This window comes from Macrosteles quadrilineatus, unplaced genomic scaffold, assembly GCF_028750875.1.
Source record: "Macrosteles quadrilineatus isolate MER2022 unplaced genomic scaffold, UCM_ALF_1.0 Scaffold_3__2_contigs__length_128488019, whole genome shotgun sequence".
NCBI lineage: Eukaryota > Metazoa > Arthropoda > Insecta > Hemiptera > Cicadellidae > Macrosteles > Macrosteles quadrilineatus.
Window position 1 is genome coordinate 7,287,263 of NW_026542596.1, and position 72,089 is coordinate 7,359,351.

The 72,089-nt window shown below is 32.9% G+C and overlaps 1 protein-coding gene across 2 annotated transcripts; it reads left to right on the plus strand.

Moving 5' to 3' along the window:
- Nucleotides 1-26,155: 26,155 nt before the first annotated feature.
- Nucleotides 26,156-35,668, plus strand: LOC128989573 (pyrokinin-1 receptor-like). 2 transcript variants are annotated; one of them, XR_008490454.1, is made up of 6 exons: nt 26,156-26,448; nt 30,891-31,107; nt 32,260-32,536; nt 33,233-33,447; nt 33,789-34,366; nt 34,583-35,668. XR_008490454.1 is itself a non-coding variant. In XM_054411481.1 (5 exons), the coding sequence occupies exons 1-5, from the start codon at nt 26,264-26,266 to the stop codon at nt 34,110-34,112; spliced, it is 1,218 nt and encodes a 405-aa protein (XP_054267456.1). In that variant the 5' UTR covers nt 26,156-26,263; the 3' UTR covers nt 34,113-34,440. The 2 variants fall into 2 exon arrangements, 1 of the variants encoding a protein (XP_054267456.1); XM_054411481.1 differs by lacking the exon at nt 34,583-35,668 and having other exon boundaries at nt 33,789-34,440.
- Nucleotides 35,669-72,089: the final 36,421 nt, after the last annotated feature.

The window sequence follows — 72,089 nt, forward strand, 5'->3', positions numbered from 1 at the left end:
TCTTCATTACCATTACTTCCTCCTCAAACAAAGATCAAAATAAATAATCATGTAATTGGCAGCACAAAACTCCAACAGTAAATTCTCAAACTTTTCTTGGTATTTGTATTGAAATTCTTTTTCGTTTGACAGTATAAAAGCGATTGCCTTTCATAGCTTGAAGCTATGTAAGCGATCAAAGAGGAATATACCTGACTCAACCTCCAAGACCTTACGTTTCATTGTATCCGTCATGACAAGTTAAACATCAAGTCACCTGTTCAAACGTTCATCCATGTTTTAAAGCTAAAACCCAAGGATTTAAAATAGTGTAAGTAGAATTCTAGGATTGCTTAAAGCTTCCTATAGACTTTTCATTAACTTAGGCCTACAAAATTCCTTTTGCTATTAACTTAAGCTAGCCCACATTGGACTCAAATTCATTAATTCTTTCTTAATAAAGATAATTCCTAATTTGTGTTTTATTTCTATCTAATGAGGTAAGTCTTTATCTTTATCTTATAATATATGAATTATTTTAAGAATAAAGATGATTACATCATTGTTTACAACACACGTTGTTTTAGATTTGGTAAGTTACAATATAAAATTTATTAATGAAATACAAATATAAGTTAAGTTATTGGTTGAATTAGCTACAGAGTAACTTAACAATGGTAAATTTTCAAAATGGTGGGGCTTCCAAAGTGGATGAAAAGATTCTAGGCTTATATTGGGTTGGTTTCTTCTAAAGTACTAATCAATATTTAGATATGAGCTCTTAATCTCAGGGTCGTGCCGGTTCGAATGATATATTAGGCTTCTTTAAAATGTAGATAATTTATCTATATAAATAAAATTAGAGTTTTGTCTGTACATTGCTTAGAATAATGAACTTTTTGGTTATTTTTACATTTCATAGGTCAGAGAAACCGAATCAAACCTTATCTCAATTTCTGTCTGTCTGTCTGTCTGTCTGTCTGTCTGTCTATCTGTCATTCTCTTGGTAACGCTAAAATACGCACTTTATTACAACTACTCCTCAATAACTATAGCACTGTCCCGCCTGAAACTTATTTTCCAAATACTATACATATATGAGATGGTTTTAGACGTATTTCATCGAATATGAGACAGTTAGATATTTAACAGTAAACCCTTGAAAATCAAGTTTTTGTCGATTTTTGACGTGGAATTTCTGGAAGCCCATGTTAACCTTATGAGAAATGAAATTATTGAATCTTAACAGCTGTTTCAATTAAACAAGTTGGTTCTGTTCTGTGATGTTCAATAGCATTAAAGTTACAAGGATTACCAACAGGGTGCAGCACTAGCACTATTATTTCTTTTACATTTATGACAACAGCTAATTTGCAACCTGGAGGCGAGTGAGCGTAGCGAACGAGCTAACCTGAAGGCAAGTGAGCGTAGCGAACGAGCTAACCTGAAGGCAAGTGAGCGTAGCGAACGAGCTAACCTGAAGGAAAGTGAGCGCAGCGAACGAGCTCCAACATACAGGTGAGTGAGCGTAGCGAACGAACTTCAACCAGGACGTGATTGAGCCATGCAAACGAGATCAGATAGTAAAAATAAAAGTAAGCCTACCGTTATAGGATCGACCGGCAGACACAGAGGTAATTTAACCTTTTATTGATTGTCATACCGATCCGGAACAACAAAAAACAACATAAAATGAAGCTATGTATAATAGTTTGGCCAGCATATCTTAAAATATGCAAACCAACTGCTGTTCTTTATATAAGAAGGTTTCAACTGAATATTATAAGATCCCCGTGCGTAGAACGGGTACACAGCTAGTTTAAATTATTATTCTGAAATAGGCTAGGTTAGTGATGCTATTAATATAATATGTTAATGTCCAAAGAAAGATTCCAAATGGTTTCACTGAATTTAATGAAATAAAATAAGATTTGAAGATTAAATTTTGAATAAAAGTTCAATTTGAAATATGTATATCTTGATGAGTTAAGTTAATTGGGCCTATTAGGCTATGCTGATTAAATGTCCAATGAAGATTAAATTCGTCCATAGTTAAATAAGATGGATGATGGTTACCAAATTTGGAGTGTCTGTCTTCTTAAAATTTGGTACTCTTCAAGGCACTTGTCCTGAATACTTTTGGATGATAGGAAATTTAAAATTTAGATTATACTTTGGGATTATGAATTTAATTTAAATCAAACACAATGTCCAATAAAATGATGTTCACACTGTGAAGAGTTGGCAGGATCTGGGGAGAGGCAATGGTAGAAGCTCAGGAAGTCCATGTCCATTGTTGAAATGATGTACAGCTGGTTAATTCACATAAATGACACTTGCCACAGTAATTTTGATTTTCTGTGGATAATTTTGAAAAGTAATACTATATTTAAGATGTTATTACTATATTGCGATTTTCTTACAATTATTATTCTATAGTAAATGATTATTGTTGGTTTTTGATGAGTACAGGATAGATATGGTGAAAATTGGCATAAATATTATATTGTAACATAAAGTAGGATGATGTTTCTGTGGGGTGATGGGATATTATATAACATTGAACAAAATTGGATAAAATAACACATTAACAAGGAGAAACATATTAAATAATTGATAACACATTATCAGGGACATTAACAGACATTATGGGGGAAAATATACAAAATAAAAGAGAAATTAATGTTAATGATGAATGAATGACATGTAATATTACAAATTATAAACATATACAGTTTTAAACTCAGTAAGTTTTTATAACCCCAATGGTTTGTAAGAAGAATTTCTATGTCAGATATCTTAATTGGCTTGTTGCAAAAATCCTTCAAAATAAATTTGAGTTTACGATGGATTATCCTTTTGAAGACAATCCGACGATGCATACATAAACGTGCTAAAAAACAAAAGACAAAATTGAACCAATAGCATCCAAGCAGATAACGGATATTGATTCAAGTGTGATCAACCTTCTTGGGCTGTATCTATAAATTTATATTATTGCCATCCTTGACTCCCCAGCACATTTCACCTAAACTGTTCTATGAGTAGTATTTACAAGGTCATTTTTCCACTTTACTACTATTGTTAACATGGTGCTAAATATAGTTGGTTATATTGTTATTTGGAATCAATAAAAATATCAACAAGAAAACCATGCGCTGTTTCTAATGTAGACTATCATATTGCCAGTAAATCTTATACTTATTTAATACGCAAGCAGATTATTTGTGACAATTACTCCTCCGAAACTATTGAACCGATTGTCATGTTTTTGGTGTCATTGGAAAGAGCGTAACCAGAAGTTGTGCAGGAAACTTTCTTTTTAGGGAAGTAATGAGAGAGTGAGGCCCTGGAGCCCTTTAAAGTTTCGTTTTTCTCCATAAGATTAACATTGGAAATAAAAATTGTTATAAAACTCCAGCTGTAGTCAGAAATCAAAAGTGAGAAGAAGAGCATATGTTAATTGTAAACAGTCAATAAGTTTGCTAATTTAACAGTTTGCTACAAATATTTGCTGACTTGGTTGAAATTGGTTTTAAAATAACGCCTGTAATACTTAGCAATTGCTGGAATTCGAGCAACAGGGACACTAGTTAAAACTAATTTTGCGAACTTAAGATATCGTTATAGTATTTCACTACTACGACTCGCATGTAAAACACTATCTCGCCCCAAAATGGGACTTTCGTGACAAGTATTGAACGATACTTTTTATTACGAAAAAGAAAATACTTCATGAAACTTAAAAAATAATCTAATATTTCGTAATCTAATCATTTTTCTAATTAAGCTTTTCAGTTGTAACTTTGTTGGTGTCAGGCAAAGTATTGTTTGTGTAGTGAAAGGTTTATGTCAGGAAAAGTCAGCTGATCACTATTTGTTTTTGGTGTATGGAAATTGACGATTTCGAAGATCTCAGCTGTGTGGAAATAGGTTATTTTCGAATACATAGTGATGAAAATCTTGTTTAGTATTAATAGTGAGGAGGCGAATATAGTAAAATATGTAAAAATACAAAGTTGGCTCACCCCGAAAGGTAACCGGTGAACACTATGCTAGATGATATTATATAGTAGTAGAGATGATATTTTGACCGGTGTTCACTCTGTATGAGTGGGACTCTCTTTTCTGGACGCCATTTTCCAAAATGGCGGATGTCACTGTTTGATCTTTGTATAACTCGAGCAAAAATGATCCGATTTTGATGAAATTTGGTATAAACGTTTAAACTTACATTTATTCAAATGAGTTCGCGAATCAGCATGATCGGACCATGGGAGCGGGGGTTTATGGGGGGGTTTTATGGGGTAAAAATGGGATTTTCTTATTTTTTGCCCCCAAAGCACAGAATTTTCCAATTTCTCTCTAAACCATTTTAAAGAACTTAAAAAAACAAATAATTTAGTATATTAAAGTTTTTATGTACCCTTATTGGTTACGGAGAAAATTCATAAAAGTGTTAATTTAAAATTCCCATGTTATTCTTATGGAGGATATTGTCAACTCTTGTAGTTTGCTTGTTTATGGATATATTTTGATTAAACTTGGTAAACTTATTTATTTATACTAAGCTATTAATATTCTACTAACATTCACACTTTATTAGCCTCTCTCTAGCAGCAAACCTAGGTACTCGTAAACCTATTGCTATTTCAATTCAACTAATTTAAAAACAAATCAGGCAAATATAAATTCGCTTAGTCTGCAGGTTTGCTGTGATGGGGGTATTTTATTCTTGACATTTCTTCCTAAACCTACTGGTTCAGGAGATTTAAAAAGCAGTTAGTTAAAGTTAGGATTTCCTCAATGATAAATACATTGATCCGTTTTAACTGTCACCCTAATGTATCTCGTTGGGCCGTTGCACTTTTCTATACAGGGTGGCTGAAAAGTAACTTGCAACCCCCCTTAACTTTTCAACCATTTGAGATATTTGAAATCGGTTTGCGGCAACCTTCTTAGATACGAGGGGCTACAATAATTATGGTCGATTTTGAAAATTTTGCCCTTAGGGGTAGGGGGGGGTTAGGAGGTAGCTCAAAATTTTCAAATAGCAAGTATGGTCGAGTTTGGTATCATTTTGTAGGTCTTGATGAAACATAACAATTAACATAAAGAAAATAGAAATCGGACCATTAATAACAAAATGGCAGCGCAAAATAACTTTGAATAACCATTGTCTCAATCATTTTTAGCTGCCATTTTGTTATTAGTGGTCCGATTTCTATTTTATTTATGTTATTTGTTATGTTTCATCAAGACCTACAAAATGATACCAAATTCGACTATACTTGCTATTTGAAAATTTTGAGCTTCCCCCTACCCCCGCTACCCCTAAGGGCAAAATTTTCAAAACTGACCATGATTATTGTATCCCTTTATTTCCAAACAAGTTGCCGCAAACCGATTTCAAATATCTCAAATAGTTAAAAAGTTAAAGAGGGAGCAAGTTAATTGTTTTGCCACCCTCATGGTTATTTGGATTTGAAACGTTTTAGGGCGCCATTTTGTTATTAGTGAGCCGATTTTGTTTTTCTTTATGTCGATGTTCATGTTTCGTCAAGACCTGTAAAATGATACCAAACTTGACTATACTTGTCATTTGAAAATTTTGAGCTACCTCCTAACCCCCCCTACCCCTAAGGGCAAAATTTTCAAAATCGACCATAACTATTGTAGCCCCTCGTATCTAAGAAGGTTGCCGCAAACCGATTTCAAATATCTCAAATGGTTGAAAAGTTAAGGGGGGTTGCAAGTTACTTTTCAGCCACCCTGTATATACAATTTATCTTCTATTAAAAAAATAATTGACCCCAATACAATCAGACATTAAATTAACTTTTATTCAATTATTATCAGTTATTACAACAATATTTCTTTAAACATAAATAATGATATTTCTTCTCATTAAACATGAAAACACTAGTAAAAGGTTCTTTGTGCAGGGTCTAACTCACCATTTAGTATACATTTAAGAGAATATATATTCAAGAGTTATACTATTTCCTCCTCATTGTCCTGATTTGAATATATATTTTTACATTTCTCTAGAGAACATCCACACACTTTGAGACATGGTAGCTTGTTTATTGTACACACACACTTAGATCGAGAACAATAGTAGTACATCCGCACTGAACGAGCTGTTTGTATGTCTCAAAGTGTGTGGATGTTCTCTAGAGAAATGTAAGAATATATATTCAAATCAGGACAATGAGGAGGAAATAGTATAACTCTTGAATATATATTCTCTTAAATGTATACTAAAAGGTGAGTTAGACCCTGCACAAAGAACCTTTTACTAGTGTTTTCATGTTTAATGAGAAGAAATATCATTATTTAATTAAATAAAAGTTAATTTAATGTCTGATTGTATTGGGGTCCATTATTTTTAAAATAGAAGATAAATTGTATATAGAGAAAAGTGCGACGGCCCAACGGGATACATTAGGGTGACAGTTAAAACGGATCAATGTATTTATCATTGAGGAAATCCTTACTTTAACTAACTGCTTTTTAAATCTCCTGAACCAGTAGGTTTAGGAAGAAATGTCAAGAATAAAATACCCCCATCACAGCAAACCTGCAGACTAAGCGAATTTATATTTGCCTGATTTGTTTTTAAATTAGTTGAATTGAAATAGCAAAAGGTTTACGAGTACCTAGGTTTGCTGCTACAGGGAGGCTTATAAGTGAATGTTAGTAGAATATTAATAGCTTTGCATAAATAAATAAGTTTACCAAGTTTAATCAAAATATTTCCATAAACAAGCAAACTACAAGAGTTGACAATATCCTCCATAAGAATAACATGGGAATTTTAAATTAACACTTTTTTGAATTTTCTCCGTAACCAATAAGGGTACATAAAACTTTAATATACTAAATTATTTGTTTTTTTAAGTTCTTTAAAATGGTTTAGAGAGAAATTGGAAAATTCTGTGCTTTGGGGGCAAAAAATAAGAAAATCCCATTTTTACCCCATAAAACCCCCCCATAAACCCCCGCTCCCATGGTCCGATCATGCTGATTCGTGAAATCATTTGAATAAATGTAAGTTTAAACGTTTATACCAAATTTCATCAAAATCGGATCAATTTTGCTCGAGTTATACAAAGATCAAACAGTGACATCCGCCATTTTGGAAAATGGCGTCCAGAAAAGAGAGTCCCACTCATACAGAGTGAACACCGGTCAAAATATCATCTCTACTACTATACAATATCATCTAGCATAGTGTTCACCGGTTACCTTTCGGGGTGAGCCAACTTTGGAATTTTAGCCATTCGCCTCCCCACTATAAGGTAAAAATTGTTGACCTTCTTGGATGATATTTACCCAACTAAATCTAACTTACCCAACTAAATTTGTGGTTATTTCAGTAATCTTGTATTTGAAACCAATAACAATGGAAGTAGAAAGAATTAATGTCTAATCACACTTAAATACAGTATACTCTGGTTTGCAAACAAAATCGCGCACTTTTCGCTGTTTCAAGTCAAAAGAATGATTTCTTTTGTTATAGTATTCCCTTCCTACAAATGTCAACATACATCACAGCTATCAGCTTTCTGTGAATAAAATACACCGCTCTCATGCCTCTTTTACTTGACATGTCCCCTTGTTTTGGTAAACAATATTCAAACAGAAAACTTGTATTGCATCCGTTTTTAAATACATTAAATAACATTGCAACAGATTAATCATTTATTTGCAGTATGTGATATTAACTATTTGATCGATCAGTGTTTAAAATTATTTAAATAAACAAAGTAGAAAAGAATGCTATGTACAAAATAATGTAGTAATCATTTTTATTCTTTGTACCCATTTTAAGTGGCCTTTTTCAAGATATAGATCACTAAACCTGGTGTTTCTAAATCCGCCCTTTTCCGCAAAAATGTCAGATAAAATCCACTTGTATAAATCTATTGCTACTTCGCAAAACCCCAAACTCCTTATATTTTTAGGAGAGAATTTCAGCTAATAGTCAATTTATAAATAGCAAATATTTATTGTATTTGTATTTAACCATCGATGGGTAGGCATACAAATACTTGGGTATATTAAGTGTAATAAAAACTAAATTAAAAACAGAAGATTTAATTTATTCTTAAACATAACAATTATTATTTTTGTGTGATATGCTAGCCTGCATTTAATTATATTCAGAGAAATGAAATTATCATCGCTCAGCTAAACACAAAAAGAATTGACTGAGTAGGATTAAATTTTTCTATCATTCTTCCTGACACGGTGAAAATAACATACGCATCCCAAGTATATGTTATACTTTACTTTTGTTGTCTATATTTTTGCGAAGTATATAAAATATAAATTACCAACCCATTAGAAACGTAACAACATGTTTATAAATAATTAAAAAATGTGCAGAGCTAATAAATCACGCCATTGATTTTTAAATATCTTGTCATCGTCGTTTGATGGCTAGTATTGTAGTTATAGTCATAACAGCTATAGTAAAAGAAATAATAACTTAAAATTTATGTTTCTGGCCCTGGACTATTTTGTTAAAACAATAAAAGATTTTGCATACCTCCATCAAATTGTCAACCGATTAAGATTGCTCAGTAGCTTGCATTTTTCGTTGGGAAGACAGCATTTAAAGCTTACAATTTGTTAAAAATACAATTACGTAAAACAAACACAACACGAAAAAAACTGTAAGAAATTACAAACATTTTGATAGCGCTATCGTTATGCTGAATTAGTCAGACGTGACGTGGGGTTGGTAGCAGACTCACTCATTCAGCAGCCGCGCCGGACTAACTCAGTAGGCCTATTATGATAGCGATATCCAAATGTTATGTATTCGTAGCGTTTTTATGTTCGTGCTGTGTTTGTTTTAAATGTGTTTTGGACGAGTTTTAAGCTTTGAAAATGTTGTTGTATAGAGGTATGTATATAGAGGTATGTAAAACCTATTTAACTTAACATTTTAATTTAATTTAATTTTAATCTTATTTAATTTAAAACTTAACTTATTTTCATTGGAATAATATTGTTCATATGTGATTTCTGTACCATCTTCAAACCAAATTTAAAATATATTGCAAAGTTTATCTCAACCATGTTTGCAGCAGAGTATACAACTCGTGTAACTTCTTGCCCTCACGACTTTGCTAACTCTAGTTGTAAAAGAAAGATTACATTTACTGAGCTACCTGAAGGGCCAATATTATTTTTTGGAAGAAAATACAGGGTGATCCAAAAGATCTGGCACATTTTAACATATATTTGTATTTGCTAAATTGTAACTACAGTACATGGTAACGTTTACATATGTACAGATAACTCAAAGTATCATGTATCAGTTAAGTATCATGCTCGATTACAGTGTTGTCTAGTAAATATTTTCCTCTGATTTTAGAGTAAAGATAATCCTAGTTTATTTCAGCTATGAAACCATAGGACAAGAGACAGTTTAAGCCTATGATTAATTTATTCAAGCAGTTTTATATGTTGTGGTTGACAACACAAATAAACAGTATCAAAATCATTCACATGTGGTAGTCAGAAACAAAGGTCTACTCTTAAAATAGTTTTCATGTGACAAGTGTTATAATACAATTAATTATAGAAAGTGTGTTTATCAATAACTAGCTGTACCCGCGGGCTTTGCCCCGTTTAACTTCATAAGTGAGCTCGTTCGCATGGCTCAATCACGTCCTGGTTGAAGTTTGTTCGCTACGCTCACTCCACCTTTAGGTTGGAGCTCGTTCGCTGCGCTCACTTGCCTTCAGGTTAGCTCGTTCGCTACGCTAACTCGCCCCCAGGTTAAAGTTCGTTTGCTACGCTCACTCACCTTTTGGTTGCAAATTGGCTGTAGTCATAAATTAAAAAAAAAAATTGTGCTGCACCCTGTTGGTAATCCTTGTAACTTTAATGCTATTGAACATCATAGAACAGAACCAACTTATTTAATTGAAACAGCTGTTAATAAATTCCTTTTTAAATATGAAAAATCATAAGGTTAACATGGGAAACTCCAGAGCCACTCGGGCGGAGCCCTAAAGCCCGATCAGAATAAAAACTACTTAGTTTTCCTATTTAATGCCCAAAGAATCGGTGTACCGAATTTCAGCCTCCTAGGTAAATGGAAAGTGGGAGAATTAGTGATGAGTGAGTGAGTGAGTGAGTGAGTCAGTCAGTGAGGGCTTTGCCTTTTATACAGTGTGTAAATTAAGTATGGAAACAAATCTGTATTTTTAAAACCGAAATAGATAGAAATATTCTATTTGTGGCAATAATAGTTAACAAAGATTCCGCAATTTTTCACATAAAAAATATTTTTTTACCCCCCTAACGGGGTAGGTGGTAGGGGGTGACTTATTTTTTTCAAATAGCAACCCCTATTGAGTGACCCCTCATTTTGAAGGGTTTGTCAAAAGAAACACAATGACACAAATCCGAGGTGAATATCTCACTCCTAGCTAAAATGGCGGATATTCCAAAATGGGTGCTTTTTTACAAAAATTAAATTTTTCACTACCCGCCATTTAGGCTAGGGGTGAAATATCTACCTCGGGTTTGCGTCATTCTTTTTATTTTAACAAAACCTTCAAAATGAGGGGTCACTCAATAGGGGTTGTTGTTGAAAAAAATAAGTCACTCCCACCCCCTACCCTGTTAAAGGGGTTGAAAAAATATTGTTAATTTAAAAAATTGCGGAACCTATGTCAACAATCAATTCCACAAACAGAATATTTCTATCTATTTCGGTTTTAAAAATACAGATTTCTTTCCATTATTTGTGAAATTGGTGCTTTTCACGTACAGTAAATCAAATTTTGGAATATCCGCCATTTTAGCTAGGAGTGAGATATTCACCTCGGATTTGCGTCATTGTGTTTCTTTTGACAAACCCTTCAAAATGAGGGGTCATTTAATAGGGGTTGCTATTTGAAAAAAATAAGTCACCCCCTACCACCTACCCCGTTAGGGGGGTAAAAAAATATTTTTTATGTGAAAAATTGCGGAATCTTTGTTAACTATTATTGCCACAAATAGAATATTTCTATCTATTTCGGTTTTAAAAATACAGATTTGTTTCCATACTTAATTTACACACTGTATATTTAGATATATGGGGACTCAACCCGAATAACAAGGCGTTAGTCAAAACAGTGCTTTGAGTACAGTAGTCAGTACGAACATGACCATAGGTTTTATAGTCAATGTTGCGTCCTAGCACGTCTCAGGCGTAAAACATGTTGGTGTAATGACGCAATTCTCAGCACATTGCATCGCGGTCAAGAGGACCTTAATGTTAGATTACACTCTATTCGTCGTAATCTAGCATTAGGAGTAATCTAAAATAGTACACACTACTTTTACTTAGCTAACTAAGATAAGATCAAAATGATCTATAGGAAAAGTAAATTGTGAAAACGTGTTCTGCATTTTTTTGAATTTCTGTAAATTTATACCTCACAATCTTTGTGCACAGACTAAAATAGTACACTACTTTAAAGATTTCTCGTTATGTCTTTGCCTTTAAAACTAAAATACTATGCGTCCCCATATTGAAAGAATTTATAATGGATTGCAATTATATTCTATGTAGCGGGTTGAATATTAGTTAGTAAGAGATTGAAGCTAAAAGTAACAATGTGGTTTACGTTCCAGACTAATCTCTAGTGTGTTTCATGAAGGATTTGTTAAGCTTGGTTTATCAATTTAGTTAGTTTTTGAGTATTATTCATTGTTTCTGTAAGTATTTTATATATTCGTACCCCAATGCGATATATTTTTTTACCACAAAACAATTCCACATACAATTAAATATAGATCACAAACAATTCATAAAACCATAAAACACTTATTTTATTGTTCGAGTTTTTTTTTTATGATTATAAAAAATGACTTGAATGAGAAATGAAATATGTTAACAGAACTAAATATTTCAATTTTATTATCTTTAATATACAATTTTCAGTTCTTATGTTAATCAAGTAGAAATTTATAGCTGTAAGTATTAAGAATTAAAAGAAATTATTTAAGTCCCTGAAGTAAGAGACCTGAGCTTAAAAACATAATATTATTAAATTGAAGCAAAAGATTTCGTAAGTTCATTATACGTTTCAAAGAAACACAATCTTAATTCGGAATCATTGATGTTTCATCAAGCTTATTATGTTTAGACGGTAAGTTTGAAACTGAAACATTTTTAAAGTTAATAACAGCAAGACGACTTCTCTCCCTAAATGTAGGTGCATGTCTAGGTATAAGTATCATGCTCAATTACAGTCATGTCTAGTAAATCTTTTCCTCTAGTTTTAGAGTAAAGATAATACCAGTTTATTTCAGCTGTGAAACCATAAGACAAGAGACAGTTTTTGCTTATGATTAATTTATTAAAGCAGTGTTATATTTTGTGGTAGAACAACACAACATATACACCGTGTCCAAAAAAAACACTGAACAATTTTATTTACTTATATAAAGTTTATTAACAATCACACGATAAACTAATTACATTTTAACTGACACAAATATTCATAAGTTTTGTTTGATATCGTATGTGTTAGTGATTTCAATATGGTTGCCATTGTTGGCAGAAAGATAGTCAATACGGCTGTCCAATTCAGCCCACACTCTATGGCGCATTTCGTCAGTAATGTTAGTAAAGGCTGCATTTAATGTTCTTCGCACTGCAATATCTGACTTACTTAGAATGTACCACTCAACGTATTGCGCTTTCTCTCGTGCGTTCATGGTGCCTGCTTAATGACAGGGCAATGTTTTTAAATTTCAAGTTTCAAGTGACAACAATGAATCAGCTGATAGTTACAATTGATATTGAACAAAACTTCATGAGCTCAGTTATCATATGATTACCTTCAAAGTAGACTAGATATGCCTAGACGTATTATATAACAATTTAAAATTGTTCAGTTTTTTTTTGGGACACGGATTATGTTTTGTATATGTATATTTTGTTCTGTATTTTGTATGTTTTGACGGTAGGTTAGAAGCTGAAATATTTGTAAGGTTATCGCGTATTAACTATCGCGTTTAAAGCAGAAAGATTCATACAATACATACTGTTACAATTTATACACAGATATTTGAAACTAAATATTAAAGAACTATACCAACTTAAAGTACTTTGTAGTTGCAACCATGATTTATGTTCTTGGAATGTAGGTTTTAAAAATCAAAACTGAATTAAATTGCACCAAAGGTAAAAGTTTAATTCACTAGCATCGTGTGTCAATTAGTAAAACCATCATATAACTATTGTTACAAGTGATATAGCACCATCAAATGACCTACGTGATATCAATGATATTGCCAGGACCAATCAGGAACGAGCGAGGCGATCGTCTTCTACCTCGACAGCTTCTAAATGGCCTCATTTGGCATTGGCCGCCCTCACCTTGTAGTCCATGGCCTTTATAGAAGTTATTGTTAAATTTCGTTTTGTTATCACTTTTTTATATGACCAACTGAAAATGTGTGATACATTTAATAGCCTATTAAGTTTATTTATTTTTGTATTCTATATTTGAGAAAGTAAATAAGTGCTGTTGTGGATAGTAAACCGTTTTTCAGCCTCATTTGACCGAACACGTTCATTTCTTTAAAATAAGGTACAACTATATGAACAGTTACTTTTATTACTTTCATTTTAATCAATAAGTATAACTGTGGACATTGAGGTCTTTTATTTAAACAGTTAAATGTTGTTAAGGATATTCAATAAAGATTTTGCGTTTTTGCTTAAATAACTTCGGACTTTTGTTTGGCGAAATTCAATTGTAATACATTTATTACTATGCTTTAAATCATAAAAAGTATGAGATTAAGGAGTAAGTTGTATATATAAGTTATTAGTTGACACTTTTAGAAATGTAAATTCAGATTCTAATTCAGAGTCTTAAGTTTTATATGTTTTTAATTTTCCAGTAATCATAGTACTAATTGTATTATATGAAATATACAGGGTTAGTAAAAAGTGTGGAGACCCCCTGTTATTTTTTTAACGGCCCATACTATAAAAACTAAACTCGGCACACCATTATGGCATGCTATGAAGTACTTTTTGGGCATAACCGTCACTTGGTGTTTATCCCCAAAATGGGGAATTTTGGAGGAAACTCAAAAATTTCAAATACAAAGACCCATCGAGTGACCCCTCATTTTAAAGGTCCTGGTAAAAGAAAACCAACAACGCAAACTAAAGGTCTTTATCTCAATCCAGTAAAAAATGGCAGCCAATTGAAATTCTCAGAAGTTAAATTTAACCTGCAGCTTTTCAAGTCTGGAGGCCCCCTGTAAATTTTGTAGCGGCTCACACTAGGATAACTAAACTCTACACACCTTTATTGCATGTTATGAAGTCCTTTTTGAGCATAACCGCCACTTGGTGTACTTCCCCAAAATGGGGGATTTTGGGGGAAACCCAAAAGTTTTAAATGATAAGCCCCATCGAGTGACCCCTCATTTTGAAGGTCTTAGGAAAAGAAAACTAACAACGCAAACTAGAGGTTTCTATCTCAATTCAGTAAACAATGGAAGCCGATTCTTTAGAAATCGGAAATAACTTGTATTCAATTGGCTGCCATATTTTACTGTGTTAAGATAGAGACCTATAGTTCATTTAAAATTTTTGAGTTTCCCCCAAAATCCCCCATTTTGGGTTTGGGAACTTACGAGAATTTCAATAGCCTGCCATTTTGTACTGAACTAAGATAGAGACCTCTAACTTGCGTTGTTGGTTTTATTTTACCAGGACCTTCAAAATGAGGGGTCACTCGATGGGTCTTTGTATTTGAAATTTTTGAGTTTCCCCCAAAATCCCCCATTTTGGGGATAAGCACCAAGTGGCGGTTATGCCCAAAAAGTACTTCATAGCATGCTATAATGGTGTGCCGAGTTTAGTTTTTCTAGTAGGGGCCGTTAAAAAAATAACAGGGAGTCTCCACACTTTTTACTAACTCTGTACATTCTTAACAAGTACAAGTGGAACATCTTTCTCAATTCATCTACTTCCACAGTTTTAAATCGTAAATGAATCAATTCTTTATTTAAGGAATCAGGTCTGATTCGATTTGTTAAATTACAATCAAGACATCTCAAGATTTTCATATTCAAACCACACAATTCTGTTTCAATTTACTTCAGCAATAAATATTTCGATTGAGGTATATTTTTGTAGTCTAGGTCGATCTTTCCAATCAATTTAATTTTTCAGCTAACTCAATATTTACCTTATTCGGAGTTGCTTCCTCTAAATTATGTCCCGGGCCCTTACGTTGGTTTTTCTACGTTTCTAGTGTATCACTAACATGTTTTAGAATTACAATTTGAATGACCAATTCAAATTGGGGTTAATCCAAATAATAGGGGTTACAGTATGGGATGAATTTGGTCATTGATAAAAATAACTTCTTGGTCAGCATTGTACGTGTTATTAAAATTTAAGTGTTATAAGACGTTTCTTTTATTTACTTTCCGTATTGATAAAAAGTAACTGAAAACTGTGATTAAATAGCTTAAATAATGTTTAAGAATTCTTAGTTTAGTTAAAATATATTTTAAAAACTAACTCTTCGGCCTCAAACCCTTTTTACCAGCCGCAAACAAAAAGACTCGGTGGAAGTTATAATCTGTAATACTGTATACTGTATCAATAAAATATTTTACATGTATAGCGTGATAAGTGATAAATGTATATTGTGTTGTGATTTTAAGATCAAGGAATCTAATGAATCGTATTTAATGTATTTCTGCGCTGAGGTGTTTAAAACTTCGTTTATCCGAAATATGTAACCGCTTGTTATTTTCAGCAGTGCTGACAATGTATCACATTCGTTAAATTTTCTGCAAAATCTGTTCTGGTAAGTCGAACGTGTTTGCATTTTCTTCAAATAGTCAGTAGGAAGGTAAAATGCCACCATTCATATTTGTAATTGCTTGTTAAGTGATATTAGAATGCAAAAATGATTATCTTTTCTTATGTTGATTATGCAACAGAAATGTTCTAATAAGAAGACATGTAGACATTTTTATCAGTTATGGCAACCATATAGGAAAACACCTCTAGTGAAAGTATATTAGTATATTCTCTAGTTAATTGGCAGGAATGTAATTCAAATTTACAAATTACAAATTGTTAAGATTAAACAAACAAATATATTTTAAATAGATAACGAGTATATAGCCCGGGCCTGTGGTTAGGATTGTATTTATTTACGTTGGCCAACAGCTCACTGTTTGCTTCCTGCTTTGGATTGGCCTGAAGGTTAATATCTATATATATATAAAAGGCAAAGCCCTCACTGACTCACTCACTCACTCACTCATCACTAATTCTCCCACTTCCCATTTACCTAGGAGGCTGAAATTTGGTACACTGATTCTTTAGGCATTAAATAGGAAAACTAAGTAGTTTTTATTCTGATCGGACTCTTGGGCTCCGCCCCAGTGGCTCTGGAGTTTCCCATGTTAGCCTTATGATTTATCATATTTAAAGAATCTTAATTAACAGCTGTTTCAATTAAACAAGTTGGTTCTATTCTATGATGTTCAATAGCATTTAAGTTACAAGGATTACCAACAGGGTGCAGCACTATTATATTTTTAATTTATGACAACAGCTAATTTGCAACAAAAAGGTGAGTGAGCGTAGCGAACGAACTTCAACCTGGAGGTGAGTTAGCGTAGCGAACGAGCTAACCTGAAGGCAAGTGAGCGCAGCGAACGAGCTCCAACCTAAAGGTGAGTGAGCGTAGCGAACGAACTTCAACCAGGACGTGATTGAGCCATGCGTATACTTATGAAGTTAAACGGGGCAAAGCCCGCGGGTACAGCTAGTCTTTAATAAACACATAAAAACTAAATTACTAGACTAAATTAAATCTTGCGTATGCTTCGCATCGAAAATTCACTACACTCTTCTTTATTCATACACTTCTAAACATAACAACCAATGATGTACGTACAACAAACTGTAATACTTCTTTAACCTACACTAGTAGTTATTGGAAGTTTTAAAATTCATCAATACATTGAACTTACTTTCTCATAAAAAAGGGCATAAATTGGACAAAACACCCTTTAGCTAAATCCAAGGCGCTACGCTATTGAAGTTTTCCTTCACTCTTACACTAAGTCTAAGTAATTCAGAAAAGGAACTAACAAAAGGCAATCAGTAGGAAGGCTGAGGATTATGTGAACAGACACATTTTAGTTACAGAAATCTCAAACCTAAAAAAACTCCTACTCATGCCGAATATAAACATGCGCTGAAACTGTCTTTAGATAATGCATAAGGTTGCCGAATCTTAAAGCTAGTCTTTACACAGGTGTCTCAGAACTCTCTACCAATATTTAAGAACATTGTTCCTGAGTAAGAAACATATCTAAATATCAAATTTAAATTGTCCAGAAGTCCTTACTTACTCACACAGCCGCCATTGTTTTTATTATTAACTTTTTTCTAAAAAGTAATTAAAGATACGAAATTGAAACTTTGCGAAAACATTTATGACAACTCGGCAAAGCTACAAACAAATTCTGACAATTTTTCAAATTTACAAAACAAAATGGCGGCAATTAAAAATATTCGTTTCTTAAATAACTGAAAACCCGTAGATTTTACAAAAGTTTTAAATTACCGCCATTTTCTTTCATTATTGAAAAATTGTCATAATTTTTTGTAGCTTTGTCTAGTTGCCATAAATGTTTTTGCATTTCAATTTCGTATCTGAAACCACTTTTTAGAAACAAATTTAAATGAAAAAACTAAATGGTGGCTGTGTGAGTAAGTAAGAACTTCCGGACAATTTAAATATGATATTTAGATATTTTTCTTACTCAGGAACAATGCCCTAAAATGTTGGTAGAGAGTTTCGGGACACTCTGCATATTATAAACCAAAATAGTTGATGTAGCAGGATTCATTATTTTATCAGACAATAAAGAGGTCATATTTACCAGATCTAATATTGCAAGCAGCACACCATGCAGCAAATAGGGTTCAAGCATTGACTTAATAGTCAAAGGTTCAAGGTTACCAGATTAGTCTTATTGAAGCAGCCACCTGAGCTCACCCTTGCTGTATACGAATAGACTGTACTAACACTCTACAAATGTATAAGAAATATTTCAATCAAAACTTATTGCTGGATAAAGATATATGTTATTTTATTTGTAATCGTAGTGAGTCCAAAATTTGATCAAGGAGATAAATTATTCTTTTAAATGCGTCGATTAAGAGAACCATTTGAGTGTTAGTGTTTGAGTGAAACACAGATTTAGTAAATTTTATTGTTTACAGACATGACGTTGTTCTCTAAACAAAGACTGTCATAAAACACGAACGAACAAAAGCGTTCTCTGCGCCCCTTTGTACATCCTAAATACGCATTCATATACCATACGGTTCAGGGGAAACGTTATTGCTTGTTGAAAATAGTATGGAATATAGACTTTTCCCAATGATATGAAGTGATATTATCCCCACGTCAAAGATTATAATTTAACGTAACGTTTATTTTTTATTTGACACATCAGTTTTCAATGACATTTTGCGGTGCTTCGCTGCAGATTATAAATGAATGATATCATTGACTACATATACCTATATAGTCAATTAACAATTACCTATACAGTCAATCAATGACTGTAGGTATATATAGTCAATGATGATATCCAAAATGTGTCAATCATTGAGGATTTAGGTTACAGAATATGTAAATGGTATTATTTTCACGGAATTAAGTTATTAAAAAAAATAATAATTTTGGTAATTGATAAATTTACCGAAGTGTGGCAAACATCTGAAGGTTTTATTTTTTAAGGATTTGATATCTATCTATACTATTATAAAGAAGTGGTGGTGTTTGTGTGTGTGTGTGTTTTTTTGTATGAGCTAATCTCAAAAACTACTGCACTTACTGGGCTCAAATTGCACACAAATGAAGCTACAGCTCTGAGGATACATAAATAGAACTATTCCCGCTCCGATATTGACCTAGGACTTTTAGCCATATTTTAAAAGTTTTTCTAAGCCTATAAAACTGTTTAAAATTTATGATAATTTCTTCAGTTCTAACCCACCTGGAAGTTGAAATATTAGGTAAGTAAGTTTTAGAATAACCAACCACTTAAGTCTAACGTTTACATGTGGTTTTTTCAAACTTACTGAAGAGAAAAGTATACACACTAACCAATTATTACAAGCAGTTAACAGGCAGTTAACAAGCATTATGCCTATTTAAACTGCGCAAACTAATTCCAAATGTAGGACATAGTTACGTGTAACTCATTGACAATTGTATTAATAGTCAAAAGTATAATCATAGACTAATCTATACAAGTAGACTTCTCATCCCATTGTAAATTTTAAAGCTCGTTTTTCATGTCCGCTGACACTTATCGCTACAGTCTACGAAACTTTGTTTTTATTATTTTAGGGATGGTTTCATGATTTGTGTTTACTATTTTTTACACAACTAGGGGACCAGTTATTGTTTATGGTTAGATCGTTTTTATTTGGTTAAACGAGTTTTAAATATGACTGAAATAACAAGAAACAATTTGTATACAAAACAGCGCACCGGACAGAACTAACAATAAGATTGGCTTCAGATGTTCCATAAGGATGATAAATCTACTAGTTGGTTCAATTTAATCAGCTGTTGAGCAATATCATACCCTGGTCAAATGTAAGCAAAGTGAATATAAGTAGAGTAACTATACATTTGGGATTTTATTTCTATTTCTACGGAGGATGTTAAAGATTTCAAAAGCCCCACTTAAGGAGATTAGAATCCAAGGAGGAAAACTTGGATTGATTTAAAAGACAGTCTATGTTTAGGAAACGTTCATCCTTGTGTAAAATATGTTGATGAAACATCAATGACAACGTTAAAGACAACTGAACACGTTTGTTTAAGGTAATGACGTTTGTTTAATGCGAACCAAGCATTGTTAAACACAGACTAACTGTTTTGGTACTTTGACACACGCAGTGATGTCCTTTATAGCTTTTTATACAACTATTGAATGATAAAGAACATGTTGGGTGAAAAAGTGGTTAAGAGGTTTTCAAAATAAACCAGAAGACCATTTTCATTTATCAATTTAACCTTATTTTGTTTCGTCCATTTAATGAATTGCTGGTATGTAATTGCATACCTTTGTTTTGATTTAGGTGGCAAAAGATTAGCACAAACAGTTTGTGCTCTCATTTCCATCTCGTCAACACCACTTTCACTAACTGATATTTTAAAATCAACCTTCATTTAACTTCCACCAACTTAGGTTAAGAATACGCGAGTATCAACAGGAACAAGCCGGATCAACAATTAAAATTGTTAACTGATCAGCTGATCAGCTGATTATTTGACTTTCGAAGTATTACAATTGTACTTCTTTTCTCTCAATCCTTGAACCTCATTGGTCCGTTACCCGTGTTGTTATGAGAAAAACTATGCTGTTATGAAATGAAACTATGCTGTTATGAAAGTAAACAACTGTTAAGTGAAACTTCAATTCTAAGAACTGTACTGAAATGGCTACCGGTACTTTAAAAAACTGTCGTAGGTAAAGAACAAAACAACTTCCTATTAACTTATCTTAGCTCCCAATAGTTCTTTTATCAGAACATGTTTTGTAAGGTTGGTTTGTAAACAAAGAATATTTATTGAGCGATCCATACGATGAGAAAAAAATTAATAATTAATACATTAAATTTATCCAGATATTTTTATCCAGATAAAAAAGCTAATTTATCCAGATATTTGTCTTGTAGCTTTTATGTAGTAAAGCTAGTTATTTAGTCTCTAATATAAAAATAATTTGTGAGAACCTTTTCTGTATTCATTTAATATGCTAAATCAATAGACAAGGTTGTCTTCCAGCTACCGGGTCTCGGCTTTACATATTTGTAGTGCAATTAGTGATAGGAGGGTTTTGAGCCCGGAGAACCTTACCTACTAGACCTTGCACGTAATTCCATCTAGTATTACAATAGTGGTGTTGCGAAAAATGGAATTAAAGTAGTATTTTTTTGGAATGGTTATTGACAAATAAATGCGGTATTAAATCTCTCTTTTAAGCCTACTATACTACTATATGTTTAATAACACTCAAAGTTTAATGACCATTAACAATTTATTACGTTGTTTCATTATATTACAAATATTTAATTTTATTTCCATTGTAATAAAAATGCTAATGATTTCAAAACACGTTTAATTTACATTTATAAATCCCTCTTCATAAATCACATTCATTTGTTTGTCTCGCTACACTGTAAGTTTTGATTACATGTATGAAACATTTGATTACATCTGAAATGAAATTGGTATTTTGTATGAAGTGATTGTAGGCTAAGCATGGAATTAACTGTAATAACAAAATCGAGGGCTTCAAAACAAAATCCAAGTTCCACACGTATTTTAGAAAGGTAATAACGACACATATTGGGAAATAACAGAAAATGCATGCCAATATCTACGTATACATACACCAAACATTTTTGTTTCAGGTATATAAAATGAAAATCTATTTAGAAAACTCATTTCGTTTCAAAAATGCAAAAAACAAAGTACCTGATTAGTGATTACACTATCTCATTTTTTTATAAATATATTAACTAATATCCTCTCTGTAAATTTATATAGATTTTACGTTATTATTGTCTTGTAGTCAATAAATAATTCCTAAAAAAACAACAAGAAACAACTATATAGGTATATCATTTTAGGGTGTACTATTTGGGCTACATTAGATAAGGCTGTACAAAAATAAAATAATTTATCGAAATTTTTAAGAATTTCTTAAAAGCTAAATAATATTTTTAACGCTGTAGGCTACACGTATATGGAGAAAATATGCCTTTGTGTTGAGAATGCGTTTTAAAATTATTTATTGAATAATGTAAAAATGTTAAAGAAATTAAATGTTAACAATATTTTTAAATTAGGCTACTAATATGACTACAGTATATCAAATACATCAACTGCCTTAATTAACATTTGCATAACAAACTAGTATGTACACGAATAAAATAAGTATGTTAATTTTGTAATGATATTCTGCCAATAATAGATTGAGTGAAACTTTAAAACGTACTAATATTATTAAGTTGTATAAGTTTACCATCTAAAAATAATCGAACAGTTTCAATGAAAAACCTAGATTACCGTATTAGAATCGTTGCCCCAGGCTGGATTGTAATAACGACATAAATTGACACTTAACGGATGTAAACTTCACAAAAAAAAAATTATTTTGTTAGATCACTTATTCTGTTTTATTTGATATTTCGATTTACTAAATTCCTAGTAAAAGATGCCAAACCACATTCTGTTTACCAAACTACTTTAGCGTTAGCTCCTAGTCCTTTCTTCTTGTTTTACCTTCTATCTTTTTCAATTTATAGCCAACAAGCATCTGGCCACTGGTGGAATTCGTGTAATTTTCCATAAACACAAACAACTAGAACCATAACAGCAAATATTTATGAAGTTGGTTCGAACTATGGGTACTATAAACAGAAGGATAAACGCACAGGTAGCATGTCATAATTGTTTTGCAATGTCTTGAAGCAAACTGGTAGGTTTTGTTGATGCTACGAACACATTTCAACAGCTGTCACAGTTTGTAACTCTCTGAACTGTATGATAATAACCTCAACTTTCATCCAGTAAATCATCTGATTCCCTTCGACTATTACAGCGTTGAAAATCTGCTCCAAACGGTAGAAAATAACATAAAATAAAAAAAATATATTTTTAAATTCATACTGTTAAGTACAGTAATAGGCTTACGTGTTGTAAAAAATGCGTGTACAATTTGTAAACTCCACGTAGTAGATTAGGGTAGATTATTTATTTTTAAATGAATCAGCCTTTAATACTTTTATACTTTTCAATGTAATGGCGACCATACAAAGTTGGTATTAAAAGCCAAGTATGAATGGAGATGAGTGTAGGATGAGTGGCGCGATCTTGTAGTCTTGTTAGTTAAGGCCGACTTATTCCTTAGACACAGCTGTTAATTAATAGCCCATACAGCTAATGGCAACTAAGGGACCTACAGTTTATAGTGGAATCCGAATCACATTTTTGCCTTGGTATATACGATGGTATTTACAAATGGATAACAAATAATGAGACTGTAAGGCAACGAGAGGCTAACTTCCAAAGACTACATTTCACATGCATGAAGCTATAAGCCTTGTAAGTTATCACTCTTTGTTTAATAGTCTTTGCCTTGTATTGGTTGTTGATCCAGAAGATCAACCTTTTTAATCGGTCTTTGTATTGACATCATTTAGGGGAAAACATGTTTCAATTTTATCTTTACTAAGGATTTCTGGGTAATTTTTGTCTTCAAAATTTTAGAATGAAGATTAAACACATATCATAGAAAGTAAACCAACATATATGCCCTTTAAAAGTAACGCAATCCAAACTAAAGGCGTTTTGAATAACAATTAAAATCACAGACATAAATTTGCAATTAAAAATGTATATTATATTGACAATACATAATATGTAAACGTTATGACGGATATATTGGTAATAAGTTAGGAACTTACTTAATTGAAGTTTTTGCACCATTAGGCACATTCTAATGGAATACTAGCAAAAAAAAGTCAATGTGACACGACGTTCTGCCGGTTTAAACTAAAAGTGTTGAAGCTATTTAATTATCATGGTAATTAATATGCAAATAATATTGAAGTATTAAATTTTACTAAACCTGAATATTATTTTACTCTAAAGACTTCTTTAGATTGGCTTAACTAGTTCAACCCTCTGTAGTTTCATTAGCAATTAATTTAATCTAATTAAAGACCGTTGTCCTTAAAATTCATCGACCTGGATTTTTCAACTAGCCAACCTTATAAGAGGGTTTTCAAATATAAAATCTTCGTCTCTTTGAAATGCTTACTGCTGCTTAAGAGTATAATATCCAATTAATTTCTTGTCTATCTCTTTATCAGCGAGATCCTCATTTCCTCCAAACCTTAATTCTGGGTTCATCCGCTAGACGCAAGAGAATTATACTAAGGTTTGTGAAGTAAGGTAAACCCACGGCAAATAGTATCGTTTTCCACGGTAATATTTAGATAAAATTTAATTATTTTTAAAAATTAACTGATACAATTTGAAACTGATTTGTTATTCTATATTTTTATTTTCAGATGATCATTTACAGATCTACATAATTAATTAAATTATAATAGATTATTCGTTGTTTAAAGCTGTTGACTTATTAAAGACTATATAATATGCTTTTCATTCTCACACTGCTTAGAACGAAGTTTTTTTCTCTTAATCGTATTATATTTGAATCCAAATATGGAAAGTTGTTATTGTGATAATCGATATTGAGACTATACGTTTATCACAATATACGAATGTTAAGGTAACATTTCTTGCAAAAAGGTAATAGACCAACCTAAAAGCTGCTAAATCATATTATGTACAATCTTCACGACTAACTGTGTTTATGTGAGCACTTTTATAATTAAAACAACCATACTGTACAGTTGTAAGTACGTATTTTATTACAAACTGAATTTGTTTTTCTTCGGTTGAAAGCAATGTCAGTATTACTTACACTCTACAGTTATCAATAACGCTACCATAATAAGAAACCACGGTTACAATAGCAAGGTTATTTGCCTCTTGCAATCTTGTGCAACCAACTACCGGCAACTATTCTTTACCTGGGTTTTAGAGTATTTACTTTGGACCGAGACTGGTAAGCTACCTTACCTTATCCAACCGCTACATTATTCATAGAATATCCAAGGGAAATAGAGTTCACACATTTCTTCTGACGATACATTTTCCTTATGCCATTTGCCGTTTACTGATTTTTCATCCATACATAAATTTACATTACGATTATGAGGGTACAAAACTCCCTTGAGACAGTAATAGATAAACTATTCCATCATGAATTAATATAAGTTAATTTAGGAGTGTCATTTTTTTATTTGAGAAAAAATACTTTTATATTCCTTGGGCTACAAAAAACCATTAAAGTAGAATGTCTTGAGGAACGTGAAGCCGTTTGTCAACAAAATTATAAATATATTTACATTTCGTGCTAAAATATTTATAGAATTATGGATTTTTGGAAACAACAACAATCCATACAATGGGTATAAAACTAATGGGTGGATAACCATATACAACTCAGTAGTATAACCTATATCGATGTATGAGGTTGAAAATTGAAATCTTTTGAATGCTACTACATTGAATAGGCTCCCCGGTATTTGTCAATATAGGCCTACCCGCAGCTGTGCCACTCTCATTCAAAGCATATGCCTCCTAACCATAAAACCTTATCGGCAACGGTCACTTGTTCTTCACTCTTTTATTTTTTTCGTTGCAAATTTGTTAATATTCCGGCATTAACGTTGACACTACTAACTAAAAGATCCTGTTAGTAAAGTAGTAAACATTTTTCTCTTTTTCAGACTAGTTCTAATAATGTTTGAGACAGACAGAATATGAGTGTGTTTCATTGGAACTAAATCAATGACTTGAAAAATCTCATCTGAATAGTTAAGTTAAAGAATTACGAAATCAATTTATTTGTAAAAATTAGACTTAACCCTTTACATTTCCATAATAACTTCTTGATCAGCATTGTACGTATTATTAAATTTACGGAAAGTAAATAAAAGAAACGTCTTATAACACTTAAAACATATATTTACGCTTATACTGTTACTCACAAGACGGTAAATATACAAAACAGATGGTAAGGGGTGATCGATTTCGATTGGACACTCCAATCATCATCAGACCCAATAGGTGAATGATTCATTCTTCTATTTACTTCTTTTCTTCCAGGGTCTTTTATTTACTTTCCGTAAATTTCCATAATGGATATGACCCTTAGAACACACACTTCATTCTATTTTTAAATCGTTTGGGTAGAATTTGTCAACAAAATCTCCGTAATAGTACTGTAAGATGCATTTCTTTAAATACAATACATCATACTCGTTTATTGTCTTTTTCAGAGATGAAGATTCCAACACACACAGCAACACACAATACATCTTTGCACTCTCATACAATTCAATGAGATGAGCACCGAGAGTCAAGTAATCTGGACCAATGATGGATCAGAAATGTGAGTCATGAACAACTGGACTGAGAGCAACAGTAGTGTCAGCTGGTGGGAGGACGTCACTAACCAGACGTCACCATGGGGCGAAGACCCAGGGGTAGTCTACATCTCTCAACGCGACCCTCTCTTCGTCGTCGTCCCCATGACATGTCTGTACGCCGTGATCCTGGTGAGTGGCGTGGTCGGGAACATCAGCACCTGTGTCGTCATCGCTCGCAACAAGCATATGCACACGGCCACCAACTACTACCTGTTCAGCCTGGCCATCTCGGACCTATTGCTGCTGCTGACTGGCCTACCTCAGGAGATGTATCAGATTTGGTACAGGTGAGAGAATAGTTATCGACACGTATAGAGTGAATATTACAAGTAATCACTGTACAGTTCAAAAACATATTTGTGTGATTTAAAGAATTGCGGGATTAAGGATACGTATATGTAAAAGATGCAGTTTTTAATCGCAAAAATTTAGAAATGAGAGGCAATAGACCGAAAGCTCACTCGAAAAACATACTTTAATTGGCTGGTAAAGTAATTAAGCTATGCGTGTCTTCTTGGCTGGACTACGAATACTTCCAATAGTGTCAGACCATCTTATGTGTTCACGGATTCTCAAGATTTTCATTAAATAGTAATATTCTTCCATTCCCTATTTAAAACTATTCTACTGCGTTGTAATTGACCTTCATAAACAAGTTTATCATGTTAAATGTGAAACACTGACACAGTTAAAAAATACCCCCGCCGCAGCAAACCTGCAGACTAAGCGAATTTCCATTTGCCTGATTTGATTTTCAATTAAATCTATTCAAATAACATTAGGTTTAACGAGTACCTAGGTTTGTTGCCTACAGGGTAATAAAGTGTATTTTTCAGTAAAATATTAACAGCTTAGTATAAAATAAATCGATTGGCCAAGTTTGATCCAAATATATGCATAAACAAGCAAACTACAAAATTTTACTTATTCTCCTTAAGAATAACATGGAAATTTTTAATTTATAATTTTCTCCGTAACCAATAACCATACAAAAACACTTCAATATACTGAATTATTTGTTTTTTAAGCTCTTCAAAATGGTTTAGAAGAAATTTGGGAAATTTTATGTTTTGAGGGTCAAAAATGAGAAAAACCAATTTTTACCCCATAAATCCCCCCATAAAACCCCGTTCCCATTGTCCGATCATGCTGGCTCGCGAACTCGTTCGAATAAACGTAGGTTTACACGTTTGTACTAAATTTCATCAAAATCTGATCATTTTTGCTCGAGTTATCGTGCTGACGGACACACATATATATATATATATATATATATATATATATATATATATATGAATTTGAACGGATGGTGTTTTTGGCTTCTAGGAACATCAAAATGAAAAAGTAAATCGGTCCCGGGACTAAGTCTTACCATGAGACCTACGGTAGTAGCTTATTCCCCATAGGGAAATTCGCTAAAAATACCTGACTTAAACGACTTGAGCTAGTCAGTGTCTTAGTATTCATATTCCCCCTCTTGCTTATCTTTTAAGAACAATTTTGTGGAAGATTGGTATCTTATTGCATAGCAAATGAATCTGTAATGTCTTTTTCACCACATTATGATGTTTTTAGCTGTTTTGGTACGTTAATTGGTGGTTGAAAGTTACATTTTGCTGGTCATGACAGCTGTCATCGTCATTTGGGGACCGAGGAGGTTTTACATCCCTAGGGCAAAACGGCAGAAGGAAGATTTCTCAGGCGCCGTTTGACGTCACTAACTGCTGACGTCACTTTGAGGGAACACCATTAGCGCAACGATGCGATTGGGAGCCACCGGCCTCGGTGGTGTAGTGGATAGCGTGTCGGGCTGATAATCCGAATATACTGGGTGCGAATCCCGCTGGTAGCACTAACTTTTTGTCAACAATTTTTTTTCATATCAGCAAGTTAGGTTAGGTTATGACAGTTTAATTTTATAATTAAAAAATTATAAAATTGAATTTTAGGCATTTATAATTTTATTTTATGAACAAAACTATTTTTTAGATTAGTAAACCTTTATTCGATTTTGCCATTATTAGCACGTTTAGTTAGTTTGGTTAGGTTATGGCAGTTTAATTTAATAATAGAAAAATTATAAAATTGTCTGTTTCTTCAGACGTTGCAGTTTGTGACGTCAGCAGTTAGTGACGTCAAACGGCACCTGAGAAATCTTCCGTATGCCCCACCGTCCCTAGGGCCGCAAAATCAGCTGCCCGCTTACTGATTATTAATTCATTTTAAATACACAACCAGTATCCATAGCGTTGCAATAGAATTAATTGTTTTACTGTCAACACTGCTAGCAAACTATTTATTATTACTTTTGCTGATTCCTCAAATTATTTCTTGACATAACCTTAAAGTTGTAGTTGTGTTGACTATCAGTGAGCATTATTTTTGTAGTGAATAGTGGTAATAGGGTAGTGTGAAAAATGGCGTTCGTACCACGGAACGAAATAGTTTTGCAAAATCTAATTTTCGGCCCTAGGTACGAAATATACTATTCTTTGGTTATAAATAATTAAGGAAACATACAATAAATTAATTTGTCGCAACATTATTTTTTTAGTAAATTTAGTGATACATTGATAACCATAATGTTACCTTTACAATGTTAGTTGACATTTTAATCTAACGATATTTTAATTGTTTTACAAAAGCTTTATAATAATTATAAAAATATGTCACTATATTGCAATTAGTTCTTAAAATATTTCTCAATATTTTCAGCCAAAAGTATTGTGTGGGACGGCTTGTGGAGCAATAAACACAACTTGTTCCATGGCACGGTAGTTATTGCAGCAAAGCCTGTTAAACTAGACCCTAGCATTACGCCAGCTGATTTATATACTGAGTTTATAGCCCAATGGAAAAATGTGTTGTAAATCAGAGGTTTTATATATGCAAAGGACAGTTATTATTCTCGTAATATCCCTGTACACTAACATCCTTGTAAACAATTTTTAATTGGTATTTCAGTATTATTTTAAGATTTCTATAGCTTCCAAAAGCAATGTCATATACGGATTTTTTTAATTTTATCTTTACCAAACCTTGCTTTAAAAGGTTCTGTTTATTATTTTTCCTGCCCCTGTTTGTAAATGATCAAATTGCCATACCTGTAAACAGTATGCGAAATATCTCTAGAGTATCATTCCCGCTCGCTAATCAGCTGATTTCACAGTTGTCGTTTCTACACCAACCACAGCTACGGATCCAGTACGTTCCTCAACAACCGGAGAGCAAAAGAATTAACCTAAAAACATAACCTAAACGAACCTCAACTATATTTTATAAAACACGTAAAAGTTAATCTGCGTGTTATTATAAGTTAATTATGGTGGTAGGAAAATCGGGTGTGTAATACTAGCAAAACAGTAATTTCCGCTCTCGAAATGTCTATTGACTAGGTGTATTTTCTATTGACTTTTTTAAAATTGATCATATTAAACAACATAACAAAAATAATTGTCAATTTACTAAGTTACGTTGTGATTAGACCTGAACAAGACATCTCTGTTGCACTCATGAAAAACTATTGAATGTCTTGAGTTTTAACTTCTGTATCAGGACGAGACTGCGTAAGGTAGAACTCAAGTAAACATAATGTTTCTCATTTATTAATATGAATCATTAACACGTAATAAATTCAAATGGTTGAAAATACTTAGGAGCGGATATAGATAGTTACAACATTCTTTTCTTCTATGTCTGTTACAACCACTTTAAACTGCAAAAGTTCACAAAGATAAAAAGTGAATTTCCATAACACAATATGCAAGTCCAAAATTGAGATCCCCCTTCTAACAAGAAAAAAATTGAGTTTTTCGGTTTAGCGCCTGAAACTTTACATTAGACTCCCTGACAAAATTAACCAGCTATAAGGCAACGACTTTATTGCAGGATTTAGATTTTTTAAGAGCAAATCTTTATTACTCATTACAAGGGAATATTTCGAATGAATGCTGGTTTAGATAGCTTAAATCCATCGCTATGTGTTTCGTTGGTATGTATTCGTAGAAATTTGTATACAATTATATACAGAGTGTCCCACGAAGGGGTTTAAACGTTTGATTTAAAATTTCTTGCCCATTTATACTCCGAACATTTTGAAACTTTACACAATTTATAAAGTAGGTTTAAAAAATGTCCTGGGAAAATTTCAGCTCCCTAACCCTCGTAAAAACAAAATGGCGGTATATTGAAAAAATGATACTTTAAACAAATTAAAATAGTGTTTTTGGTTTTGTAAAATATTTGTATTATTTCACATCCTAGGGAAATAATGCTTTTTAATCAGAAAATTAGAACATAGCCTAATGAAAAACCAAAAGTAGAGTCCAAAATTATTCAAACCGTGATCCATCACTAGTTAATAAATAATAATAAATTAATTAATTTAATATGATTAGTTAATTAAAAACATTCAATATGCCAAAACATTCAATATGCCACCATTTTGTTTCTCCGAGGATAAGGTAGCTGAAATTTTCTCAGAATAGTTTTAAAACATATTTGATAAATTATGCAAAGTTTCAAAAACATCGGTCTATAAATGGGCAAGAAATATAAAGTCAAACGTTTAAACCTCTTCGTGGGACACCCTATACATCAATAACTAGAATATAATTAGCCTATGGCGTAGCTTATCCTGTCTGATTGTGTATCATTAGGTGTAATGATTAATTTTGTTTAGTTAGTTTTCCACATCACAAGTACAATCTAAAGCCTGTGGTTATTCCAGGTACCCTTATGTGTTCGGGGAGTTTTTCTGTCGGATGACGTCGTTCGCCCAGGAGACGTCAGCGAACGCGACTGTCCTGACCATCACAGCCTTCACGGTCGAGAGATACGTCGCCATCTGCCATCCCTTCCTGTCATACACCGTCAGCAAACTGTCCAGAGCCATCAAGTTCATCATAGCCATCTGGGTGCTGGCTTTGTGTCTCGCAGTACCTCAGGTATAACAACTAGTGAGCACTTGTACTAGTGGTTCGAGACCAACCATCTGCAATGTCTTACTCTTACCTCTGATACTTATGTTGCAACGTTACTTCAGTGTATTTATGTTTCAAAGACAAGTAGATCCGTGACGGGGTGAATTGGTAGTCGAAAATTGATGATAAGCAAATTACCTTACCTTAACTCCTTGGCCACTCAATAAGAAGGTTTTTGGCCTCGCCAACAAGTTGCCTCCAATGCTGCCGGTCTGCCGCCAAGTCAAGAGATACACTCTGTGTAGGTCTTTCTGAACTTGGTCTCTCCATCTCAACTTTGGTCTTCCTAGCGGGCGAGTGCCTCGTGGTTGTCCATTGGCGATCTTCTTAAGCATACTTTCTTCTTTCCTTCTTTCTACGTGGCCTGCCCATCTCAGTCGTCTACTCTTCACTATGGCTACAATGTCCGGTTCTTTGTACAGTTCTCGGAGCTCTCAGTTTTTTTATTCGCCACATACCTTCTTCATTTATAGGTCCGAAAATCTTCCTCAAAATTTTGTTCTCAAAAATGATAAGTTTGTTTTCATGATTTTTAGTTAATGTAATAATAGTTTTAGTTAATAGCTAGTAAGCAAATTACTTTTAAAAATTTTCCTTATTAAATATCAAAAGGGCTGATACTAAAACGGAATATTGAAAGTATTAGCATGGAAGGCAGTCATTGTTTGCAACGCTTTACTAAATGTTGTAAGATCTCCACGACGTGATGCCCTTACCTACCACACTTGATATTCTTCTGACAAAAACATCAACTAAACCACCGCGTTGGGAGTATTTTTAAAAGTATATAAATTTTTAAATTAATTACCTAGAATTGATCTTCACACAGGATACCGTTGTAGGGAGTGGCTGGAAATGTTCTATTTAATTTAGGTCGTGGCCCGGTAGTTGTAAGGATAACTCACGCTGTAAGTCCTCCATTTCAAAACATAATATATATAATTGGAAAGGCGTAGAGCCAAGATCAGAGACCTTCTTAAAAAATACTAATCATAACACTTCTAAAATTAGTAAAAAATAGTTGGAAGAGAAGTAGGCCTAATGTATGCATGTAGAATTCTAAGAGAAAAAATAGTAGTATCCAGAGATTACAATGTTTATGTTTTGCTTCTTTAGGCAATTCAGTTTGGAGTAGCCAGCATGGGCAAAGTAAATGGTACAGACGACCCAGAGAAATTAATTTGCACTCTCAAGTTTGAGTTCATCAAGCATGCTTTCCACATCTCCACCGGTCTGTTCTTCGTGGTTCCGATGACACTGATCACAATCCTGTATATCCTGATTGGACTGAATCTAAGACGATCACGTATGCTGAAGAGGCCGAGCAGCACAAACCAGCAGCAACAGTCATATGCGACGAGTCGTGGTCACAACCACGTTGTTCGCATGTTAGGTAAGTCCAAGTTTAAAGATTATCAACTACACACATGCAGATAGATATTTTGGAATTTTCTATAACTATAATAAGTCGTATACTCCTTGTACCGATTATTTCATTATCATCACGCGCCCTCTTAAGAAGGTAACACATTTTGTAATGACGAGGCAATTGGTTTTGACTCAGTAATTAAGATTTGCTTTTAAAGGGTCCAGTAATATTGTAATAGAAAACGTTTTAATTTTATACACAACGGACAGCTTAAGAGCACTAACAACACTGGGTATAGTGATAAAAGAACACGCCAACATGTAACATAGTTATGAATCTTTATGTCATACTTACGTGCTAAATAATTATTACCATATTGACTACTAAATCAAAACTACAAGGTGTCTAGATCGAGGAGAGGGTAATATATTAATGAATGGAATAACAAAGGAATGTCCATTCCTGAGTTATCATCGGGTGGTGCTTTAGCTGAAAATGTAAAATCACATGCAAATATTGTGTACCATCAAAACTCCAAGTAACCATTGTTGCTTTACTTTCAAGACACAACCTGATAATAGAACTCAAAACCCGAATACTCTTGAACTCTGGCGTAGCCTATGTACTTTATCATTATATATTACATAGGCTACGTAGTGTCACGTAAGTTTTAAAGCCTCAGAAGAATTGTGTTTTACTATACAAAGCCTGGTGTTATAGTGGCGGTGGTGGTGGCGTTTTTCATATGCTGGGCGCCATTCCATTGTCAACGGTTGCTGGCTGTCTATGCTAGCAGCACCACCAACCACGGTCCTATGCTGGTCGCAGTCTACAACGCTCTTACCTATGTGTCTGGGGTGCTTTACTTCCTCTCAACCTGTGTCAACCCCTTCCTATACCATACGATGAGCAACAAGTTTCGCCAAGCGTTCAAGGTAAGCCAAACCATCTCATTGATTTTTTTCTAACCAAAAGTATTCGCACTTTTCTGTGAGTACACCACCAAAAATGAGACTCTGGAAGTACGTTAGTTTGGAATAAAATAAGTGTAATGTCCTTTTGCAACAAACCAAACGAAAGAAGCTGTTTTTTACCTTGGATGAAAATACTTCTTTACACTCTTACCGGGCTTTCTTGAAAATTTTGTAACAGTGTTACTACGAGTAAGATCATAAATCATCACATTCAATTTTTTTGTATTCTTGAATGCTAGACCACGGCTAAATAGCTTGTTTCCATGATATGTTCAGTTTATGTTTATCGGATTGCATTTCAGGCGACGCTGGCTCAGTTGTGTTCCCGTGGCAAAAGCAGCCGTCAAACTCGCAGCTACAGCATCCTGTCGAGGGCAGGAGTTCCAGGAACACTAGTGGCTCGGTCCTCCATGTCCTGCACGACCAAGGAGGCTGTAGTGATGGTGGGCCGTGGTCCTCGCAGTGTCCAGCCAGCCTACAGGTCACCTGCCGTGCCACACGTCATTGGCAAGAAGCTGAGGCTCAACAGTGATACTATCAGCAACTCTAGCCTGCAGGACGTGGACGACGGCGAGTACGTGGGGTACGAGCTAGCGCACTACATGGGGGAGCTGAATCGCCGGTGACGGTGACATCAGCGGCGCTGCTACACCATCTAGGCGCCGCCAAGTGCTGAAGGACATCAGCAATGCTGCTTCGTTCGTAGATGACTGAGTGCTGAATAAGGTCAGAAGCAGTAAAACAGTGCTGCTTCGGAGTGCAGATGACTGAGTGCTGAAGGACAATTAAGATCAGCAATGCTGCTTCCTTCGTAGATGACTCTAAGTGCTGGATTACGTTTAAGGTCAGCAGCAGAAAAGCAGTGCTACTTCATGTGTAGGTGACTGAGTGCTGAATTTCGTTTAAGTTCAGCAGTCAAACAGTGCTGCTTCATGTGTAGGTGACTGAGTGATGAAGGACATTCAAGATCAGCAGTGCTGCTTTGTGTGTAGGTGACTGAGTGATGAAGGACATTCAAGATCAGCAGTGCTGCTTTGTGTGTAGGTGACTGAGTGATGAAGGACATTCAAGATCAGCAGTGGTGCTTCGTTCGTAGATGACTGAGTGCTGAAGGACGTTCAAAAGGTCAGCATTGCTGCTTCATTGGTAAATGACTGAGTGATGAATTTCGTTTAAGAGCAGCAGTCAAGCAGTGCTTCATGTTTAGGTGACTGAGTGATGAAGAACATTCAAGATCAGCAGTGCTGATTCGTTCGTAGATGACTGAGTGCTGATAGACGTTCAAGCATTGTTGCTTCATTGGTAGATGACTGTGTGATGAATTACGTCTAGGTTCAGCAGCATTTAAGCAGTGCTGCTTCATGTTTAGGTGACTGAGTGATGAAGAACATTCATGGTCAGCAGTGCCACTTTATTTCTAGATTACTGAGTTCTTATGTACATAAAAAATGAGTTCACTTTTGGGAAAGCTGCTGTACCATAAAGATTCTTTCAAGCTGGTAGGCAAGCTGTGCTTGATTTTTATGTGAGTAAGAATTTTTGTTGAAAATGACAATATAGACTACCGGTACCGTATTCAGAAAAGGGTATTTGCATTCAAGCAAATTTTTGTTAGATTATTGATTCTATTCACCTTAAACTACAATTTCCGTAAGTATGTTTATTGCATAAGTATACAAATCAGTTCAGCTGCGTTCGAGACCAAAGTGTACAACTGACAGATAATTTTGGGAATACAGTATAATCAGTTGGTATAGGCATAGAATATAACATTATTGTTATAACGGTCTTTATAGGAAAGATTAGTTTTTGGTATAACTTTTTCACTTATGAACATTTTAAGGTGATTCCTTATGGGAAATTAAGACTTCCTGTCTTTGACATCAATATTTATGCAAGATTAAAACATAATAGAGAATTATTTTAGGAATAATGAAACATAATGAACTTTGGTTAGAAAACAGAGAACAAGTTTGCTAAGGTAATAATGCAAGGCAATTCTGTGGATCGAAACATAAGTAGGCCTATTTATTAAATATTTAATTTAAACTTCTATGTGACTATTCCTTTTTGATTGCATAAATAATGTGCATGTCAATCTGAATAGGATCTGTTATGATGTTTGCATTTAAATGGAAGATCTTTTAACCCTTCTTGACAAATCAAGAACGGTTAATAGCGGTATTATAGCGAGTTGTTTTGTTATCAATAGAATTGTTACAGCTAGAACTGTAAAAATTTAATATTTTTTGATAGATTTTCTCAATTTTTATATAGGTTGGATGATATGTACAATACTAGATATGTGTAACTGTACTATAAGTTCACTGAGTTTATTGCCTAAAAATGGTAAATTTTTATTTTTTAATAACTTAAAATTAAAATTAAATTAACTAACTGTTATTGTTTTATTAAAATTTGTCTTTGGCGATTCCCGTTAAAGATAAAGTCACAAATCAATGTCAAAGTTAAATAATGTTAAGGCTTTTCTTCTCGTATGTGATAACACCGTATAGGTTTAGTTGTGTTTAACAACTAGTCTAAACTGTATTTACTAATTTTCATCCCTAGTCAAGTATTTCAGTGCTTCCCACTTTATCCAGCTATGTTGTATGAATTGTGTTCATGTATGTGAAATAAGAGGATTTTCCTCCCATGAAACCAAAGTTACCTGTATAGTCTACATGTGATTTGAAATCAGTATTTTTTATGTGGTCAGTGAAAATGGACCAATAGTCTTTATATTTTTTGTGTAAGTTATACTAAGTGTTTTGATTGACCAAATAAATGGTAGTGTTAGTATAGATCACGGTCAACAGTTTATTTACCCTATACGTGCAATAAATTTAGAAGATGTAGTTTTCTTTACTATAGTGAAAGCGGAGAACATTACTTCCTATTTTAAAATGTTCACAATATTCATTGCCTTTTCTGTATAAATTAACTAACGTAAAGTTAATTTTATTTATGATAGTTTGTTTATTTTGCCTATTTTTAGTTTGAACTATTTTATCATTAATAAGTAATCCTTTAAATTCATATAGTATTACCATTGACTATTGAAATAGTCAAAGGCATTACTATTACAAAATATATATGAACATTCTGAAATTGGCTAATTTAATTTTATTTTTTCATGTGTCTAACCTAAGTGTTTTTTTTTTTTTTTTTTTTTTTTTTTATAATTAGTCACGTTAGTTTTGGGTGTAAATCTAATGACGTAATTTTAACTTCTGCTCAAATCATTGACGATTAAGCATAGCTTATTATTTTGTGTGAGTTCTTGAAACAAAAGACTGCATAAATGTCTTATTCAAATTACCTTACTGTGAAAATTGGCTTGCATTATTTATAAATAAATAAAAGCTTTAAAGAACATAATATTAGTTATTACAATAAACTATAGTACATTCTCAACTTCAAAAACACGCTCGCACTGTATGAAAATCTTTGTTTCGGCGTCCATAATGTCTGAAAGAACAGGAGAGCAGCGTTAGAACAAAGGAAAATATAGAAGCTCTTTCAAACCGTGCCTTCCACCTCCCTACATTCAGTTTTGCTTACAAATCACTCATCAATGGTTCGGTGACTTAATGAGGAAACATGCATTGTTATTTTGAAATAAAATATGTGGCTATTATTTGAAGAATGTCTGTTTCAGTTAAGAAACATTAAAACATATCGTATTCCAGTTATTGTAATGAGGCGATATTTAGTTTATTTTACGGTGATAGGAACAGTAATACACCGTGTCCCAAAAAAAAAAAACTGAACAATTTTAAATTGTTATATAATGCGTCCAGGCATACCTAGTCTACTTTGAAGGTGATCATATGATAACTGAGCTCATGAAGTTTTGTTCAATATCAATTGTAACTATCAGCTGATTCATTGTTGTCGCTTGAAACTTGAAATTTAAAAAAAAACATTGCCCTGTCATTAAGCAGGCACCATGAACGCACGAGAGAAAGCGCAATGCGTTGAGTGGTACATTCAAAGTAAGTCAGATATTGCAGTGCAAAGAACATTTAGAAGACGCTATGGTCGACGTCCTCCATCACGGAACAGCATTCGAGCCTGGTATGACAAATTTATGTTAACTGGAAGCTTGCAACATTTAAAAGGTAAAGGTAGGCTAAAAATCCAAAATAAATTGATTAAAAACGTGCAACAATTATTTCTTCACGACCCTCGAAAGTCTGTTCGCTGTGCAGCATGTGAGTTAAATTTGTCAAAATTATAAGTTTATAAGACAGAAGTTTCCGATGTCCGAGAATTGAGGCAAAGAATAAATGCAGCCTTTACTAACATTACTGACGAAATGCGCCATAGAGTGTGAGCTGAATTGGACAGCCGTATTGGGACACGGTGTATATGTATATGTTAAAATTAGATAAATACAGCTAATTAAGCATAATTAATAGTATATAAATCATCACTGTGGCCAGAAAACAGATCATTCAACACGAGCTCAAGCGTTACGACCGGGGTTGAAAAATAACCGACCCTTGCTCATAAATACTTTTGGCTCGTGTGATGAACTATATTTGTGTCCTACTGTTCCACTGTTTGAGGCAATTAATTCACAAAACAAAATAGTGGTATATATTTTTTATTTTGTTGGACTATGCAGTTATAATAATTCCACTATGTGAAAATGGACGGATTAAGATGTCCTGTACTCTAGCGTAGCCTATATAGCTGATTACTCAGAAAATTTCCTGATCTAGAGGGAAAGCTTACCCATTACTAAAATTTTAAGGGCTAGCATGTAATTCACAGAAACAAATAACTTTTATAAACTCTGTAAATAAAAAAAAATTGCATGGAAATTAAAAATTTTTAAAGCTAGGCGTAAATATAGCACTAACATAAATTTGTAAAATATAACCTTACAAATGTAATGAATGTATATTACCATTGACTATTCTGTGTATAGTCAATGATATTAAGAATAATTGAGTTGAAGTTAGATTATGAAACCGTTTAAGTAATATGCCTTAAGAATTCCAGTATTAAGATGCAAACAAATAATTTAACCCTCCATTCTTAACAGAAATTTTTCAAACATTGTTTTAATGTAAACCAGTCATATTGATGGCATATTTAGTAGCAAAGTGTTCAAATTGTTGCCCAGTCGAGTAGAAATACGTTGACAAAATTAGGCCACGATTGGTTTCATCATACCATAATTATGGTTTATACCGATGAGCATAAAATAACTTACCGGTGCCGTTTTTATGAAGTTTCAGTTTGAAGGTAAAGATTCAAGAAGTATGTCAGAATATAAGTTAACAGTCGAGTCTCTTTGCCAGTAGTGGATGGAGATTTAAGCAGTTTGTCCCAGTAACCGCTTGGCAAACAAGTTTAACCTCTCTGACTTTAGCTTTTATTATTGTGTCTCAAGAACACGTTTACGTTTATATTGACTAGTTCATTATAAAACCGTTTAAACATAAAAAAATAATAAAAAACTAACTCGAGGTGTTTTAAAATTATTAATGTGTTAAACCAGGAAAAGAAAAATACTTGAAATTTACAATATTTTAGTTCATTACTACAAATTAACACACTCATATTCAGTGTGTATGGTAGACTCATATTTCTTAAAAGATGATACATATTTTTAAAATGTCTTTTCAATAACTTTTAAGCTCATCACGAGGAGTTTTGTTTTATTGTAGGCTCAAATTAATTTTAACTGGATGTTTTTTACATGTTAACGTTTGTAACTTATGCTTTTTAAGACTACAACATTTATCCTTACATCATAAAGTATAAACCGATGAGCATAAAATAACTTACCGGTGCCGGTTTTATGAAGTTTGAGTTTGAAGGTAACGCTTTCACTTCAAGAAGCATGTCAGAATATAATTTAACGGTTGAGTCTCATTAAGAGGTTAACTGTAAGAAAGGACCATGAGGTCCTAAGTTCGCCTCAATAAAGAAGCATTTTAATTTAATTTTATTTCATTTTCATTTTTCATTTCATAAGAACACGTTAAAATTGTTGTTTAAATTCTTATTTTGTAAATATAACAACAACAATCATATCATATACTCTTATGTGAGCAAAGTTTTCTTGGATGTATGCTAGCGCAATGATCTCGAAAACGGCTTCGAAGGTTTCCTTTAAATGTTGTAAATAATGTATACCTGACATAAAACGTGTTTACTGCTGATAAAACTGCCAACAAAAATCTAGCTACGAAAACAAATGAAATTGAAAGCCAACACTTTTTAACATTGGCCTTATAGGTTGCCAAGTATCCATGTTGGTTGATCATGAAAAAAGTAAACAAAAGAGTTGTAACATTTGTTTAACAAGCCATCCACAGTATAGTAGCAAATTACAAAATACAGTACAAAGGGAAAAACATCAGTTGTTACTATTGAGCAAAGATTACACTTAAAATTACTCGATGTATGGGTACAATGGAAATAAACTATACCGAACCATGGCCTAATCCCCAGATAGGCTACTAATTTATTAAATAAATCGTTAATTTGTATACTAAAGTATGTATTTTAAGAATTTGATTTTTGTGTGATCACAGTGGTCACAAAATGGGTGAAAAATAAATAATAAGGTTGGTTTTTAATTTATTAATTTACTTATCCACCCTTTCATACAGACAACATTTATTTAGACGTTTTCTACTAATATCAATGATAACTGTCTGTGCAATATTTTAGACCACGGATAAATTTCAACTTATCTGGGAGATATGTTTTTCAATAAACCTTACGTATGTCAATAGAGTCCAAGCTTTGGAATATATATGAAAAATGCATTCTTATTTCCATTTTCTCTTAAAACAATAGAATTAATATTAATATTTTGGTCCAAATATATATTTTGTCAATTATTTATTTGCTCCCACGTAGTTCTTAAAAAGGGTATTTTTCATAAAAAAAAATAATTTATTGGCCTTCAAAATAAACCTTTGAGGATTTTGAAGGTCACACACAGCATCTTACGGTTACTCTGCGCAACTCAGCTGCCTAAGTGAGTCAAGCCTATTACCTTAAGCTTACAAACTCTATTTGCTCTAATCCTACTCAATTTTCATGGATCGTACTGTTCGATGATTAAGCTTCTAAGATTCAAACTGTAAAACGTAAGAAATGTTGAGTTCTGAGTATTTCATTCATTTAATTTTCTCCATACATGGTATAATGGAGAAAGTATTGTTTTTGTCAAAATTTTTGAGTTTGAGTTTTGAGTGGATATATCCGCTTGAACACAAAAAAGTGGTTTTTGAAGTGATGTCCGTCCATGTGTCTGTATGTGTGGTTTACAGAGATGACGTGTACCGATTTTGATTAAATTTGAAATGTAGGTACTAATTCATGGTATCTCCAGAAATTATTTTAAATTTTTTCAAATTTAAATTTTTAATGGTGATTTTTTCAATTAAAACCTATGAGATAACGGAAAAGTTGATTTTTTCAAAAATGGCCCGAAAATTTTAGATAAACATTTAGTATAGCCTTAAGTAGGCTTTCGCGGCCGGTGTCATGGGCTCATTGTGTTTTTCGGCGTCAATTAAGTATATTTTAAATTACATTTAACTACTTAAAACAAATTATTTAAAAAATGATTACTTGTCATATTACGAAATTGGAAAACTGAACCACGCATAATGAAGCTTAGTTTATTTTATGATTCTTTATTCGTAATCTATGATGTATAATTCAAATGGCCAATTCAATTGTAAGAAATAGCAATAATTATGAGTTTTTTAAACTAATCTCAGCTGTTCTTGATCATATGACTGAAAAAAAAACAGCTGATGACATTGTTAAAAAGAAACAGCTGAAAAACTACAATTTTTACAATTACTTCCACTCATATTCACTTTAATGTGTGTGGTGTCGTGGTATGTCACGGTCGTAGTTTAATACGACGGAATATATGATTTAATACTAACGTAATACGGCAGAATATATGATTTAATACTAACGTAATACGGAGGAATATAGGATTTTACTATCGGTACTTTACTATAAACCTTTTATAACTAGCCTAATACAGTATAAAACACATATACCAGTAAAGATTTTAGATAAATTTAAAATGAAAATAACTTAGTTCTATTTAACCACAAAAAGAGTAAGCTGGGTTTGAACTATTGTTTATTCTCACACATCAACCAACATTTATAGCAAACAAAGAGGACAGCCTAATCCGTAGTTTAGCATTTTATCATATCAAAAACCAGAAGGGGGGAAGAACTAATAATTTTCATGGTCTATTGGAAGCTTACTCAGAACTGGATAGAAATCCTGGCTGGAATGTTTACTACAGTATCCAAAGTCAATGATAGAAGGGTGTCAAGTATAAAACCTACCCCACAGAGACATGGTGGGTGGAGTTTGTAAGGTCATTAATCTACTATTGTCAGCACTTCAGTTAATTGCCACACGTTTATTTAGTGACCCACGTTCAATCTGAGACTGACGTGTATGTTTCATGTCCATTTTATTTGGTAATTAGGTCTATTTTATGTTTTAAACTGTCACTGCATATTTAGGGGTTATTTTTTCAAACAACCTGTTGATATGCATTTCGGACTGCAGAAGGAGGTAAAACAACATGTTTTGTTATAACGTCTGAGGGCTATAACATCGATTGTTTTTGGCGTTTTAGTTTTAAAATTGACTTTGTCCAACATGTAGTTTGCCTGCGATTTCTAGAAAGAGAAAATGGTAAAATATTAGAGTATATTTTATTTTCATGAAACTATTTTGCGATGTATACATATTAAAATAGTATTGTCAAAGTTCAAAAAAGGGCCCCCTACACATAAACCTAATTCATTAACCAATGGATCTATACCTAAGAAATCGTGTTTTAAACATATCTATAATATTAAAACGAAACAGTGTTTTTTTATTTCACGATTCTGAATCAACCACTCAACGGATTTTCATGATTTTTGTGTTGAAAGAAAGATAATTTTGAAAACGTCTCCTTTAATTTAGAACATTGTTTTTTTATGTTAAAGAGGTTTAGGAATGATACTATAACAAGTAGCAGGCATACAAAATTGCATGAACCTAATTCCAAACAAGCAAACATTTAGTTATTGTTGCCGCCAAATGTTTTTCTACCTCAACTTTGGCGGGAACAATATCAACAATGTGTGACGCGGGGACATGTTTTGTCCCAGTATTGGTTCTAAACAGCAAGGAATGTTCAGGCGATCTAACCAATAAGATTTAATTAACTTTTTCCTACGTTTAACATTCCTTATTAAATGTTTAATTTATTAACTCTACCATAACAATAGAAATATTTAATTCGTAGTATCACTTATGAAGTTTATTGTAATGCATTTTGATTTAAAAACTCACTTTTTAAATATAGAATTATTTTTTTGTTTGCTTTCCAACAGGTATCTTGTGCAAACTAATCGCATATACTTGTATTGAATTTTATTCAACCATCAGATTAACTATCATTTTTTCATGTTGGTTATGCCAGGAATAACTAATTGGTATTAGAACATATTTTTAATTCACTTGAAGATAATATACAATTTATTAGGTCTTACAATATGAAAGAGCTGAATACTTCTAAAGTGTTAACAATCATATTAATATGCTTCTTTGATAATAAGTAATTACTATAAGTTTCATAAGATAGATATTTGTTTTACAAAATAAACTAATAACACAATTTTTTTTAAAGTTCCTATATTTCGGCATTAGCCTTCTTCAGGTATATTTATAACAAATGCACCTAGAGTTCGTATGAATGGCCAAGATATGATGTAAACCATCCTGATAAACAAAATCCTGTGGATATTCATGCAAGAGAGCATTCTCAAAATTTTCAACAATGTTATTCATAAAAAGGAATAAGAAATTGGCAAAAGACGCATCAGACTTAAAATTAAGACAGCTTGGGCAAGCTCATCAATTAATATTTAAATCTAAAACACCATCTGGTCTAAATTTGAGATAGTATACAAAGAATATTTTCTTTCTTTCTTTCTGCTGTATCAAAATTTTCTTTTTTTACTTTTTTATAAAATTATATGTATTTTGGATTTTTGCTAAAACCATCTGATACAGAGTGGTAAACACTTCTTTTGTTATTGTTTATTTGTTCCTGAAGAAGGCTAATGCCAAAATATAGAACTTTTTTTAAAAGTGTGTGATTAGTTTATTTTGTATAATGATTTAGCCGTTTGGCAATATTATGATTAAGCATATATATATTATTGTTTTATCAATTCGGGCTTAACACTTTGGACAATATTTAATAATGTTTTCACGCCCGCTAGCAATCACTCTGGGAAATATTTTTTAATTAAGACTGATACCAATTTAATTTTTATAATATTGAGAATATATGGGAAATAAACAGCTCTTTTATACATGGTTAGGCAATCAGAACGCCACAATTATAAAAAAGGTTTTAGCTGTTACATGTTAATTGATGCACGAATGAATGATCAGCTGTTCTAAAAACCACAACTATACTATGCCATTTTAGTAAACACTAGCTGTTGTACCCGTGCTTTGCAACGGGAAGAGGACACAAAATAGAAACATTTTAATCTTTACATCTTTTGCATATACATAATAGTTACACATCCACCAACGCTTTTAGAAACATAATTCAACTTTTATGGCCTTGATAGAAACGTTTAAGTTATGACTTTTAAATCTGGTAAGTAGTAGATAACACCATTTTGGTTTTGATTAATTTCAAATCTTGTGTAGGCTGATATGACAAAACAGACCAAATCTTCGAATAAAACTTTGACATACATGATTTACCTTCATCCCCTTTAATAACATATCTTTTAATTTATTATTGACATTTTAAATTTAAATTTTGAAGTTGTAAAAATACTAAATATTAAATTTAAATAAATATTTTTTTTTAATTTCACTCTTCTTTATATTAATTGACAAATCCTTCTATCTTCAGTTTCTTTACTCACAATAAATCATTAGCAAAACTAAGTCAGCTGTTATAAACTTTAGAAATATTGCTGTGCCTTATCAATACAGTCTTTTGAAATATTAAGGAAACTATACAGGGTGGTAAAAAAGTCCCTGGACAGTTAAATATTTTAAAAAATAATGCAGATAGAGCTACAATACTTGGTACAAAGTTACAGGGCATAAAACTCTATTTTAACACATATTCAGTGATCCAATAACTCTTCAGGGGGACGGCCCACAAGGAGTCGGAAGAAAATCTTAAATGGAAGCATAGGTCAATATGCACATCAAATTAAAGGTCTTTTTTAGTAGAATACAATGCCGCAAACCGCACTTCAAAAGGTTGATCCTGCGCAAAAAACGAACTTTCCAGCCAGCCAGTGTGGAAAGAGTGTGAGTCGCTGTAACCCGAACCACCAGCGTTGCTATGCTGAGTTCATGGCAACGCTGGTGGCGCTGCCTATGAATTGATAGGCAAAGTTCTCTCAAAACACTTAATGCTTTTTACCATGCGGTTGGCATTCTCGGTTATAGTAGTATGTTTTCTGTGCCCGAAGTCAAAATAGGTCCGCCAGGAAACAAGCGTTGGCACTTCGGATTTCCAACAGATCTCTACGAAGAAATTTGCATCAAATTTCCATCCTTACAAGATTCAAGTTGTGCAAGAACTTGAAGTGTCAGACTACAATCGAAGAGTAATGTTCTGTGACCAAATACTGATAAAAAATCAAGTGCCAAATTTGTCACACCAGTTAATAATGTCTGACGAAGCACATTTTTACTTTCCTGGCCACGTCAATAAACATAATATGCGTTATATTACTGGAGTGCTGATAATCCTAAAGACCTTCATCATACGCCTTTACACAGCCCTAAAGTGACAGTCTGGTGCGTAGTTTTGACCGAGAGAATTGGTGGACCCTACTTCTTTGGCTATCTTCGAGTGGGAACTCAGCAACCGTGAATTCAGTTCGATATGTGGACATGTTAAATATGTTTTTTATTCCACTTTGGAGGAGTTTGAAAACGACACAGGGCAGCTCCACTTCCAGCAGGATGGAGCCACTTCATACACAGCCGATAACTCCATGACCGCACTCAGAAGGGCATTAGGAGGTCGTTTGATTTCAAGATTCGGTGACAGAGTTTGGTCAGCTTGATCACCAGATTTGTCTGTCTGTCATTTCTTTCCATGGGGCTATTTGAAGTTCAAGGTTTTTCAAAAGTCGTCCCAGAGATTTGCTTGAACTGGTGCAAAGAATCGCCGAGGAAGTTCAAGCGATTTCTCAAGAAATATATTATTCGACGGGTTTTTTTTTTCAAGCTAGTCAAGGAATGTTAACGTCCTCACTTAAATTATTTAGTATTATAAAAATTAACAAATGACTTTATTAAGTTAAAATGGCATAGGGTAACCTTTCTTTTAATGTGTTGTTTAGGTGTATAGTGTAAATAGTATTAAATTTGTGTTATTTATAAATTGTGGTGTTCTCATTGCCTCACCCTGTACATCAACAAAAATAATTAACTCTTGGGTCTTATAATTTTGTAGCTGACGCTTAATGCACAATAATTATTGTATTATATCGAGGATTAAATCCAATACATAGCTATGAGTCTGAAGAAATATAAAAACATTTAGATTTAAATGCTACATTCTCTCTTGAATTTATTTTTGAAAATACCCTTCTTTATTTCTTGAAGCTTACAGAGGGAAACGTTTTCAGAAACCACCGCGGAGAGTATATAATTCATTTCTCCTAATTTATGTTACAGCCACACAAATCCTTGCTGTTAAAATTTCGTTTAACAGGTTTGCTTCCAAGATTTACATAGCCTTAGATATACAATGTCAATAGAAAACATCTCGTATTTTTATATTAAATTATTCCCTTTTTAAATTAAATAATCAGTTATTATTTACCCTCTAGAAGATATCACTGCATTATGTGCTCTATTTTATTGTTCAATTTCAAAACTTAACGATACAAGTTAGCATTGTAATTTTAAAAGATTAAATTTTGTTGGCAGCCTATAAAATTTGTTTTTACTTGACGTGATTTACGTTATAAAACGATAACTATTTATTAGGATATAAATACGCAATTGAGATCATGACATTCCAAATAGCATGCAAATAACAAAATACAGCAATATAAACTTATTTCATAATGTGCATCAATGAACTTTTTTTGTTGTGTTCATCGCAAGTTTTTGGTTGGCTGCACTCTTTTCTTATAATTTAGGTAGCATATTTTTGTTATTTTTCTTTTTTGATCGATCGTAATTTTCAGTTTAAATAGATCCTTCACTGAAATATTCTAACCAAAATTCCACCACAATACATTGATGCATTGATTGTTTTATTGTGCATTATTGAATTACTGAAATTATTTCAAAATGTAACTGAAATGAGGAAATGAAATAAGTAGAGTCGAAATAGCAAGCTGGCCTTTGGCAAAAGGGGCATCATTCATATTACAGGAACATAAATTATTTTGTTAAAGCGAGAAATAAAAAATGTTGGTACCTTAATTGATGCTAGATTCTTAGAGTTGATTCGTTTATATATTTTCTATAATTATTACTGGCCACATTGCGTTTATATAAGTGTTTTCAAATTAGTTATTTTTGTTGTAGTCTTTTTACACTAAGGTTAACTTAGCTATTCTGGTTTAATTAATGGTTTGTTTGCTTGAGATTCAGAAATTAGGGAAATACAAGATGCTGTAAAAATGGGTTCCTCAAGCTCGTCATGAAATTGTGTTATAAATATTGTGTATTCTGTTGTATTAATTTTGTTTGAACACTATTCTGGTATGCAGGTTTCAAAACCAGAATAAAAGAGGACATGGAAGTTGAAAAATAAATTTATGTTTTCATGACATTTTAAAACATCTAACATTCTGAATAATGTGTTATCTACAAATAGAATTTTTATACGATTTAAGTCTTTATTTGTGGTCATAGTTTCCTCCAATATACCTACGGCAATTAGTTATCTAACTTATGAATTTTAGCTAGGGGAATTTTAATTTCTAGAAGATTCTTTTCACTTTAAAGCCCTATATTTTTCTACCCTAGATTGGTTACCTTACAGTAACTGGGCTCAGAACCAACGTAGAATGGCATAAAAATGTAAATAAAGTTTTTGCATTAAGACCGGTTTTGAATCTAAGCCCCCAGGTTATGAGTCCCGCTCCTTAACCACTTTTTAGCGATTCTCCCATATACTTTTGATCGATTAAGCAATTACAGTAGGTCTCATTGTAAGACCTAGACCCGGGACCAATTTACTTTTTTCGTTTTGAGGTCCCCAGAGGCCAAAAACACCATCCGTTTAAAATCATATATTATGTCCATTGGCGTGATAACTCGAGCAAAAATGATCCGATTTTGATGAAATTTGGTACAAACGTGTAAACATACGTTTATTCGAACGAGTTCACGAACCAGCATAATCGGACCATGGGAACGGGGGTTTATGTTTCCCGTTTTTGACCCTAAAAAAAACAATTTTTTTTAATTTCTCTCCAAACCATTTTGTAGAGCTTAAAAAAAGAAATAATTTTGTTTATTGAAGAGTTGTTGTGTGCCCAGCGGTTATAGAGATAATAAAAAAAAAAATTATAATTCCCTTGTTATTCTTGTGGAGAAAAAATAAACTGTTGTAGTTTGCTTGTTTATGGATATATTTTAATCAAATTTGGCAATTTTGTTTATTTCATACTAAGCTATTAACATTTTAATAAAAAAACACACCTCAATATCTTCCCTGTAGCAGCAAACCTAAGTACTCACTAAAATTAATGTTTTTTTAAATAGGAAGTTAAGTCTGACGATTTTAAGGGAATATTTTAGTAGAAATCAAGCAGGGTAAATGGAAATTCACTTAGTCTGAATCTGAGGCGGAGGTATTTATATATTCTTCGGGTTGATATTAAATCCTTTAACGTTAGTTTTAAGCAGGAATTATACTAAATAAATTAAAGCTTCTAATATTTGTTACATAAGGTTGTTAAATTAATTATTTCAAAGAAAAATGAACGTGATACTTAGAATTAACTTTTGCTCCTCTTTTAAAACAGTCTAGTTGATTTGGCTCACGCCATGACGATAATTTATTTCCTTATAATATTCCTTTCTATCTTATAAATGCAACATGCATCACCCATCTCAATCTCCGCTATACAAATACGCCGCAATGTTCTCCCATTTCTTTCCCTTTATGTGTCCTACATATATTTACATACTTTTACTATAAATATACCCAACTTTATCACGTTTTGATGAATCACCTTTCCGCCATATTACAGAAAAAAACAGTAATGCGTATCTGGCTATTTATTTTATTTCGTTGATAAGAAAGAATCAGCTGAGTCAAAGACATTTTATCCTCTGTGTCACCCATTTTCCTTGTCAAAAATAATGCTAGTATTTAGAAATATATAAAACGCTTCTTGTGTAAAAGATCATTTCCCCTCCTCCTCCTCCTCCTCCTTCCCCTAAGAAAGACATGTTCCTACATGATTGATCCCATGGGTGTGTTCTCTGACACTAATTACTACTCATCTAATAATACGCAATGTGTTAAGCCAATTAACACCATCATCTACATGTATTAGTTTCCAAACAGCGCTATAACTATTATAGTGATTTTCCCCTAACAACGTACAGTATTAAGATACATTTTTTTAAAGAGAGTGATTGTTATATTATGTTTTATTGTTTTTTTATAACTTTAAATAAAATAAAAACTTATGTTATTATATACCTGACTAGCCTATTGGTTAGGGTGTGGGGTTTATTTCCTAGACCCTTTTCGTTTCTTTTTGTATGTATTTATTATATATAGCTGGGTTATTATAGTGCTCATCTGAATATCTAAAGCTTGTCGGTTTCATCCAAAAAGGTCAGAAACTGTTTGAAGCTAGGAAACTGGAATGAGCTGTCCCTGAGTGGGTGTTTAACTAGGGTGGTCTGCCGTTACATTTTAGACGCATAAATGAGCGAAGCATTATTTAAAGGTTGTCAATGACTAATCACTAATGGTTATGTCAAAATAGAATGGGTTATTTGCCTTCAGCCAAATAAGTGCTTGCTGTAGTTTTTCACGTCGAACTTTGAAATCGATATGGCCAAAGACGCCTTGACGTTGGACAATGATGACTTTTAAGTTTTCGTGCAGTGTAGGTAAGACAGATGCTATTTCATTAATATCTTGTTCAACATTAACGATGTTACCTTTGTAGTGAAACTGGCCATCCTGACCATTTGCTTGTACTTTGTAAATGCGCATAGCGGGATGTACTCGTGCAATCAACATTTGTTCTACAATCGGGAGGTCAGTTAATTCGTTTGGGACACTTGACAAATCCATATTATTTAACGCCGTGAATTTAGTTGCATTTGAACGACAACGCGAACAAGTCGGTGTTTGGTTTGAAGCTGTTAGTTGTTGGCGATGACAGTTAGTGCAAGTGTAAAATTTTAGTGCATCTAATTCATGTTGGAATTGATTAGCTAACTGCCTATCATTATCAGCTTCTTCCGCCACTGCTTCATCTGTTTCTTCTTGTTCACGATGCCACTCTCTTACAATATTTGCATTATTGGTGCGACCAATATTACGACGTGGCCTTTGAGGCAAGCTCAAAACAAATATAGCAAAACTGTTACTTCCATTGATAAACTTTTACATTCCAGCTTTAACCTAGGATGAAAGTAAACATTGAAATGTAAACAAATCAGTTACAAACAATTAACGTATGTTTATCTTATTTAAATGAAACGAAATAAACCCATATGTCATAAACCCAATATAATTTTTCTTTCAACTTACATTAAAATAACAAGCAAAATTGCGTGACCCGTAAAATAAAATCCAGAAGGAAATTTGCAAATTTTTTTTACCAAAACATTGTGCTCAGTTTTCTTTAGCTGTTGGCCAAATTCCATACCAATTGGTCAAGCCACTACATTCTGATGCTCTTACAAAGAAGTTACAAAGTGAGGGAAAGTGAGCTTCGCTCAATAATTAGCTTTATAGAAACAGATGGTCTTAGTCTATAACAAAGCTACACGAGGCATCTCACTCCATTCTTCGCTCATATATGGATTAGAAACCGCCTTGTTGCGTTCCCATCTCAATTGATAATGATAATCCTGATATTTTCAAATGCACATGTTGTGTCGAGTTAGCTACATTTAGTTTTCAGTTAGGAAAACATGTTTGAATCCTTAAATCAATCCTTGTTTGTTCCTAAAATGATTGTGTGAATGTTACACCATCGACTATGTACTATATTCAATGGCTATACCAACATCCACTGTCATTACATAATCAATCCCAGTCGCAAAAGGTTACACAGTTTTTAAAATTCTAGTAGACCTAATTAGTCCAGTAAATAGAGGTATGTTAACTTACAAACGGTCCGGTAAGTCTAACTTTTTTATATGTTGTCTAGGATGGTAAGTAGGTGTTTAAAATTAAAAATGCACAATTCTCCACCCTCCGTGCCCGCCGCCATATTGAAAAATCGATAAAATCTGTACTTTCTAGAGATTTTCGCTTATATCTCCGTTTTGGTGCGTTTAAGCGAAATATATGTAATGACAATGTTGTAGACAATTAAATTTCCTATAAAATAAGTATAAAAATTTGGTTCTAAGACTTATGGATACGAAAATATTTAAATTTGTGTACAATAAAACGTCAATTTTTTTGTTATTATTACAAATTTCTATTAGTCCAAGAAAACTAAAAAACTGACTAAGGGAACGTTAAAAAATTGCAAGAAAACGTTTTATGGTTTTTGATGGGTCTGCAGAGTGACATACTAAAAGTTGCCAAAATCGGTCTACAGAAAACCCCCTAAAATCACGATAAAAAATTGCGGCTTTTCTTAACATCAGACAAATTTGAAAAAAATATACCACATGCATATTTTATTCAAACTTTTGTGAGATATTGACTTGGGACGACCACCGAAGTTTATTGGGTGGTTAGTACTTCATTTACATAGGGAACTTATTTTCGGCCGCCATCCTATTACCCCCCCTATTTTTGTCTCTATTTACTGGACTAAATGCAATTCGTACTCGGATAATACCATACATAAAAAGCACGTACATTAGTATAAATCTTTACATTAATCCTTTAACAATTCATCCCGAAATTTTTTCCCTGATTATTCCATTACTGTGTGGAAATAAGTGTGTAATTTCATTCTTAATACTGTAACGATAGTTAGATAATTTTCGAGTGTCAAATTGAAAGCACAACAAAAAGTTTACAAAGTTTAAATTTTATATTAAATAATGTAATGAAAGAAATAAAGATGCGTTGGCGTCTGCGAAACAAATACTAACGAGATTACGCCTCAAAACATTTGAATTACAAAAACTGTAATTACGGGTTATTACGTCATAGAGTTGTGTCACTTTGTGGTGAGACTGTTTTTGATACGAGCTTAAATATTCCATTTGATATTTTGGTAAAAATTCTTTCTTTGTTTTGAGAAGTCACAATTTTATACTTATCTAATAAGTCTTATGTTTAAACAATAAATGGATTGGGGTTGTTGGAGAAATCATAGGACTTGGAAGAAAATATAGGTAGCTTAGTAAAAAAAATGGTTAATTTATTTAAGGCGTTATAAATGTACAAGCAGGCTTGTGTGAGATAACATAAAAAAATAATACATTTTTATAAGCTTGAGATCTTAAATATAGTTTTTTGTGACTGGTGGTGTATATTTAATATCTAATACGTGACAAGTAAAGTTTACGGTTCAGGTATTTTAGTCGTGACAGCCTGACAGACAGACACACACCCCTTCATTTTTATAATAGTACATATTAGGCTTTTAATAATCTATAGACGTTGATATCGTTGGTTATTTTTGCCATAATAATATGTTTAAAGTTTTACAATACAGTTTATATATAAGTAATCTGTATGATATAAAAATATAAAGTCATACAAATCTACACCCCATGAAATTCTTCATATTAAAAACAGTGGTAACTCGTCTCTGGTGTAAACAATAATTAAAGATGTCATTTGCAGCCACTTGTGTCATCCTCAGGAACCACCCACATTCAGTTACTACTAGCCAAGCATTCTGTTACTTAAATAAGTGTACTTCGACCTACACGATGTATAGCGCTTTTATATTACATATAGTATACTAGCTGTAACCCGCGGGCTTTGCCCCGTTTAACTTCTTAATTTTCAAGATTATCTCGTTCGCATGGCTCAATCACGTCCTGGTTGAAGTTTGTTCGCTACGCTCACTCACCTTTAGGTTGGAGCTCGTTCGCTGCGCTCACTTGCCTTCAGGTTCGCTCGTTCGCTACGCTAACTCGCCTCCAGGTTTAAGTTCGTTCGCTATGCTCACTCACCTTTTGGTTGCAAATTAGCTGTTGTCATAAATGTAAAAGAAATAATAGTGCTGCATCCTGTTGGTAATCTTTGTAACTTTAATGCTATTGAACATCATAGAACAGAACCAACTTGTTTAATTGAAACAGCTGTTAAGATTCAATAATTCCATTTCTCATAAGGTTAACATGGGAAACTCCAGAGCCACTGGGGCGGAGCCCGAAAGGATTTTTGAAATAAGAATATGCCTATATGTTAATCGGGAATGTGAGCTATCATCATGCCAAATTTCAGCCCAATCCGACCAGTATTTTTCGCGTTCACTTGTCACAAACATACATCCAAACTTTCTCATTTATAATATTAGTAGGATGACATTTTTAGGATCTATATAATTTGTTCACTTTTAGCTGTACAAATTGCAGAGTTGTATCAATATTGATAAATTTAGAAAGATTTTTATGATAGCAAAATCAAGTTAAAAAATAAAAATTTGGTCATCCTCAAGTATCTAGAGTAAAATAGTTGTAAATAAATATTCAATCCCATGTTCTGTAAATGTTGCAGGGGTTATAATCACGTGGTCTTCGTCTTGTTGACGGCTTCTAAATAGCCTTATTTATTGAGCATTTCTCGGTGTCCTAGCTTCTAGGAAGATTACTAGGAAAATTTTGAATTCGAATAAATATCAACCAAAAACTTATGTTCTTTAGACCAACAAAGATTTTTTAAGGCACTCAAATACAATCCTGCTCATATTCTTCAAATAAGGGTGTTGACAATTTTGCTGAACTAAAAATCTTGTTTATAACGAGTTTGATGTTAACAAAACAAAAAATTCTAAAATGATTATTCATAATCGTCAGTTTACACGTCAAGGTAGGTAGGTAAAATACAGATTGATTCTCAAAGTTATATTTTTGTTTAATTAATTACTTTATTGGGTTCTTGATTTTCAAAAATGATCATTTAATTTGTTTACTTTTTTATTTATATCAATTTAGGTATGTAAAGTTTATTTTGTCATACATTTTTTATTTACCCACCTGGCTCAATCTATCACTCTATACTATAAAATAATTGACGTGGTGTCTGTCTGTCTGGGCAGCTTTTACAACTCAAATACTGAACTGATTAAGCCAAAATTAAGCACAAAGATGGTCAACATATCTAGGAATGCCATAGGCTTATTCGCCTCCCTGAGTTCCTCTTGGGCTACGTCCCTTAAGGATGTCCAACGTTTTGAAGTGAGGTTTTTAAAAGTAAATATCAATCGGTCTCCATGGAAACATATTAAGATACAATGTTTACCTTTGCCTTGACATTTCAATGTAAACAACAAGAACTGCTAAATGCTTATTTCACAATTTCAGACAGATGATCCAAACAAATTAATACAATATTTTACAAAACTGTGTGGTAGGTTTATTTGTTCTTAAACTATGTCACTGATTATGGATAACAAAATATTCTATAACTGTAAGTTATGAAAATAATGTTATTAATATATTTTCACGTAAACAGTAGGACAATAGCTGCATTATAGGTAATATTTTTTTTTGTGGCTTCATGTTTATAAATTTTAACTACTTGACAAGTCTTTGTATTAGGCAGTATAGTACATCATCCCGTCGTGAAGCATGGGTACAGCAGCAGCTAGTCAACTATAAATAATTACTAAAACTAGAATTTCGTCTTATATATATATATATATATATATATATATATATATATATATATATATATATATAGGTAAACATTGTATCAAACAAGACTCTGTATTTTTGTTCTAAAATTTTCGTGATTTATATTTCTATAACTTTATAGTAAGTAAGCGTAAGGAACGCTGCGAAAACGTTCGCTCGCTGGAGCACCTCCAGTCCACAATAATGTAAACAGAGGGACATCAGTGTCACTGCCAGCAGCGCCTTGTGCGGAATATTCTCCATTTCCTTGAGACTAAAAAATGAAATTCTCCTCTTAAATGTTTATATGAAACATAAAAAAAGTCATAGTGTCAATATGTAATTTCCAAAAACATTTATTGTTATAATTAACCTACAATTGCTAGAGCACGATCAAATTACGATTTCTTAATCTAATATTGCTATATTTAATAATTTTTATTGAAAACCCTATCAAGCATCATTTAATACACCATCTATTATGACGGTGCACTTAAATTTAAAAACTTAATAAGACTTTAACTAAGTGCTCTTTTTATAGTCAGCTGTTTTCAAACATGCAAAAAATACTGTATATAACACCAATAGCCACCATTTTTTTTGGAAATTAAGACGATATTGACTGTTTAACTAGGAAATAATTTCAATAAATTGTAACAGTTTGACTAATTTGACAAACTACCAACAAGTTTTCTCCAGACTAGCTCAATGGGCGGGGTGCGACGTGTCATAGGCCAGTGGTGTACGCTACGATGGATGGTATTTAATTGAAAGGGGCACCACCTTGTGTTGTGGGCAAAGGTGTCTGTCGATTGTCACAAGGAACCAATCTCCCAGTAGTGTTGCCTATAGTTGTGGTAAGCAGGGTAAACCTAACCTGTGATGTCAATTGACCACACTCTACATTGACTTGAGTTGCCCTGACCAGTTATTTCACCGATAATGATCTAAATTTAATTGTCACCAAAATTACTCAAAATATTTAAGTACTAGATTTACTGTTAAGATTTTCTAAAATATTTCGACTAAACAGACACTAACTGAAATTTCAAATAAAAATTCAAATGGGAATTATAAGCTCTATTTATCTCGAGATAGCAAAGCACTGATCACGAATCAAGTTGAAATTATACAGTTAAATGAGCAAATGTAATTTAAATCTATTATCAGTTTCAAAATCAATAGGATAGCAACACTTAATAATTCAATTTTACTAATCAATAAACCGTAATCAGTTGTAGTAGTAATCAATAATCCATAATAATCTATATTCAATATTCAAAATCAATAATCAAGAACCATTACCGTAAGCAATAATCAATAATCCATAATGTTTAATATTCAATCATCAGAATCACCAATCGGTAATCAATATGCAATTATCCATGATAAACAACCTTCAATAATCAATATAATAACTAAACATGAAATATCTTAAATATACAAAATGAAACAACTTGGCGGTGGCCAACGGAACACCTATAAAAGACAACATACAAAGCACAAAATATTACAAGATAAAAATATACAAATAGATCCGTAGGTCCTAGACGTCCCTTCCGATTGCAGTGACGTTTCACTAGCCACAGTCCCAGAGTCCGTTGCACAGGAGATAAAATAATCGTAAAGTCACTCACCAAATGTAGACTTCATACAAAGTGTCCAAAAGACAAAAGATAACCGGTCGGACATGGTGTCTGAGGCAAACGTAGGGTCCAACAGTTGAGCGAGCGGTAGGTCGTGAGCGACAAGTCGGTACGGAAGCGGCCTACACCAAGGCTAATGTGTTAATGTGTTAAGGTTGATGTGATTTATGAACGTTAAAATAGCAAAATAATAACACAATGAGGAATGATTTTGTTTTCAAAAACAGCTATGTTAAATAATTTTACCTGGAAATAAACAATTTGAGCACGCAAATAAAGTAAAACATTTAGACTTTAAAAACATTTTTGGAAACTTTTAATGGTACTTACGTATTATACGGAGGCCACCCTTATACAACGCGCTGCGGCGGTTAGGTTTGGTCATCATGAAGCTTTTATGACTTGTCTGGTTCGATTCATAACGAAAGAAGGAAAGTCCTACAAACATATTTATAATAGACCAACCTAACCTAACCACCGCAGCGCGCTGTAAAATAAGTGGCCTCCGTATAATACGTAAGTACCCTTTTAAATTCGGAATTTACTAGTTTAAGATTACAAACATGTATTGTTGCAACGTCTAGTACTTCAATAAACGTAACGTGTTTTTCACAAAACCAGTCAAACTACTGTACTAGTCTTCAATCTAACTAGTAAAGGTCAAATCTAGAGCTCTGAATTTCAAGTTAAACCTCCTAAAGCAAAGAATAATTAATTGGTTCTCGCATTTAACTGAATAACGCACAACTGATTGGTATTCAGAAACATTTGCCTAATTATTTGTACATCAAATTTGTTAAATTTCTAGCAAAACAGTTTTTAACTTTTGGTTTAATAACAAATATTTAACACAATATTCATGAAATCAGTTTTCACTTATGAATTGAGTATTTTACACATTAAATGAATATTTTACATTAGAAAGATCCATGACATTAAAATCGAATTTAGGCAATTCAGACAATGAAAGATACAGTTCAACAATATTCTACACCAACATTTATAAATAAACTACGAAATTTATTACATTTATTCTAGAAAATGTGATCTCTAGCATGTTAAATCGTACGGCCAATCGACATTTATTTAACTGAAACATTTAGAAATGTAAACACATTGTATCGTTATTAAAAGACATTTCACGGCTAACAACTACTAAAAATTACTTTAGGAATTACAAAATACAAACAAATCAAAAGTAAACTAAGCAATTTTGAGATTATTATTATTTTAATTACTATTACTCAAACTAAAGGTAATGTAGTGTTTAGGATATGAAGCCCAAGGGTTCAACGCATTGTGTATTCCAGAGCATATCTGCTTCAAAACTGAACTGTCCAGTTGGGAATTACATGTAGTTTACGAACTGGGGTGAAAGTTGTTCCCTTAGCTTTGGCTAGAATGTACGATTATAATATTACGATTCTATCATTTTAGACATCAAACTTTATATTTATGTTGTACTAGCTGAGTACCCGTCCTTCGTACGGGGTTGGTATACAATGCTCATAGTTAAATATTCGTGCTTTGCATTTGCAATGAAATAGGACACGTGTTGAGAAAATTTGGTTTACTATAATCTACGGTATACTATATCTATTATAATCTACTGTATCTATAGTATATAGAACATCTACCATAGCCATAATGTTCTACCACTGCACCTAAACAATAGAAAGAAGTAAAGTTCTAACACTCAGGTTTTTGTTGCTGCTTGGTTCAAATTAGCTGTTGTCATAAATGTAGACTATAAAGAACTAATGGTGCTGCACCCTGTTGATAAACCGTATAACCTTTTAATGCTATTGAATATCATAGAAACAAATTGTGTAGTTGAAACAGGTGGCAAAATTATTTAATTCCTTTTACTTATGTAAATTACTTTGGGAATTACAATTTAAGCAGCTAGAGACTTTTATGATCTCTAATCCCACTATGTGGGATCACTTGATCTTTATGTGAATACTCATAAGGTTAACATGGGAAACTCTAGAGCTGCTGGGGTGGAGCCGGAAAGGATTTTTGAGATAAGAATATGTCTATATGTTAATCGGGAATGTGATCTATCATCATACCAAATATCAATACAATCCGACCAGTAGTTAATGTGTGATTGAACTTCAAACAAACAAACAAACAAACAAATAAACAAACAAACACACAAACTTTTACATTTATAATATTAGTATGATGATAAAACCATTTTTGGAACAGGAACTGTTTCATTTTGATTTATTTTAACCATAATTGTATTGGGTGAAATATTCTCTAATCCCACTATGTGGGATCACTTGATCTTTATGTGCATAAATAGTTATCCCCAATATTTAAAGATAAGCCAATTTATTTAAATAAGTAAATCTAAATAACGGCGACCTTTTTCGCTGAGGCTAAACAATGTTTTTTACACAATTTTGATACAACAACAGTCTGACAAATGTTATTTAATATGAGTTAAGCCAACTTATTATGTCTTTGACCAGTTGTTTATCGTTGATAAAATAATAAAACGTATCTTTTAATATCCTGAAATACAAAATTCCTACACTTCATCAATGACTATTTTTCAATCTGGAATATCATAATTTGATAATTTGTAAAAGAAAATTTAAGCTAATTTTTGGGTACCAATCAACTGCATAATACCACAAAACTTCGAAAGTTATACGTATTAAGTTTAAACGTCCGTTAAATGTATAACATAGTTAAACTATGTTATGTAGAAAATGAAAACATTATGTATAAACTTTAAACAGTAACACAAAACTGAGTAAATTAACTCAGTACTAAAATGTGCGTTGTACCTTACGGCTTTTATGAGTTTGTAAAACACTGTTTATAGTGTTTATTGTTTAAACAAACGGCGTTGCTTGCCAAACAATGACTGTCATAAAATGCGAACCCACCAAATCTCTCCCGTGCTGCTAATGTTTAATCTAAACACACAATTTAGCTGTTCAGAGTCAAGATTTTACTGATAACCTGTTGCTCGAAATCGAGTAATTATCAAGTACCAGTATTACAAAAGTTAAAAATGATAACAGTCATAATTTTCTACGAGTCTTAAGACCAAACTAAAGGCTGTAACTAATGGGAATGATCGCGCTGCAATTAACAGTTTGATATAATAAACACTTCTTGTAAATATTTTATAATTTTTTTAGAAGCTGACCTTGTTTTTAACTATTTTCAACAAAGATTCCCGATCCTGACGTGAGTCGGTACTATGGTAACTATGGGTAACCATAGCCGTATAAAATTGTCCATGTAAGTTTATGCATAATGTCCGCATAAGGTTCGCCATTGATAAAGTAGCCTACATTGTCCTACACCATTGCCTACACCATTGTCACCAGTATAATTACAAAGTTCAGTTCTTTTTCTTTTTAAATAGCAACACAATTACAACTTTACTCAAGTACTACTTGATATCCTGCATTATCAGTGTGTCACAAATTTATTTGCTTCAATTGAAATTCATTTGTTACAGTAACCATACTGTGAAACGTCAATTATATTTACCCGAGAAAATACTGAGTTAAAAGGCCTGATGGCCACGAACGTTACATATACGTAATGTATACGTTAAAAGGCCACGTATATGTTTTCCTTTAAATAAGAAAAAATTAGTATGTAATATACTAGAGATCGTCCATTGGTCGGAAACTTGACCAAAAATGTTTAATGTACAGACTTCTCCATTTTCAGCCCACGCTGTAAATAAAACATGCGATTGAAATTCCTTCCATTTGTTTAGATGTTCTGTTTACATTTCGTCGTTATTTCGTCACCAGCATGGCAACCAATAAGGACCAATGTTAACTTTTTGAAATTTTAAATCTATTATTTGTGCTTGTCTTAGAGCACAAAAAGAGATATAGATCGTATATCTATATATTAATTTGAAACTGTTTTTCTTTGTCATAGCTAAATTGAGAGAACGGCTGGGCGTAGAAACTCGGTAGAGGTGTCTAAAGAAAGGTCTTGGTCTGTAGATGAGCCATTAAGAGAGAAACGTGGTAAATTCCCTTGGGGCTCTGCCCCAGTGGCCTTTGAATTTCCATCCCATGTTATTCTTATGGAGGAAAAACTGGGTTTTTGTCCCAGCTAATTTGAGAGAACGGCTGGGCGTAGAAACTTGGTAGGGGTCTCTAAAGAAAGGTCTTGGTCTATAGATGAGCCGTCAAAAGAGGAACGAGGTAAATTCCCTTGGGGCTCTTCCCCAGAAGCCTTTAAAGTTGCCTCTTCAAATTTGTTTACCATATGCATAATTCTTCACTACTTTTTAATGAAACAGCTGTTAATATTTAAATTGTGATTTATTGAATTTGTCAAAATGAAGTACAGCATTTGCAATAAGTTTTTCTGATTTTAAAATCAATTTTATTCTGCACCGTGTCATGTTTTGCAATATAATGTTCTATTACAAAATCAGTGGAAAATCCTAATATCACAGTAAGTTAACTCTTAAAATTATTTCTTAAGGAGTTAACTTATATCTATTGTATGGCTTGGTTTCTGCCTTTTTTTACCACTTCTTGGAGATTGTACGTAGGTGATATTCATTGGCGTATTGCATCTGTAGACGAAACTTGGGTTGGTAAAATTATTACAATGGAAAAAAGCGAGAAATCCTGGACAATTTGATATAGGCTAAAAATAAAACTGAATTAACAATATGCTACATTTCTTGAGCAATCATTGAAATAACCGATTTACAAACAATGGAAACATAGAAAAAGTCATAGAACACAACAAAGTAGAAGAAAAGAAATTTATAATCGTTATGCTTATAATCATTTATAATCGTTATTATAGACAACCTAATGCGGCAATGAGAGGGAAATATTTGTAGAAACACTAAAAAACAAGATCAGCTTTTTGAGAAAAGATAAGATATTTACAAAAGATTTTGATTATATCTAACTGTTGTGTAGATCGTGAGTATTTCCATAATCTTCGTGAGTCGCCTGTAATGCTTCGCAATTGCTCGAATTCGAGCAACAGGTACACTAGTACTATTTTAATTTATAAAGGGACTCCGCACATATATTTTTACACCACACTACACGGGTTTAACGAGCTTCCCACAAAAGAATTTTGTCCAGAAAACAGCTGGTTGCCGCCAGCTTAATCAAATGCGGGTTCATAACGTACTACTGTACTGTAAAGAGTTTTACCGGACACCAATCAGCTGGTGGACACCATTAATATGATTTGGAAATGAGTGGTAATAAAAAAACATAACCTCTCTTAGAGGTTATGAGTACAGTAGTTGGTCCTTGAGTAGGTGGGAAAATATTAAGATCTGAACAGTTTTTTTTTTCTTTTAATTGTTAAGTTAGCTTAGAGTAATATAAACATCGTTATTTTCAGGACTAGTAACTTAATATACTATTCTAACAGTATGAGAAGATCTTCCCTGCGATGCACACGAGCTAAGAAAAACAGTTTTCAAGAAACATTTCCTTATCAATTATATATATCCTAATATATCCTACCTACCTATTAATATACAGTACAATAAAGATTGTTGGGTATATAGAAATATTTTTTATGTTTAACGGGTGTCCAAATTAAAATATTAGTAACAGCGCTATTATTACTATACATTTTTAATTTTGCCACATTGTTGAGATACGTATATGTCAATATAAGTAAAGTTTCTATAAGTATATAATATATGTTTCTCTAATATTTCAACTTTTACTTATTTGCGCATCCACCCATATTACTATTAACACATACATTTCTCCAACACATAAACTTCGTTATTTATTATTATTTTTTTTATATTAAATCTATTGTTATCAAATATGGTTTAGATATCTACTGCAGTATCCAAAATAATTAGTAATACCCATCAAATGTAATAGTTGTATTTATTTTTTTTAATAACCAAAGTCATACAAATGGTAATACCAAATGTAATAATGAACAAATTGTGTTAATTAAAAGTTATTTTGAAACTTGATAACCCTCTCTGTACCAGCAAGGAACTAATCTACTTATTCAGGTTCATCAGACACCTCTCTACTGAAATGAAGCTGTCTAGGGAATTTTAACTTAATATTTTAAATAGTTTATATCGTGCTAAAGCGATTTATAATGCATTAAATACAATAATTACTAATATTTTCCATGTCAAGATTAAAACAACAGTATATTAATGTAAAAATGTTTCGTATTTAAAAAGAAAGTATTTATACAATTTGTTTTAGCAATAATCTATAGTATAGTATAATTTTAAATTTGTTAAAGGTACGAAACTTTTGAGAAGCCATTTAGATTAATGTTCTAAAAAGGTTATTTACTAGAGAAATGAAACACATTGTAGATTAAATAAATTTAAATAGTTATACAGTATTTTTCCAATAGAAACTCAATGAATATTTAGTTTTTATGATTTCCTCATAGGTACAAACAGCATGAATTATTTTATACGGTTTGATAATGATCGCCATGAGATAAGATAATGTATTAAAAAACACAATACGTGACAAAGCATGTATTACAGATAAAACAACCGATTACTGGAACATGAATATTTTCAAATAAATTCCGCTGTGGAAAATTAAAAAACTTTATTTCTTATAAAAGAAACATTAAATAAATTTGGGATGACGAGATGGTGAAAAAACCATTTTTATACTCTTTATCCATTTTATTCCAAGAAAATATCAAACTTTTCTTTTTCCTTCTGACCCTTTCTGTGTGACTTTCCTGTGTGACGTGATGTTGCGTTAGTGTCACAAAAACAAAAACCTCGCTTCACGAATGCCTTTGCCAACTACTGCCGTCCATCAACCAACTTGTCAGCGCTGTTGGAAATTCTAACTTTGACCGTTTTACTTTGTATGTTTGAATATTCAAAATTAAAAATAATTTTCGCCACATTACAGAATATGCAGCTTTCTGTTTGTAGACTAGACAGTCTTGTTTACAGAAAGGTTTCGGTAAAATCAGTTATACTGTTATAAATTTAGTGCACTCTTTCAAAAACGAAAAATTCTTCAAAAAAAGTTCCTTTATTACGCTAGCGAAGCTATACAATAAATATTAGACATTTTTGGACTACTCTTTCACAATAAATATCAAACAATTTAAGAACATACAAAAAAAAACTGAAATAGTGTTTTTTTTTTTTAGGGTGAGGTGGGAAAATGCATTTATGCACACAGGTTGCTAGCCTGTAGTGTGGGACTCCAACGGGCTTAAGGCCCAGAGACTACCCACTAAAAACCTCCTCTACTCTTCGGACACTAGCCTGGGAACACTTGTCGCACTTCATCAGAACTAGGCAGAGTTTGCCTACGCCCGAGGGGCTTATGCCGTGTCTAGCCGTTTATTTCTTATCAAATCTAGACTATGTTCCGATCTAGATCGTTCTTTTTAGCTTGAAGGACATTCCGGACAAAGTGCGACCAGCAGTCCCAGTTGTCCTCACCCTTCAGCAAGGTCTCACAGATCGATTCAATCGACAGCACCCCAAGATGTTGAATGGCCTCCTGGCGAAGCATATCCCATTGTGGACAGCGGAAAAAAGTGTGTTCCGCGTCGTCGGGAATGCATGGGCATGAAATAGTGGTTAATGTTGTGTTAAATGATAGTATATACCAAACAACGCTTCAAATGTATGTATGGGTTGTTTATTACTTACCTTGATTATTTTTGCTGGTAGTGACGTGGTGAAAAGTATCGTTGCTACTCACCCGGGATGATATAAACGGAACCCGCATAAGATCACCGTCATGTTCGTACCGTTAACACTCCTCGGCCTTGTGGTGTAATATCATGGAGAGTTGAGATAGATATTACTAAATTAGACAAAACAGACAAAAAAAATATATGCGTAAATGGAGTTTATTACTTATAATTTTTTTGCAAACTGGGACAACATGCAATATTATATTGCAATTATGTAAAGTGATAAAAACAGTAAAGCCATGGAGTCATAAATTTCATTTAATTAATTTATAGGATTAGTTACTAAAACTAAGAAACTAATTACTAAAATTAACTCCTTGTATGTACAATATTTCCTAGTCCTAAGGGTCTGTGCCTGGGATCGAGCTAGTCTAGTGGTTAGAGCGCGGGACTCCGGTTCCTGGGTCCCGGGTTCAAACCCCGCCAAATCACAAATGGATTTTATCTAAGTGATATTGCCGTAACCCCTAGGTCTAGCCTTAAGTAATGTCAAAAATAATTCCGGGCTCGTGCCTAGGATAAAAAAGGGTCTGTGACTAACCTTTAAAATATAATAAGAATCTAAGAATAGCTAATTCATCGGCCCTATGGTCTTAAGAACAAAATAATCGTCTCTTACAGTCTTTTATAAGAGGCTAGTCAATCCAGAGTCACAATAAGCATAACATAAAACTAAAGTTAATAGAAATAAAATATATGGTATTTTGTCAATAAAGGTGTCCATAATATCATACTAACAATCGAGAAAAATCAAAGTGGCGGTAAGCCACTATTTTAGAAAAAATCCGCCAAAAACTCTTTATAGTCTTAAATAATCCGTCAAAGTATTGACTGTTATTTTAACTATGGATTACTTATTGGGCATTATTTAGAATTGGGGATTAACGTCTTTAACCAAAGAAGATTTCCAAAATAAAAATTATTTAATTTAAAAAAAAAGTCCGTGTCTTATTTTAAATTTGTCATATTTTGTTAAGCGATTAATTAAATTAAATACAAACATTTACTGAGTAATTTTAGACTAGAAATAACTTGGTGACGTATTAACAACCCGAAATATAAATCTTTTATTAACAACTTATTTCTAAAAAGGTCAATTTAATATTGTGTTGGGGTCCATAGCTTCATTAGAAATGTATGGGGTAAGGTTTTAGCTGATTTCTAACTTGTCCGTTTTTAATGACCAATAGCTCAAATGAAAGCCCTTACATCACTGAATATTTTAAAGCTAAAACGAACTGCAAGCGTTAATAATAACTGGAGATGTAAGAAAAATTATTTTAAAAAATGTTCAAAGTACGAAACGTTTATTACAATTAACTAGCTGTTACCCACGGGCTCCACCCCGTTTTACTACATAAGTATTAATAAAACTATTGATTGGTTAATAAGATGAAATAAACAAAACAGAATACAGTAATGGTAATACAAACAAATAATAACAGCTGATGTATTTTTAACATAAGGTAAATGGAAAGTTCCCTTTGGAAAGCAATTACGACCTTATAGGGCAGTTTATGAAATAATGGATAATTTTGCGCAAGGTTTCTCGTCATGACGAACATTTTAAGTATATGGTTTATGGGGGTGTGACTTAGTTTTCTCCAAAGTTCATGGGTACTTTTGGCTTTATATACCTATAGATTGTATATGGTTGAATGTCACAACACTATCATTACATTTAAAATATTTTATTTATATCCAATATATATTTGGATATCCTAGATGGTGGCCAAAAACGCGTAACCTATCAAAATTAAGTACTTACCACCAACTAAATATCAGCATTAGTACCAAGTCAATTTTGTCAAAAAATGTTCATAAAAATGCATGAGGTATATTTTTTCAAAATTTGTCCAATGTTAAGGGAAAAGCCACCATTTTATTATTAATTTTAGGGGGTTTCCCGTATACAAAGTTTTAATAACTTTTATTATGTCTCACTGCAAAACCAACATTAAAAATAAAGCCATAAAACGTTACATTGAAATTTGTTTAAGGGCATATGCTATTTCTCTGACTACTACTGTAATTGTATATTATGAAAAGTTGAATTTTGGTATGTTTTAAAACCCAAAAAGTGTTTCCATGCTCGGATTTTGACTGATTTTTTTACATTGTCCTATATGTATGATTCTAAAATATGGCATAATTTTCCCAGCAATTTTTTCCACCTCAAAGTGTATTTTCCGGACTAGATGTAGTGGTGCAGCGCGCGTCAAGGCGAGCGTTCCAAGTTGAAGCCTAATAACAAATATAGGCCTATCCCATCTTCAAAGCAATATACAAACTGTATTTGTGTTGATTATTATTGTTCAAAATTTAAAGCAGATTCTTTTAAGAGTTTCAAAATATGTATCTTCTTACCCCCTGAGTTTGTATTTGCGAAAATGTAATGGTTTTACTTAAGACATCTTTGTAATTTAGTATTGTTTCAATTTTAAGCTGTCTCATTTAAACAAAACAATATTTAAATGGTATAAAAGTTGTTACTATCTTAAAGTAGACTTAATGAGTAAACTATTAAGACAAACCGTAGATTTTTAAGACGCTTAGTTGTCAAAATATTGGTGTTTTACTGAAAGCTTCTAAAATGGTGGTTTTCCGCCACTTAGATTTTTTTCGATTTTTAGTAGGATGTTATGGACACATTTGTTGACAAAATCCCAAATATTTTATTTCTATTTTGACTAGCCTATAAGGAATTCAATTGAATATAAGTGAGAACGACAGTAAAAAAAATTATTATTTCTTATAGAACACCCTATATCTCTGATTGTTATGATTGTTTATAATTGTTTTAGAATGTAAATGCGACTTCAACACGTTTTTAATACAGACATTTTTTCTCTAAAGATACTTGTTCATGAGATACAGCGTGTTACACTTAAGAAAAAAATGCTTTTGGTGTACATTCTGCATCCTGTAATCGTAGCTCGTTAACGAGTAAGTTTAGGTAGAAAATTCAAAGAATAAATAATTCTTAAAACTGCATCTAAATTTAAAAAACCATAAAATAAGGAAAAATACAGCAAAAATAGATACAGATGGTTGATGTAAATCTGTGCGAGCATACCTTCAATTTGAAACCTCAATAATGAAAATTGGTCGGGTAGAAGAGCCAAACTATAGTGTATTTATATATTATTTTTGTTTGTTTATTTTCAACATACGTTTCATTCATTAAAATATAATCTTGTTATTCCACTATTCTTAAAATGTTCATTAAATTAATAATCTACCATCCTTTCCATCCAGCTTAATCCCAGCCCTAACACAGGAATGATTTTTAGAAAATGGATTGTTGATCAAGCCCCAGTTCAATCCACAAACCAAACAAACCCACATTAGAGTCAGGAATTCAATGAAATAAATTTAAGTATTTTTTTTGTGTTTGTCTAATTAAATTAATTTATTTAATTATGATTATAGTACTTAAATGAAAACATTAGCAAAACCTACTAGCATTTTCAGAGAACGTTTAAGAAACCTTCTTCCGATTTCCCATAAAAAACTTTTTTTATTTGGTTTTTATTATTAGATTCGTTTAATAACTTACTACGGTAATATAAGCTGCACAGAGCAAAAACCTTAACTGTGCCAATAATGGCACAGTTATTTTGTAAACGAGGATATATATATATATACTAACTTAAAATGGTGAATTTTAACAATTTTTATGACATAAAAAATATGAATCCAACTTTTTAGAAAATGTCCGTCACCATCCTATATGGCGACTAACTTTGAATCTTCTAAAATGATATCTTATACCAGTATTTTATGATTTTATTTAGAATGCAAATGCAATTTAAACCCGTTTATAGGTATTCTTGACCCGTTCTCACTAAAGCTCGTGGAGCTTTTTCCTGAAACTCGTTTTGGAGTTAGGATCAGAATTTTTTTATTTCTATAAAATAACCTACAGGACAAAAGTTACTAAAACCTCAATACTTGTTAGTTTTTACTTATTATTTGTTTTTTTATTATGGTATTAACATAAATGATCGTTAAGCTATTATTTATTAGTTAATTAATTAAGAGATTTTCCTATAAGTGAAACACCCCATTTACACAGGGGAAGACGCTATGTGGCTATTTACGAATGCCATCCAGAAAGTAAAGAACGTTTCGTTCTGACGCCGCTAGTTGCGTGCCGATCTCGTACATTTCGGTATGTGCGCACTCGGTTCGGTAACTCAGTCCAGTCCAGTCCCAGTCGGCGTCCAGCCGTGATAACGGGAGCGTTTTCGCGCTGCACGTGTTTTTAATATTTCATCTTAAGATGAACGCTGCGATTGAAAATCCCGTCAGTTATAAGGTGTGGTCAGTGATAAGGTTTTTGTTGACAAAAACTTAAAACCGATAGACATGTATCTATACGTTTAAGGGAACAACGTATGAATGAAAGTTCTGTGGAAAATGGTGCATTCAGTTTAAAAATGGCCGATTCCACACTCATGGAGTCATGACGAAGCAAAGGGCGGACGCCTAAGCATTGTGCCTGATGGAACTGGTCGCTAAAGTTTATGAAAAGGTTTACGAAAACTGCCGATACCCCATTAACGGAGCATTCACTTTGTTGTGTGACAATTTCAAACAACAAAGTCCGTGAAACGTAAAGAGAAGTTTCGGTTTTATGTTTTTTGACAACAAAAACTGTATCTTTCACAGCACCTCATAACTGGCGGGATTTTTCAATCGCAGCGTTCATCTTAAGTTGAAATTATGAAAAAAACGGGCAGCGCGAGAATGTCCCCGTTGTCACGACTGGACTCCGTCTGAGTTGTTTAGTGCGCACGCACAAAGTACAAGACCGGGGTGCGCCTAGCGGCGTCAGAACAAAACGATCTTTAGTTTCTGGATACGCAATACAAAATCTAAATATTTTATTTCACTTGCTGTGTAGTAGTTTGCACTCCACTAAGCCCTATGAATGCTAAGGATTTCATAATATAAATTTGTCTTTAATCGCAGCACTCATCAGTAAAACTATGCCAAATGGCATAAAATATCCGAACACACTTAACGGTTAAGATCTTCTAACAAACACATTACCTAAACATACCTGCAAGACAAAAAGAACACGTATCCGAAACAATGTTATGCGTAGCAAGGTAAGGCCATGAATAATAACGACAATCAAATCTATTTAAGTTTGTCTTTGAAATTCTATTAGAATTTCTCTTAATAATTCAATCCTTAAGGATTAAATCATTCAGAGAAATTCAAACTATATTTTCTACATTTATCCACATACTTAAATTTATTTTTGATTTTTCTTTTTGGTTTTCAACCGAGTGGGAACACGAATGATGTAGGCTAATTCTCGAATCGGTATTACCTTTAAAGATAGAAAATCAATTTGATCACTTGTTTATTTTACAAACTGTTTTCTCTGGTTTATGTCTATCTTAATTAATTTTCCAAAACTTATTCCGTAAGAATAAAGTTAAATTTTTATTACTAATCACAGTTAGGCCTGTTTAAGAACGTATAAATTCAAATATGAACACTGTGATATTCTTATGGTTTCCAAGGAAAAATTGAATATAATAGGCTAACAACTTTCATAAACTTGGTATCTTCAAAAGTTCGAGGGCAGAGCGCCCGGGATTTTGATATTAGGTCCTCTCTAGGCATAGAAAGGTTGTCTGATGTTATTTACGTTGCTCTGATGGACTATTTATAGTTAGCAAAGCGAAAGCACAAGTAACAGATATACACTGTTAATTGTAGCAGAGTATCCGTCCTTCGTATGAGATTGACATATAAGTATAAAATACTTAGTACAGCTATACTCAAGTTTTGCGTTTGCAATGGGGGAGGACACAGTTTGATAAAATTTGCTTCTTTAAATTTATGGTATACTATAGTATTACACATCTACCAGAGCCATAATGTTCTACCACTTCACCAAAACAATAGAAAAAAATAAATTATTAAATATACGCAAAATATCACAAATTATTCGTAGGATTAAAAACATAACCACAACTGTAAACAGACAGTTCTCATTGCGTATCACAATTTTTTTTGTTTAGTTCAAATTAGCTGTTTTTATAAATGAAAAAATAATAGTGCTGCACCCTGTTGGTAAATCTTATAACTTTTAATGCTTTTGCATATCAGTAGAACCAACCTTTTTAGTTGAAACAGCTGACTAAATTCTTTAATTCCATTTAAATATTAGTTCTCATAAGGTTAACGTGGGGAACTACAGAGCCACTGGGGCGGAGCCCGAAAAGATTTTTGGATAAGAATATGCCTATAAGTTAATCGGGAATGTGAGCTATCATCATACCAAATTTCAGCCCAATCCGTCCAGTAGTTAATGTGTGATTGAAATTCAAACAAACAAACAAACAAACCCACAACCTTCACATTTATAATATTAGTAAGATAGTAATATTATTATTTATTTAGCACCTGGCTAGTTTACCAGAATGTAATATAAACTGGGAAATATCCATTATTCCTTGTGTTGATGCATTGTTGTATAATTTAAGCATTGGGGTACACTCGACAACATAAGGATCTTAAGATCGTTTACTGAGTGTAAACATCCTCCTTGTACCGGGAAGCCTTCTCATGTTTACCTGTCTGCTAATGAGTCTAACCTTAAACCGCCCTCCAACCCACTCACGGATAATACCATTATGTACCTTGTTTTACTCGATTGGCGTCTTTTTTTATGTAGTTCGAAGCTAGATACTAACAAAGTTTTTCATACAGTCACCCGACAAAGTTGGCTTCCTTGTACTGTTTATGGTACAGAAAGCTGCTAATTGCTGCATATTTATACTTTGTCGTACGGTTTATGAAAATTTGTCGTACGGTTTATACTTTGGCATCAGGATTCCAACGAAACAACACAAAACAGCGTGGTTCTATTATGCACGTAATCCGTGTACGCTTGGAAATAGGTTGGCAAAACTTAAGATAATAATACTATGAGCAGCTGATTGACTATTATAACTACGATTTAACCTGTCATTTCGTGTTTATAGTTTCGGTATTTCTGAACTTTCTGGACTTTTCTTTTAAACGTTTTTAAAACATTCTTACGATCTTAATAAACAAGAAAATAACTTTAAAGCATTTTTTGCGCAGAAACCACTTCAAATTACAAAAACATACTGGACTATATTCTCAAGTCGCGGAGCATATTTCTTGCCAAGGAAAAATAGTGGAGTGATACGGACCGGGTACTACATTCTCTAGGGCGAGTGAAACATAATTCACGTTTTCATGAGATGAAGCTAGAGACTGAGGTTTACAATTCATTTAATTAATTTTAACATTTAAATGTGGAAGGTCGTGTCTCTTAGGGAGAGCAACTACTAAAACGTTAGGTGTTGACAGCGTTTTCAAAACTTGAGCCAAGTCGTCTACAAACGCGCTACAGCGCCCGTTAGCATCGACATTGTTGGTGCCCCCCATAATGACTACAAAGTCTTCCCTCCCCATACTTTTGGTACAATCTATTACATTTTCCATAACCTGTTTCATCTCTGCTCCCGGTTTTACATAACCAACAACATTACATCTTTTAGATCCCATCTCAAGTTGGACGAAAAAGAGCGACCATGGCTGTCACTAAACACTTTGATTGTCGGGCCATTAACTAACTTTTCTGGCTGTTTATACTTGCGACTTTGTGGATGGGAAGGTTTTGTGGGACTTTTGCGGGTGAGAGGTTTATTTCTGACTGGTGGAGCCGTGAGAGGGTTGTCAGAGGTTGTATCGGGAGTCAAGGTTGACAACGGTAAAAAACGGTTTTGTGTTAAGATAGTATCAGCGGGAGGTGTAAGAGGGGCACGCTGGACAGGAGGATTGTAGGACAACCTTTCCCAGGGTCTCCTCGCCAAGGGTCGGTCGTAAAATATTTCTGCGGGGGCGGCCAACCTGTCCCAGGGTTCATGAGGATTAGTGCTGGGACAGGTTGGCCGCCCTAGCCAAAATATTTAATGGCCGACCCTAGACTATTAGAACCTGGGACAGGGGTTAAAAAGTAGGTAATCATAAGATACCAGTACTTAACTGAAGCATACATAAAATTGATATTTCTAAGCTGCAACATAAGCTTCGAATGCAAGTAACAACACTTTTAATGAATATCTTTACGTTTCCGGGATCAAACACGGAGAACACAATATGTTGCAAGGACTAGAAAATTGTCAGCCTGCTCTTTGCTCTTCTTAAAAATCAAGT

What these genes read in the sequence shown, in the direction of transcription:
- LOC128989573 (XM_054411481.1), top strand. Translation starts at nt 26,264, where the DNA reads ATGACATGTCTGTACGCCGTGATCCTGGTGAGTGGCGTGGTCGGGAAC. An exon ending in TGTGTCTCGCAGTACCTCAG is followed by an intron (nt 31,108 to 32,259) that starts GTATAACAACTA and finishes TTGCTTCTTTAG; the next exon opens with GCAATTCAGTTTGGAGTAGC. An exon ending in AGTTTCGCCAAGCGTTCAAG is followed by an intron (nt 33,448 to 33,788) that starts GTAAGCCAAACC and finishes ATTGCATTTCAG; the next exon opens with GCGACGCTGGCTCAGTTGTG.